General features: G+C 47.9%; 1 protein-coding gene across 5 annotated transcripts; it reads left to right on the top strand.

The window, feature by feature from the left end:
• Positions 1–481: 481 nt before the first annotated feature.
• Positions 482–43,099, top strand: FHDC1 (FH2 domain containing 1). 5 transcript variants are annotated; one of them, XM_045055765.1, is made up of 12 exons: positions 482–577; positions 7,773–8,395; positions 17,502–17,563; positions 18,218–18,320; positions 23,830–23,915; positions 24,003–24,103; positions 28,032–28,102; positions 28,203–28,310; positions 30,319–30,389; positions 32,478–32,595; positions 36,372–36,536; positions 38,781–43,099. In XM_045055765.1, the coding sequence occupies exons 2-12, from the start codon at positions 7,910–7,912 to the stop codon at positions 40,800–40,802; spliced, it is 3,393 nt and encodes a 1,130-aa protein (XP_044911700.1). In that variant the 5' UTR covers positions 482–577; positions 7,773–7,909; the 3' UTR covers positions 40,803–43,099. The 5 variants fall into 5 exon arrangements, with proteins under 5 accessions (XP_044911700.1, XP_019684396.2, XP_019684397.2 ...); XM_019828837.3 differs by lacking the exon at positions 482–577 and adding an exon at positions 714–865; XM_019828838.3 differs by lacking the exon at positions 482–577 and adding an exon at positions 1,092–1,327.
• The last annotated feature ends 17,849 nt before the right edge of the window (positions 43,100–60,948 follow it).

The following is a 60,948-nucleotide window of genomic DNA, read 5'->3' as shown; positions in this document are numbered from 1 at the left end:
GGGTCACTGGGTTTGACCCTTCAAAAAAGTGGCTGATTTTAAAGTGCACACTTAGTACAGTGTGGGTAAAGCCCAGGTTGGGGGGTTGGGGGGCTGGGGGGGGGTGCTTGAAGAGTGGGAAGTGTTCAGTGGGTGTAGACCCCTCATCTGGCCAGGCCCACATAAAAGAAAAGGAGAAGATTCCATTCGGCTCCTCGATTTTGATACTCTGTAATTCAGTTTTTGCCTGTGCAGTCGCTGTTCCTGTGGGATTAATATTATCGTCCTGAGCATGGGGCTTTCGCTTTTATTACATTCCCACTCCTTGAGATTTTCTGTGGGCTTGGTTGGACCTACCCCTCACGTGTAGTATCAGCCTGTTCAATGACTGATATATGGGCTCTTGCCTGGCATGGAATTTGTTTTTTGTTTTGCTTTGTTTTTGCCCTAATAGCTTCACTTTTTCCATCCATATGGAGGTCGGGAATTCTGTCGTGGGAGTTCAGGGGTTGAAGACCAGGGTGGAGAGTCAGAAGTCATGAGGCACCAGAGGCTGGCAAGGCTGTGCGGTCTGTTATCTGGGATCACAAAGTCAGAGGTAAGGATGACTTCATCCTCACACAGGGCACCTCCCCCACCTGATTTCCGATGGGCCGGACTTGCCCAGGATCTTTTGACTATGTTTCTCACTGGCTGGAGTCACAAGTTACTTTGAAAAAAAAAAAAAAAAGGCGATTAAACTGTCCCGGGTTTCTTCCTGTGAGGAGTCTTTCTCAGACAGCGTCCGTTCAGGCGATCTGGCTTGCACTGGACTTTGCTTTGCTTAAGTATAGCTGAAAGATTCCTGTTACCATCATCACTGAGGAGATTATATAGATATAAAAAGGTAACAAACCTACAGACTCTACGGAAGAGCTGACCTTTGGGTAGCTCCGGCTCAACCGGGATTCGGTTTTAAGGGCTGCGACAGTTCACCCAAATGCTGTCTTGTGCTCCAGGGAGAAACAAGCACGGGGGCAGAGGGTGGACTGGAGCGCGCGCGCGCGTGTGTCTGTGTGTGTGTGTGTGTGTGTGTGCGCGCGCGCGTGGAGTGTGTGCGTGCAGGAGAGTGCGTGTGCGCAGGGGGTGCCGGGGAGGTTGCGGCAGAGGCTGCTTTGTGGAAAGCACTTGCGGGCTCAGAAGCGGCTTGGCACCTCCCCTTGCTGGTTACTCGAGGACACCCGACCCTTCTTCACAGTCCGTACTTGTCGGTTTCTCGCCGCCCCTACTTCCCTCGGGGGCTTTCGGGTGCGGGGAGCAGCGTGCAGGGTGGCGGCTTCCAGGCCCCCAGGGCCCCGCGTAGGTGAAGGTGAGCACCGCAGCGCCGACGGTGGCGCTCGGAGGGTGGGAGGAGGGAAGGGGCCGAGCAGGAAAGGGCGTGTTGCGCTTTGCGGCTGGCGCTGGGAGCAGCCCGGACTGCGGCATTGTTACCTGAGGCAGCGCCTGAGCCCCGCCCCGCGCCGCCCTGCCCCCTCGCGGTCCCGGGCCGCCCCGGCTGCAGAGACCCGGGAAGAAGCGTTGGTGCTGGAGACAGCGGTGGGGAGCGAGGAGCGCGCGCGCGGAGAGCCGGCCGCCGGTGAGTGGGAGCCGGACGGCCGAGGCAGGGGTGACCGCTGCTCGGGGGCATCGGGTCCCAGACACTTCCCGATTCTGTAGGGCCAAGGTGGAGGATCAGCCAGGACCCGGGGCTGCGGCGCCAAGTCTCGGCTGCCTTCGAGCCTCAGTGGGAAGGCTGGGGAGGTTTGCGCTTCCTCCACACCCACCCGAGTGACTTTGGTGCTTGCGCTAGAGGACAGCGATCGGCCTCTTGAGGATAAGACGGGCTGGCCTGGACCCGCGTCTAGAGAACGAGCTAGGTCGCGGGCCGCCTCCGGGTTGGACCTGGCTAATTTAGTTTTAGCTGCTAAGACTTTTGGATAAACTGTGCCCCCCGCTTGGTCCCCGCCCGGTCCTAGAGCGCGCAACCGGCCAGCGGGGAGCCACGACTTGGCCCTCCAGACAGTGGGTGCGGGGTTGGCGAGGACCGCGTCCGGGTGATGCGGACTGAGGACAAGACGGCTCTTGCACTTGCACACTTGTCCTGGCCGTGCGAAGTTCAGGTTACAAATTGCGCCCTGAGCTTTGAAGTTTGGGGAGGAAGCGGGTGGGCTGGTGAGTCAGCTCCAGCCGCTGCGGTGCCCCTAGCTCGAGGACCGCGGGCTCTCGGTTTAATCCTCTGACCAAACACCAGGAGTCTCTCCTCTACATTTTTTCCGTCGTCTCTTCCCGGCTCCCATCTGGTGATTTGCAGTGCGGCCGCCAGGGCTTTCTACCCTGCGCCCGGGATCCGGACCCCGGACGTGGGGGAGGTGTCACCGCAAAGGTTCGAGGACTGGGTGGAGCTCGCGTTTGCGAACCAGGAGACCCCCCCCCCCGACCCCCGCCGCCGGCTTTGCTTCAAACACTGAGACACCTCCCCTAGTTAGCCTCCCCACCCGTCCCGGCTTTCTGGAGCTTTGTGCAGCTGCCGGGTGGAGGGGCGGGTACCCTGGGATCCGCGCGGGGCCGGGGGGCGGACCCTAAAGCCCGGGCCCTCCAGGCGAGGGGGCGGGGCCGAGAGACCCCCCCCCCTCCCCCCGCCCTTGCACGCCCCGGCCAGCCGGCCTCTGGGGCCGCGGGAGCGGCGTGCTGGTGCGGCCGCCCCTCCAGTCGCTTCTGCCCGAAGACCGGCGAACGCTCGGCGCTCCTGGGAGGAGGAGGGTCCAGCCCTTACCCGGCGTCGGCCCTTTCGGCCCCGCTGGTTCCCACACGGCCGGCACTTGCGTCTCCCTGGAGCGCGCCCTCGCCCCGCCGCAGGGGTCGCCGGAGAGCTTGCGCGGCCGTGTGGGAGTCTATCTCCGCGGCGCACCGGCGCCCGCTCCCCCACCGCCGCTCCTGCAGCGGTCCAGATAAAGACGCCGCCCGGAGCTCGTGCGCGGCCGCGGGACCTCCCTCCCGCGTCCCTCCTGCGGCCGCTGGCGCCTCAACGCGCTCCCCAGGGATTCGGCGGACGCGGCGCCCCCGAGCCTTGTGTGCGGCCGAGCCGGGGCCGTTTTGGTGAGTGGCTGGGGCGGGACGCAGGACTCGGGGCTGGGGGCGGAAGGACTCGGTGGACCGCTCGGCGGTGCAGAGACCTGGAAAACTACTGTGTGTCTAGACCTCGCGAAAGAAATCGTGCCCCTGTGTCCCCCACGCCGAATTTCTTCAGGACCCGGCAGTGTTCAAACATCTGTTTGCACAGAAATTGCCCCTACTGTTCGGCCGTCTGTGACCCCCCTCTACTGACCCATAGTTGTCTTCCTGGAATGAGTGGCGAGCGCTTCCTTCCCTCCCTCTCTCATGAGCATCTTTGGCGCTCGTTTGCTTTTTTTCTTGGTTTTGGGACGTTGAGAGAAATTGAAAAAGCACATTCGAACAACAAGCGTTCTTTCTCTGCTCTCCGGGTGTTGCGCTCAGGGGCATCTGTGAAGTGTTTATGTTGTGCTGCAGATTAAACACGCTGACGGCAAACAGTCTTGGGTTCTTTCACTGCAGGCTGGAGTGCCAAGGTGAAGGGTTGGATGTTGCCAGCTCTGATTTGACTGCGTGGTTGACATTCTGTGTTTAATAATCAAGAAAGGTTTTGAAAGATAGGTGGTCGGGGAGGAGCCTTTCCCAATGAGTTAGTGGAGTGAGAGCAAAAATTCCGTATTTTAGAATCGCTCGTACTCTCCCTACTCTTTCTTCTTCCCCAGATTAAATAAGGGCTGAGTGTTCGTCTTCTCTCCAAACCTGGCCTACTCTGCCCCGTTTGTCATCAGAAGGGTGTGGGCCAGCCCTTCCTGCTCCCACCTCATCTGTGACACAAGTCAGGAATGAAGGGGAAAGGTTTCCTGGAGGGTTTTCCTTGGCTGGTTTACTTTTGATTATTGTTGACCTAGAGGGTGAGTGAGGTGCTGAGCAATAGGGCCCCACTAACCTCTTTGAGGAGAACCCTGAGCTCTGAACTGACTTTCAGGAACATGTTTTCCTCCTAAATATGCTGTGAAATGAAATGTACATTTTCTCTCTTCTTCCCTCCCACTCACTCCCTTTAAGAGAACACCAAGAGCAAAGCAATGCTTGCTGTTGGGCCAGAGGGCTTCGTTGAAGACCCTTATGAACATTCACATTCTAAGACGTTTTGCTTTCTGATCAGCTAAAGACATGGTCCCAGAATCCCCTTTTGAAAATTCACATGGTTAAAAGATGCTCCACGGAGCTACCGCCTCCCTTGAGGGTCCATCACTCAGGCACACCCCTGATGGGTCATGATTAGCACTCAGGGGACTTGAAGAGTTATCTTCAGAGCCTTACAGTGACAGCCCTACATTTTACTCAGGGCTGGACATTTGTCAGCCTTAGCAGCTGCCCTCCCTGCTGCTGAGGTCCCCAACCTGTAGGTGACATGTTAAATACAAACCTGTCTCTATCTGCCCTGGAGAGATCGATGGGACACTTGACACTTTCCAGACAGAGCCAAGGCTAATTCCATTGTCCCTGTTGGCAATTGGCAGCTGTGAGAAACAGCAGTGGGTTTAAGGCTCCCGCAATACCTGTGTTCTAGCATATTTGGAGAGCATGTGTTTGCATCTTTACTCTGGACAGTACCCTAGTAAATCAAATGTTCTTTGTGTATCCTCTGTTTTACTGCCTGATGAGACTGTGGAAAGGGTTAGAATGTCTGTCTGTACTCTTTTTCCAATGTCTCTTTGACATTGGAAATCCCAGCCAAAGGGAAAGCCCTATCAAAGCCCTATTGAAGCCAGTAGTAAAAGCATTAGCATCTAAGCTAATCATTGCTGGAGAATTTATTCATTAGAAGCTGTTGGGGGCCTAGGATCCTTATTTGTTACCCTGGGAAAAAATTAGCCAGACAGCATACCAGCAACAGTGTTGTAAATTTTATTTTGTTCTTTTAACTTTTGAAAATAGCATTCTTTCTCAACATGGGGCAGTGGTTAGAATTATGCCAATGCATGACTAACACCTGTCACTTTTTACTTTGATAAGCTTTTATCTGGTACTTCTGTGCAATGCGCAAGACTCAGAAAGACTTGCATCCTTCAGAGCTTTAGTGTTAGCAAGCAGTGCTGGTGCAGGACCAAGTGTATGGTCTTTCTCACTCTTAGTATCTCTGTATTTGCTGTGTGAGGTTTAACGGTATATCTGTATATGTACCTACGCAGCACTGAGTGAGTTATTGCTTTCTAGGATGGAGACTTTTTAAGGTGATCACCTATTCTTGAGTAATCTATAATCGAGTCAGCATATCTGCAGTTGGAGGTGAATTGGAGGATTAGCAGCTCTTCAATACATGAGATATTTTATGTACAGAAGTATTTGAAACTATGTAAGGATAAACTGCCAAGATTACCTGTACAGTCTTGAAAACAGAAGAGTTCAAATATAACTATAAACTGTAATTGACAATGAGTCATTTGCTTAAGGGGTGCCAACTATGAAAACAGCCTAGTTATGCCCCTAATGATAATTATGAAAACTCCTTTTAAAAGCCAGTTGCATCTCAAGTGAGCTGTAAGTTGGCTTGGGTAAATAATTTCAGTTTTACTTTCTAAAAAATTATCTAGTGATGATGGCTACACAACGCTTTGAAAGTGCTTAATGTCACTGATATACACTTATAAATGGTTAAAACGGCATTTAAAAAATCCAATTAGTAGCTGGCGGTGCCATCTTTTACCCATATATAGTTTTCAAAAGTTAAGTATTCAAATGTTTTATAAAAACATTTGTTCTTGTAATTTAGAGATGATATATAATCACTGAGTATTGAAAAAGGACAAACATAGTAACTTAGAAAGCAAAGAATGGGACTACTAAAGGTATTTTTCTAGCAGCCAGAAGTAACTTAGCATTTTATCTATTAAACCCAATACATATTTTGAAGAAAATGTGTGAAAGTAAAGAGAAATCATATGGACATATGATACTGGTTATTGTTAATACTAGCTAACTATGGTACCCAGGCATCTTGGTACATGTAGTAGCTCATTTATTCTTATGCAAACCGATGAAACAGTATATCTTTATATTATAGACGAGGATACTGAGATGTAGATCAAATAACCTTGGGTTGCTCAGTCAAACAAATAGCAGAACTGAGATCTGAGGGGGAAAAATCTATTCTGAACTCTCCACTCTTATTCCCAAGGCAGTGCTGCCTCTTGTACATGGTTCTGTGTAAAGTATCTGAAATATTTGAATTAGTGCTATCAGATCACTCCTACGTAATCCAGTGTTGTTTGACCAATGTGTGTCTGTAAGTGTGAGCTCTGACAATGATGTTGTAAAAGGATAATTACACTCAGAAGGCCAGTCTAAAAAAGCCTTTCCCTGTGGCCCTTTATGACCTGGAGGAAACGGTCCTTTTTACATGCCCACATAGTTGGGGTGCTCACTTCATAAGGGTCCCTACATCCTCAGTGAACCAGTCCTCATCTCTGAAGAAATGTAGTTGTTTTGACCTCTGTTTTCATATCAGGTCCATAACAACTCAATACCAAAAACAAACATTTAAAGGTCAATAAAGGGGCGCCTGGGTGGCGCAGTCGGTTAAGCGTCCGACTTCAGCCAGGTCACGATCTCGCGGTCCGTGAGTTCGAGCCCCGCGTCGGGCTCTGGGCTGATGGCTCAGAGCCTGGAGCCTGTTTCCGATTCTGTGTCTCCCCCTCTCTCTGCCCCTCCCCCGTTCATGCTCCGTCTCTCTCTGTCCCAAAAATAAATAAACGTTGAAAAAAAAAATTTAAAAAAAAAAAAAAAAGGTCAATAAAAACACAAGCTACTAAAATTAGTCAGTGACTGTGGATAAGGGGTAGACATGGCAGGTATGATACGGACAGCATATCCTCGTGTGTATATGTCTTCTTTGCTAATAATGTCACAGAAGAAGCAGAAGAGGTTGGCAAGAAGTTCTGATTGTTTCCTAAGAGTGGCTTCATTAGAATCTGAAATGAGAACATTGGAAGCAATGGGAGAGGTCATGTAATGGATCCCAACCTCCTAATTTTACAAATGACAAAACTGAAGTCTAGTGAGGTGAAGTGATTTGTCTAAAATGTAAGCAGTGCTGCTTGATTTAGAGCCACAACCTTTAATCTTTACATTTAGTGTTTTTTTCCTCTATTTGTGGGGAAGCCCCATCACCAAGTGGAGCAGGGACTTGGTGGCCCCTGACTTCGGGGGAATGAGTTTGGTCACTATTTTATCATCTCCAGATGCCCTGCCTATTACATGCAAGGCAGAGTATGCCCTTTGACCAAGTGATTGGTAGGGGACATGTCCATACTGGTGAAAGGCAGGATCATACACTAATACCTAATGCTTCAGCCATTTGGGTAATTTCCCTAGGGGTTGGGTATCCATTGCCCAAAGAAAATGAGCCAGTTAGTGAACAAGTAGTTTATTCATAAAGTGACCAGTACTTGCTGAACCTATAGTGGGCAGGTTCCCAATAAATATGTCTTTGATTGATTAGCGGAAGGTTTCCAAGTTGATTTGTTGCTTCTGCTTTGGCAGCATTTCCAGGAGGTAAAATTTGTTTGGTTCACATTTAGAAAAGTATTAGTCCCTTTTAATGCTCTTTTGGATGATTGTAATACCCAGCCACTCGACGAGGACTGGCACTAGGCTCTGGAGGGAAGAGCTGGTATTCACAGGTTTTCCTGTACTGATTTAAAGTTGTTTTATCTTTGTAGGTTTGGAAGATGACACACAACACAGTTGCCTTTTTCTCTGGCAGCAGACTAGCGGGTGAAAAAGTATGACACAAGTTTGATGTTTGTGTCTGCTTCCCCAAGGTCAAGAAATTATCTCCTTAGAAGGCAACAGTACTATGCATGTTATGAATTGTGTCTCCTTGGTCAGCGATAAAGAAAATGGGAATGTCGCCTCGGCAGCTGGATTCATGATCGGGCAAACCCCCCCACCCCCACCACCTCCACCCCCTCCACCTCCACCATGTCCATACTCAGGGGAGGGTTTTCTGCCCTCTCCCCCTCCTCCACCCCCTCCTCCACTCCCCGGGATGCCTCCAGTCCCACCTCCCCCTCCAGGACTACCCCCGGCTTCTCACATGAACGGCTACAGCCACCTGGGTAAGAAAAAGCGGATGAGAAACTTTTTTTGGAAAACTATTCCGGAGGAGCAAGTTCGTGGCAAAACCAACATCTGGACTTTGGCGGCCAGGCAGCAGCATCACTACCAGATCGATACAAAGACCATCGAGGAGCTCTTTGGGCAGCAAGAAGACACCACCAAACCTTCCCTTTCTAGGAGAGGAGGAACTTTAAACTCATCCTTCAGAGACCCTAAGGAAGAGGTAAGAATGGATCCGGGAGGGATGATCCTCCGCATGCTGCATTGTTTTGTGTTTGGAACGCTGTGTACATTTCAGAACTTGCTGAATCACTCGCAAATACGATAATGCAAGCGAATGTGCTCTGGAAATGTAAAAAGGGCTTTATGCGATGAGCTTGAGCTGACTAGCAAAAAAGTGTAAGAAGCATGCATGCCACATCCTCCCAGACATCCCGGTGGAGTATGACCTCACGCTGAGAACATGCTATCTGGGGCCATCGTCCTTTGGCCTCTCAGCACTGCCCTGTCTCCAACACATCTGCTGTGGTTTCCCCTGGTGGGGCAGTTCTGCTCAAGTCCATATTAGTAGTCTCTGTCGGAACAAAAACCGGAGTTCCTGAACTCAGTTAACTAAGATTAATAGGAACTTTCTGAGACAAAATGCCTTTTGTTAAATACACCGTTAACTACTCTACATCCTTAAGATTTTACCCCTATTGCAATAAAAACGATGCCTCTAGTTTTCCTTCCCTAAGTGTTGTGAGTTAGTCTTGAATTAAACTATGGCTCTGAATTAAACTGTGGCCACTGTGGAATAGAAATTTCCAGAAAGCTCAGTGCATAAAGCTAGTTTTTAGATGGATTTTCTAGGAAGCATATTTCCAGTGAACAATAAATGTCTTATACTGAGAATAAAGCTAACAGGTTATAAGAAGTTCACCGAAAGCACGGCTTCAGAACTATTGATTACCATACATATATATTATAGAAACTGAATTAAAAATTGCATTTGAAAGTATTGTTTAGAAACAAAGTAAATTGAGAAACCTCCTCCACTTGCTAGCAGGAGTCATGAGGAAACCAGAGATCGAAAGGAAAGAATGTTGCCCACCGAAAAGAAAAAGGGGGGGAGGGGCAACAAATGTATTATTTCTATTTGTTTTATTTATTTATTTATTTATTTATTTATTTATTTATTTATTTAATGTTTGTTTACTTTGAGAGAGACAGAGTGTGAGAAGGGGAGGGACAGAGAAGGAGGGAGACACGGATTCGGAAGCAGGCTCAAGGCCTAGGACCTGAGCTGTCAGCACAAAGCCCGATGTGGGGTTTGAATCCATAAGCCAGCCATGAGATCATGACCCGAGCCGAAGTCGGACGCTTAACTGACTGAGCCCCCCAGGTGCCCCCAAATGTATGATTTTTAAAATCTGTTCTACAGGAACAGAAGAGATAGGTCAAAGATGGAGTGGATCAGGTAAGAGAGTAGGCAGTGCTCTGGGATGGAGTCGCATCTCTCTGCATGATTGAATTCCTGAGTTGACAGTCTTGACCTCTTTTCTCTGTGTGTCTCAGGAGCGTATGAATTTCTTCTCTCCACGAATTCACTTGGGGGTCCTTGAACTTGGTGGTATGGTCCTCTGTTGAAATAGCCAAGAGTCGATTAATCATAAAATGTGGAAATGCTGGGATTGGAATTGAGTGTGTAAAGTAAATTTGACAGGAAGTCTTCAGGACTGTCCCTAGCGCCCTCCCCTGCTGAGCATAGACTTTCCCTGCTTCTTCCCTTTATGTGAAGCCCTTTTATTTCTTAGCGTATCCTTTCAGTATTGGAAAGAGCAAGAAGTCACTTCCTTAGTACCCTGGCCTTTGCCCCAGCTTCCAGCAGAGACTTCTTATTGTACAGTGGGGCATTTCTCACCATTGTTTCCTAGTTCTCTTTACTGAATGCCAGTGACTGTGAAGGAGAGAGCGGGTGGGCACATGTGGAAGTGGAGCACATGTCTCAGGATACCACCTCTAACAGACGGAAGGGGGTCTAGCTCACCAGGTTCCTGGGAAGGCACCTCCCAGGTTGGAATGGGTGGCATCCTTTATAAATTGGAGACCTTTATTTTGCCAAATGATGGTTTGAGGGGCTTCAAGGAACTTGCAGCTTTATGTCTGCAAACTCAAGAGGGGTTAAGAACCACTTAGTGAGGGAAACAGCAGGGAGTATGGCATCTTTTCTGAACTACAGCAGGAGCAGAAATGTCAATCTCTAGGCCGCATCTAAAATTCAGGAATAAAAAGTCTTTCCCCTCATCCCCCTCCACCCCCTCACCCTAGATGCATTTTTACTTTTTTTTTTTTTTGCTTTCACTTAAAAAAATAACTAAAATTAAATAATAATGATTATTGTTAAAATTATCTTGAATTGTGATAAAATACATATTACATTTACCATCTTAACCATTTAAAATTTTTTTTTAGTGTTTTATTTATTTTTGAGAGAGAGAGAGAGTACAAGCAGGGGAGGGGCAGAGAGAGAGGCAGACACAGAATCCGAAGCAGGCTCCAGGCTCTGAGCTGTCAGCACAGAGCCCGACGCGGGTCTTGAACCCATGAACCGTGAGATGATGACCTGAGCTGAAGTCGGACTCTTAACTGACTGAGCCACCCAGGCGCCCCATCTTAACCGTTTTTAAATGGAATCATGTGGTATTTGTATTTTGGTAACAGTTTATTTTGCATGATGTCCTTAAGGCTCCTCTATGTTCCAGTATGTGTCAGAATTTTAAGGCTGAATGATATTCCATTGTACGTAGATACCGCGTTTTGTTTATCTGGTCATCCATCGATGGCTATTTGGGTTGCTCCACCTTTTGGCTCTTGTGAATGTGCTGCTATGAACATGGGTGTGCAAGTATTTTTACTTTTAATACTTGTAGGTCCTAAGCTGAGAGTCGCTAGAAAGAAAAATAAAATCACCATGACTGTGTAGTCATAAGATAATATAACTCTCCAACTCTTTAGTACTCAGATAGGATAAGTAGTTAGGTAGAAGGATTTAAGTGCATTAGGTAATACTGTCATATAACAGAGGGTTATCCAGAATTATTTTCAATTTTTCATGCTATCTCCAACATGGCTAGAAGTATATATACTTTTTAAAATTTTCAGTAAAAGACTACAGTACATGCTATTTTCTTCCCCCATTAGATTTTCTTCTAAAGAAATTACAACTCAGCAGTTATAGTTTCTACAAGGCCCGATAATAAGTCTTCCGATTTACTTGGTAGTAAGTAGGGCCCAGGGTTAAACGTAATAGTTGTCACCACCTGTCTGTGTGGAATGGACAATACCCTGAACAGCAGGCTTGGCAGAGGGACCCATCCTGAGCCTGGAAACATGGCATCCCAACCCGCCACTACACAGGCCATAATTCTGGAGGTTCAGACATGCCAGAGATCAGATAATGTCCCCTTGAAATATGTGAAATAACCTCCTACGAAGTGGCCTGCCATTATGTGGTTGACTGCTACTTCAAAGGGCGCATAAAGCATTACAAATAAGTTCCATTAAACTCCAAAGAAAGAAGTTGCTAGAAGATAAGGAAGAGCTGGGTTCAGGAATGGCTGGATTTAGGAAGAACAACACTCAAAATAGTAAATGAAAACATTTAGTACGTGGAGGAGGAGGTTATGAAATATTGCTATCCTTTTATCTCTGTTACCTATAAATTAACTTCAGGAAGCTACAAATGTTAGAGTAATAATTAAACTATAATAAAGTAATTAGAAATAACAAAAATATATTACTGGAGATAATAATAACAAGAGTCAGCTCAAGCTCCACCTTCTTTTTGGAGTTCACTGACCTCTTCCCTGAGGTGTTCCCTGTCCATCTGTTACTGTGGCTCCCCAGCCCCCTCAGAGTCTCACTCACACTGGTTAGTTGGGTCTGTACCTGCCTCCCTCTAGAATATGAAATGCTCTTCAGGGAAGGGACCGTCTTGGCCAAGTGGTATCTTCCAAAGGAAATTAAAGGTAACTGAGCTGGCACAGCTGAACCAAGGATGCAAAGGGAGTATTTGTCCATATGATACATCAGAATTGGGACTGACAAAACACAAGATGAATGAAGCCCGAGGATGTAATACAGTGACTACAGTTGATAACATTGTGTTGTATAACTGAAATTTGCTAAGAGAGTGGAACTTAAATGCCTTTTTCCAAAGAAGAGAAAAAAGAGATAAATATGGGAGGTGATAGATGGGGGAGTCCTTCTACCATGTTTACATATATCATTATAAGCATGATGCACACTTTAAATATCTTACAATTTTATTTGTCAAGTATACGTCAATAAAGTGAAATAAGAAAAGAAGATACAAATGTTGGAACACAATATGATGTCTGTAGTAATATTTACATTTAAAAAAAATTTTTTATGTTTATTTGTAAGAGAGAGAGAGGGAGGGAGGGACAGAGAAAGAGGGAGACATAGAATCCAAAGCATGCTCCAGGCTCTGAGCTGTCAGCACAGAGCCCGATGCGGGGCTTGAACTCATGAACCACGAGATGATGACTTGAGCTGAAGTCGGACGCTTAACCTGACCGATTCACCCAGGTGCCCCTGAATTAATCTTTACAATTAACATTAATTAATAATACCATGTAAGAAATAACTGAAATCACTTACTAGAGAAAGAGGAAGAGAGGATGGAAGGAAGATTGCTTTTTCTAAGTTTCTGAGAAGAAATATCTTATTCTCTCACACTCAATCAGGTTATCAGTTATTTCTCAATTTTTGTTATGATCCCAGTAAGTTCTAGAATTCTGGGACATGCTCAATCCAGAACTACAGAACTAGATGAGTATTTGAAATACATTTGAAAGAAGAAGAAGAAAAAAAAAAAAACCTAGGTTTTTATATTTTTCCCCAAACCTGGGCTGGAAAAGTACACATAAAAAACCTCAGAAACCAAAAGCTACATCTGTAGAGGATTCAGGAAGATTTTTAAAATTTTGCTTTTCAGAATTTGACATGGCATTGAAATAAACACCATTTAGTGGTACTTAAAGTAGTCAAGGAAGCCCTCTTGGACATATTGAAACAAAAGTGGCTTAAAAATTTCTTCTTCCACCTTGAAGATATGTTAAGTGAAATAAACCATTCACAAAAGGGCAAATGCTGTATGATTCTACTTAATGTAAAGTACCCAGAATGGTCCAGTTTATAGAGACATCAAGTAGAAGGGTGGTTGCCAGAGGCTGAAGGAAGGAGGAAATGGGGAGTTACGATTTAATGGGTACAGAGTTGCAATTTTGCAAGATCGAAGAGTTCTGTGGGTGTGGTGGTGATGGGTGCACAACAGTGTGAAGGCAGTTGATGATACTGACTGTTTAAACATGGTTAAGATGGGGGCCTCCAGGCTGGTTCATTCAGTAGAGCCTGCAACTCTTAATCTCGGGGTTGTGAGTTTGAGCCCCATGTGGGGTGTAGAGATTACTTGAAAAAAAAAATGGTTAAGATGGTAAGTGTTACGTGTGTTTTACCACAACTAAAAACGAAAAGCTATTTCTTCTCTTTCAAGAACAGGGGAGGCAGATTTTGTAGTAGTTGGTAGTAGATAAAAGTGCAAGAATTGTAGACGGTTGGGGGGCGCCTTGATTAAGCATCCTGACACTTGATTTGGCCTCAGGTCATGATCTCACGGGTTTGTGAGTTCGAGCCCCATGTTGGGCTCTGCGCGGACAGCACTGAGCCTGCTTGGGATTCTCTTTGTCTCCCTCTGTCTTTGCCCCTCCCCTGTGCCTGTGCATGGGATCTCTCTCTCTCTCTCTCTCTCTCTCTCTCTCTCTCTCTCTCTCTCTCCCCCTCTAAATAAACAAAAAAAGAATTGTGGGAGGAGATAGGAGCACTTATCTGGAGGTTTGCACAAGAGGAGCGGTACAGCCAATCACACCCTTTACTGAGTGCTGCATGCAGTCTCAGTGCCTCAGGGTGGCGGAGCCCCCCGGGCCACCCTGGCAGTCTGTGGGGAGCCTGTTCCCCTAGCAGGGCCACTTCACATCCTGGTGGGAAGTCCTCGGGGCGGCACGAGGTGAGCCCCTTGTTCACCAGGGCTGGCTTAACTCTTGAGTGCGCCTTTCATGGGAAAGCCCCTGAGCTCTACAGTACGCTGGCTGCACCTGCTAAGACAGGCCCTGACTTCTGTCCGGGTCCTGCCTCCGTGTCCTGCAGTGTTCAGAAAAGTAGATTACCTTCAACTGGAACTGGTAGGCAGGGAGGGAATCCTTGTTCCTGAGGCTGTCTGTCTCAGCCTGTGCAGCCAGCAAGTCCACTGCTCTGGATGCTTCCAAAACACCACCCAGTCCCACACGCATGGGGTTCCTGAATTACCCAGCTCTGAGGCGGCAAGCCTTTGGGAAGTAAGATAAGCTAATTTACAGGCGAAATGATAACCTGCTTTAAAGCACTTTAAAGCACTTTTAACAGACACTTTTATAACACTCCTTTAGAAGGATCGGATATGATAACCTGTGAGAGAGAGCCAGATTGTGCACTAGGCAAATCTGAGGATGCCAGGAGAGAATGGGACTGTCCCTGGAAGGCAGCCAGTTGTCTCATTTTCCTGTTGTGTTCCCTGGAAGGTGCTCTGTGATGGCCAGCCCAGGTTTTTCTTAGGACTGTTGCTGAATTGTCTTAAATTGGCGACCAGTTTCAGAAGGTTTGCTTCAAGCGGTGGAGACAGTCGCTGCCCCAGGCTGTGGCTGCTCTGTGTCAAGTATGGCAGCAGCTCCTGGAGGCTGTGTCAGCTGTGAGAACACGATTTCTCTCCATCATCCCACACAGACAGCTCTGGAGTCTCCAGGGAACCTGGCCAGGCCCTGTGGATGGCTTTCTATAGATCTGCCCCCGTTCCTGGAGGAACATCCCAATGTGGATACCCGCCCGAGGCTGTGGGGGAACATTGCCACTTCTCTAATATTCCTGTATCCTCAGCAGTGTTAAAACTCACAGGAACTAGAGAGAAAAGGCACCAGAGAGACCCAGGCTAGCATTTCAGTTCTCGTGTTGCTTTGGGGAAAGTATAAAAAATGACATCTCTGAGGCTCGGTTTCCTTATTTGTCAGATAGGAACAATAAGAGTAATTTCTCTGTCACTTCCAGCAGCAGTAGCTGTGAATCCGTCCAGGGCACAGAGCGTCAGAGGGTTAAGGGTGGAGATTGGAGTTGGGGGCAAGAAGTGTGTGCTGAGGAAGTTCTTTGGAAATGTCTGTCGCTGTATCAGTATACGTGTTCTTACTTGGGGCTTTTTAATTTATGAATTATAATAAGACATATTTTTCTGTCTTACTGAATTTAGATTCCTCTGTCTGGTGTGGGCTTTCCTCATTAAAGCGTGTTAAGTTTGACAGGTTTTATTCTCTCCCTCTCTTCCCCCCTCTTCTCCCCTACCTTCACACTGAACTTGAACTGTAGTCCTTGGGTAGGAGTCCAATAAGGAGCCTGTCCTGATTGCTTGGGAGTTTATTTTATGGCTGGCAGGTGATTGCGTGAACATAAAGTAAACCCCTAGGATAGTAAATAATGTGATTGTTTAAGATTAGTCTTCAAAAGGAGGCAGCCATACTCTTGTAAAAATTTAACCTTATAGCCAGGAAGTGCCATTAAATTGGGTTAACAGTTCTTGCTGCTGCTTATAAACTTAGAAGCAGGCCCAGAGACCAGGAATTTAATCTGAAACCTGATTCTCTTTTGTTCACAATGAATCACATACATTTGGAAAGGAAGAGAATTATAACAACATTCCTGTTTTAGCTAGTCTCCCTTTACCAAAAACCAGATGAAAAAAATTGCAGCAGTTTTAAGGCTGTCTTGCCTCCACGCCTCTTGTATATTTGCTGCCAGAGAAAGAAAAACTTCTGTTTATAATAACAACATCCACCCCACCGTCCAAAGAAGGTTCTGTCTAATTTCTAGTCTGATAAAACCCTGCCCAATTATTGATTTTGGACAGCTAAAACCTATTGCAGCCAAAATCTGGGTTTTGACAGTACATTTGAACAGCACCGCATTTCATTAACTCGAAGACGCCATACATCGTAAGATACCTCCTGATTTCAGAGATGTTAACATGCATCTTAGACTTGGTGAAAGACAGCACAAGAATTTTCCTTGGTAAATTTTGAGTAAATAAAATTTAGAAGACTTTCTTACCTCCTCCTGAAAGGGCTATTGGACATATATATTCTTTTTCAGTGAAAAGAAATTTTTCTTTTTGAAAAAAAATTAATTTTATTACATTTCTGAAAATAACAGTATTGGTCCTTCTAGATCCCTAAATCAGGGTTGGGACTCTGCAATATCTTCAGTTATTTTTTACTTTCTTAGTTTAAATTTCATATGATCTTGCTATGCTAAGACACCTGTTTTTCAAATTTGGGCTTTTATTATTTTTTTCTCTTTCTTTTTTCTTTCTTTTTTTTAAAATATAATTTATTGTCAAGTTAGCTAACATACAATGTATACAGTGTGCTCTTGTCAAATTTGGGCTTTTAAATGCAGGCTGTTAGTTATTCTAAGAGGAAATTGCTAAATTAAACAAATTTTAATATACATTATTCATTAAAAGTCATGTAAGAGGGGCATCTGGGTGGTTTAGTCGATTGAGCATCTGAATTCAGCTCAGATCATGATATCACTGCTTGTGGGTTCGAGCCCCATGTTGGGCTCTGGGCTGACGGCTCGGAGCCTGGAGCCTGCTTCATATTCTGTATCTCCCTTTCTCTCTCCCCATCTCTCTCTCTCTCTCTCTCTCTCTCTCTCTCTCTCTCTCTCTCTCTCTCTCAAAAATAAGTAAACATTTTAAAACTTTAAAAAAAGTTATATAAGATTAAAATAGATACGTACAGGGTGCCTGGGGTGGCTCAGTCGATTGGGCGACCGACTTCAGCTCAGGTCATGATCTCATGGTCTTTGGGTTGGAGCCCCATGTCAGGCTCTGTGCTGACAGCTCAGAGCCTGGAGCCTGCTTCAGATTCTGTGTCTCCCTCTCTCTCTTCTCCCCACCTTGTGTTCTATCAAAAATAAATAAACGTTAAAAAAATTAAAAATAAAATAGGTATGTATAGTTATTATAGTCAAGGAAATATATCATTGCAGAAAATTTGGAGAGATGATAATATTTTAATGTTTGCAAAACTGCATTAGGTGTATCGATTAGTCACCAGATTTACATATTGGAAGTTATTCTCTTATAAATTAGTGTCGTATTTTGATAGGTTTTAATTCTCTCCTTTCCTCCAACTCTTTTTATTTGTTCTTTACTAGTCTTACGTGTGTCTATTTTTTTCCAGATTACTATCTTGGATGCAAAACGGAGCATGAACATTGGGATATTTCTTAAGCAATTTAAGAAGTAAGGTTTTTGCACATATTTGCAACTTTAGTCTCATCCACACTGTCAGCATCAGTCTGGGTGTGGCTGAGCTGAAATTCAGCTTCTAACAAAAGCAAAAGTCATTCCTCATACTTGTATATCCTTGTTAGATACATGGTGTGATGAGTACCCAAGTGTCTGTCATTCTCTGCTGTTTTCCTGCATGAAAACAGAACCTAGTGGCTTGAAGTACAGCGAGAGTTGCCTAGGGGTGTCTGTTCAAGCCTGTCATGTCAGGGAATTTATAAATTCATCTGTAGTGTTGCCCCTCGAGTGGAAGGTGGACTGGTGAGTCAACAGTGGTTAAATGCCAGTGTTCTAAAGTGGAAAGGAAAGGCTCGCCAGGTTTCCATGTGACCAAAGGGGATTGCTTTTCTTCACCCAGAGAAGACCCCCAGTGGTTGCTGCCTTTCTGGGATGCCCAAGGATAGGCTTCTGGGTGAAGAGCGTGTCAACATCCCTGCTTTCCCTGGCAGTGGGGCTCTTGTGATCACTGACGCAGCATGTCCCTCAGACTGGGAAGAAGGCGGGATGGCAGGAGGGTGGAGGTGATTTGTTTTAATTTCCACTGGCTTGTGTTTCTTTGGCACTTCAGCAAATGTGAAATGGAATCTGATTAATTGTCTTTTCAAGGTCTCCTCAGTCCATCGTAGAAGATATTCATCAAGGAAAGAGTGAACATTATGGATCAGAGACGCTGCGAGAATTTCTTAAGCTTTTGCCAGAGTCAGAGGAGGTAAGGAATTTGGCACATGAATTTTAGATGTTAGGAGTGATGATAAAACCTTAACATTTTTCAGAGTGTCAAAACTCACATGGGAAGGGGACTCTGCTACTCGGAGCCAGAGTTTTCTCACCTAAAAGTAAAAAGTCACCCAAGAGAGGGAGTGTAAGTTGTGGAGTTAGGGAATCTAGGTTTAAACTGGAGCTGTACCCTTGCAAGTTTCCTAACTGCAGTGAACTCAGTTTCCACACCTATGCAGAGAGGATGATGGTGCTTGCCTCGCTGGGTTGTCAGGATGCTGAAAGCCTAGCTATGCCCTGGATGTGGTACTCGGCACGTGGGACCTGAATATGAACTTTGGTTTCCTTTTCCATCTTCCAGTGATGGTTTTTGCCTAGGCTGTACCCAGGTTATTTTATAAATACATACACTTTTTAAACAAAAAAGTAAAACGAAACCGCTTTGGGATGGATATGCTCTAAAATTTTGGAGAGGTAGGTAAACTGTTCATAAGTGTCTAATTGACTAAAAGGTGAAAATTGCTGTGATAGCAATATGGTACTACAATATAAAGTTACTGATCTTTTTTTTGGACTGAATTAACTGAACTGTTGAATGGTTAGGAGCTTGATAGAAAAAAACAGTTTATAACATTGTCATGTTGCCGATTATTTTTGAAGAAGGGGACCCTGAAAAACTTCAGCAAGAAATTACATGAATACATGTGCTTGTAAACATTTGAATAATACAGAATCTTAAAGTAAAAAGTGTAAGTTATCCTTTCTACACATACCACTGCTTCCTCCTCCCGCATCCCTCTCTTCTTCCCAGACATAATTTATGGAATTCGACTTTAGTGCCATTGATAACAAGAGAAGTATATATCTGTGCTTTTTCTTTTATATCGATCAGTGATAAACTCACAATGCCAGCTTGAGGGTCTTACGAGGTAACACTATTCTAGGTGTATTTGGTAACCTGAACCTCTCTTTCTATGTCAGGTTTTCTGTTTGCAAATTCAGTGTAATTTATCTAAGCTAAGATTAATTAACAGCACTTATTAATGTTAGTGGAGGGTCTTAAAGTCCTGAAGGGAAGGTACATTAAATCATAATTTACCCTGGATCTTATCTGCTAAACAGTCCTTAGTCTTTTTCTTTTTCTTTTTCTTTTTTTTTAATGTAAAGAATGAGAATCCCAAAAACCTTTAATGAGGATGGATAGGATTTAATTAATTTGAATTTTAAAAGGATTGCGTTGGTCTCAAAATCTTACTCCTGCTTGGGCTTCTTTCCTGCCTCCTCCTTAGGGCTGTTCTGGTTCCCACTCCTAACTGACCTCATCGTTTATTTAAGTGAGGATCAGATTTGATAGTACATGCGAATGTGCTCTAAAAAGCTCTGAGTTTCTAACTAAATGGAGGTTAGGCATGGGGGAGACTGCCAGCTTTGTGCCATGAAGAGCTGGCAGATTAAGTACAGTTTTCTTAATGTCTTCATTTCTAATTTTAAATTCAGAGGTGATTAGAGAATGCAAAGGCTGTGGAAGACTCTGGGATTTTTCAGAGAAGCAGCGTAGCTGTCAAACCTCTCGTGTTTAAAAGAACCCTGCTTTTTGAGTTGTGTGTGGGATATAATTCAAATGTGTGGTGGGGGGGATGTTAAGGGCAAGATGACTAAAACCCACCCAGGCGCTGCCCTGAGTCCTGAGGCTTTCACTCACCCCCAGACAATTAGCTGACCCCGGAGACAGTGTCCTGCTGGGATGAAACACCGCCCTGGGATCCCGACAGGCGTCCCAGCCACTGAGCCAGGCTGCAGCTGCTTCTCCCTCCTCTGCAGGGTCATCCTCAGTCTGAATATCCGACAAGCTTGGTCACACTCCTTCTTGTTTACATTACTGACTCTTGGCTTCAGTTCACCACACCCTCCACACTCAACTGGGAGCTTCCTTCAGCAGGAACACCCTGACAGTCCCCCGGGCATCTTGGCGCCCCTCCCTAACCCGCTCTGGGGCTCTGCACTGGCCTGGCCAGGGGAGTCTTGGGGAAAGCCGAAGCCACCTCATGACCAGTGCCCCCTGCAAGGCCTTGTTGTGAGTGCTGCATGGCCTCTGGCACCACCCGGACCAGGGCCGACCCCAGAGTCTTGGTGGAGGGTGGAGGATGGGGATGAGGCCAAGAGGGAGTCAGTGCCAAGTGAGAGAGGTTTAGGAATGTGGCAGAAATATGTTAATAAATGCACAAGTGTCTGCGTAACTGCATGTTGCTAAGTCTGTGGTGTAACGTTCTGTGCTCGTTTTTTGCACAAGAAGGGACTAAACATTTATTGAGTGTCCCCATGTTCCAGGCACTGGGCAGGGCAAAATCCAGTCGAGCGAGATAATGTGCTCAAGTGCGTACGTAGCCCAGTGCCTCGCACATAGAAAGTCACTAAACCATAGCTGGGATTATTTAGTGTGTCTCTTTCATTTAATTCTCCTGACAACATTGTAAGATACTCCTCATTTTACAGAGGGGAAACTGAGGCTCACACAAGTTAGCCAGAGCCCATCTAGTGGCACATAGTTGATAAGCCGTTGAGAAAGGTGGATTTGCGCGTGATTTGAGTCCACAACAGTTCCTTCTGCTGCGCTCCACTGCCTCCCTTTGAGGAAGGAAGGGCAAAGGTTCTCAAGACCCCGCCTTGCACCTCACTGGCTTCCCAGCCTTTTCATCGCCCCTACTTTCACAGACGACCAGCGTGAGTGTCACTTGAATGATACCGTAATCTTATCAGCATGTTGAAAATACGAGCGGAAACAGCCCTTTTCTGTCCCGCATTCTCAGCTGACAAGCCAGCAGAAGGTTAATTTGTTTTCAGGATCTCTCTGCCCTTCACCACAAATCTTTTAGCTGGCGTTGTTTGTTCATCTCGCCTTAAACTCGTAGTTGAAACTTGCAGAGGAAGAGGGTAGACCCAGAAATAAAAGCAGTGGGAGTGGGTTCTTTGTCCTGAAAAGTATTCCTGTGCCCAGAGAGGGGACAGGGAAGAGGCTTGTGTAGGAGCAGGGAGGACAGTGGAAGGGAGCCCTGACCCAGCCTGCAAGCCCTTCCCTGTGTCGGGGCTGGTGCCCCATCCCTGCATCACTGTCAAGGATAAAGGGCGGGAAGGTGGTAGAGATTTTCTGTTCTCTCTGGCATCAGGTTGGTTGCGTCCTTTGACATTTTCATCACTTCGTCCCTACCTTCTTTGCTGACTCTGCCCCTGGGAGGGGAATGACAGGGGGGAAGCCCCAAGGTCTTCTGTTGGGTGAGTTTGTTGGTGGGAAATCTTGCTATTTCAAGGCCATGTGAGTGGAATTAGATGGGATGAAGGAGGTCTGCCCTTTGGAATGTGTGAGTCTTAAGGAGCATGCTGTTTGCTATTAGGACAGAAACCGGGCACAGCCAGGTCATAATGAGAGTCACTTGGCTCAGCCAACAAAATTATGCCTAACAATGTTTGATAAATGCTGTTTGATGATGACGAGAATGCACAATAATTATAGGGTTTGTTCACCTCTCTTTTACCTCCCTACCACTGCGAAGGTACGATAATCCCTCTTAATGAACATAAGGCTCATTTTGAAATGGAACTAAGAACTGTATACATGGCACTTAAATTCAGGACTATCTTTCCATCACCATTCTCTTGAAATCCATAAACATTTTTTTAGCTCTTTATACAAGTGAAGGAGATTAATCATTGTTCAGTTAGAGTTGAGCACATGTTTAATAGAAATATCTACCAAGTTGATTTAGCATGACCTATTCCTATGTTTTAGACAGAAAATTGTGCTGTTTTCAGAAGCTTTGCACATGCTGCGTAGATGGTCTTACAAAAGGTACAACCTCAATCTGCCCCTGCCCATATATAGTGAACCGCCAAACTCTAGTTCACAAGGGATCAGGATTCATCCTGTGGCTTTCTCAGTTCAGCCAGGCACTGGTTTGGGTTTAGCTAAACCAGAAATTCCGTCTGCCCTTAAACTGAGTATGGCTAAAAATGGTAAATTCACTTTGGGGCCCTAAAGGTAGGGGAAATAATGCAGTTTGATAAATGGCTATTTTCTGCCCGTTGGGGAAAAAAAACCAAAAACCAAAAAAACCACAGTCTTAACCACCAGTGAGTCTGCACTATTACGTTTTGAATTTTCAGGTAGTTGATGTAGCTACTTCAGCTTGTGGATCTTTGCAGATTTTCCTTCCCCTGTGTTTTGGAATTGTCGTTTCCTATTTTCCAAGAGACAGAGACATCACGTTATTTTTATGGGACCCCCCATAACCCAGGGGATGGAAGAGAGTAGTAAGCTTTATAAAGAGTCCTGAAAGATGGTAGGTGCTTATTGGCAACAGTTAGCTGCAGAGATAGGCCGTCTACTTAAAAGTAGTCCCAAGGTTCTACTTACCGTAAAGTATTTTTGTTGGAAGATGCTATACTACTACAGGGGACGTAAAAGAGTTTCTTCCACTGGGTGGGTCCCGTTTTCTATGGGAGGAAGGCATTGACTTGCTCTGATGCAGTTTGAGAACTCTCTCTTTGCTTCCATCCCCACCTGCTAGCTGTTTGGCTATGTTCCCATGTCAGAACTCTTTTGTTTTTCTTTGCTATGGTTGAAGGAATAACTTTTAGTTGAGTTTAATGTTTTACGAGAGTAATGCATGTTCATTGTAGACGTGAGAAAATAAAAATGAGCAGCAGAAGAAAACAATAGTCGCCTTAATCCTATCACCCGTGTAAGTGGCCCTTTTTAGTCTTTTGCCTGTGTATAAGGTGTGTACATGGAAGGTAGGGGGGCATAGTGGATGCTTTTTAAAAATTTTATAGAAATGGGATCTGACTGTATATATTGTTTTATTACTTGATTTTTTTCATAGGGGGAAGTCTTGACCTTGACCTCAGCTGCTTGAGCCATTTTCCTTTTTACCTTCCTTCTGGAGAGCCAGCATGTAGTAGCCTCAGCACACAGTATCCCCTTCCTATAAAGTTATTCTTGTGGAGGGGGACTTGGGCCACAGCAAGGTCGGTTAGCACTTGCCCAGTCAGAATATTTTATATCCAGAATACCCAAAATATTAAGATTTTTTCATTAAGAACTTAGGGGACCATGTTATAATGGTAACCCAGCCTTTCCTGTCTTCTCCCAGTGATCTCCCTTCCAGATTATAACTTTACAGAAAATTTTCATCCTTAGATCTGACCCTTTAGTAACCTCCCTGAGGATTCCTGTGGCTCCGGTTCTGTGGTTTGATTGGGATTGTTTATACCCACAAACGTGACACAACTCTTCTCTTTCTGATTTGTTTGGTTTATCTTCTTTCAAAAAACAACATAGATGTGGTGATTTCCTTTTCTGTCTTTTCTTGGGCCTACATTTTTGATTTGAATTGAGCACTGAAGTCTCATTTTCTTAAAGGAATTTTAAGATGAAATTTAAAGTAATGTTACCTTTCAATCATAAGTTATTTTTTTGTCTGCCTTCTTTTCCATTTGTCTTTTAGATAAAGAAATTAAAAACATTTAGTGGAGATGTGTCCAAGCTGTCGCTGGCAGATTCCTTTCTGCACTACTTGATTCAGGTGCCAAAGTAAGGATAATCCATGACTCTTCTTTTCAGAGTAAGGTTTTAAAATTAATGACATAAAATTCTACAGTTTTACTTTTTATTTTCCAGCTATTCACTTCGGATTGAAGCCATGGTGCTAAAGAAGGAATTTTTACCTTCTTGTTCTTCTCTATACACAGACATAACAATTCTAAGAACTGCTACAAAAGGTAAGTGAATACGTGATGCTTCGTGTAATTTGTTTTTATTAATTTTGGTAGCAGTTTATTTTATTTTAATACTTATTCTTTTCTTACTCGTTTTTGAGAGACCGAGGAGGACAGAGTGCAAGTGGGGGAGGGGCAGAGATAGAGGGACACACAGAATCCGAAGCAGGCTCCAGGCTCTGAGCTGCCAGCACAGAGCTCGAACTCACGAACCATGAGATCATGACCTGAGCTGAAGTTGAATGCTTAACTGATTGAGCCACCCAGGCACCCCAAATATTTATTCTTTTTAGTAAGCATTCTTCTCTTAATTTTTACAAATTCATTTACTTTTTTAATTCCAGTGTGCTTAATGTACAGTATTATCTTAGTTTCAGGTGTGCAATGTAGTGTTCAACAATTCTATACATCACTCGGTGTTCATCATGACAAGTGCACTCCGTAATCCCTAGCACCTCTTCCTCCCATCCCCCCACCTACCTCCCCTCCGGTAAACACCAGTTTGTTCTCTATAATTAAGTCTGTTTTCTTGTTTGTCTCTTTTTCTCTGTTTTTGTTTCTTCCATTCCACATATGAGTGAAATCATGTGGTATTTGTCTTTCTCTTATTTCACTTAGCATTATATCCTCTAGATCCATGCATATTGTTGCCAATGACAAGATTTCATTGTTTTTTATAGTTGACTAATGTTCCATTGTGTGTGTATATATATATATATACATGTGTATATATATATATACATATATATATACACACGTATATATATATATACGCACTATGTTTTCTTTATCCATTCATCAGTCAGTGGACACTTGGGTTGCTTGCATATCTTGGCTATCGTAAATAATGCTGCTATAAACATAGGGGTGCATGTATCCCTTTGAATTAGTGTTTTCATATATTTGGGGTAAATACCCAGTAGTGGAATTACCAGATCATATGGTAATTCTATTTTTGAGTTTTTGAGGAACCTCGTACTGTTTCCCACAGTGGCTGCACCAGCTTGGTATTAGCTTTTTTTTTTTTTTTTTAATAATTCTTTAAAAATTTTTTTTTAATGTTTATTTCTTTTTGGGAGACAGACAGAGTGCAAGCGGGGTGGGGCGGAGGGGGGAGGCAGAGAGAGAGGGAGTCACAGAATCTGAAGCAGGCTCCAGGCTCTGAGCTGTCAGCACAGAGCCTGACACGGCTCGAACCCATGAAGCACAGGACCGTGACCTGAGTGGAAGTCGGACGCTTAACCGACTGACCCACCCAGGAGCTCCGGTATAAGCTTATTTTTAAAAACTATTCAATTGATGGGGCGCCTGGGTGGCTCAGTCGGTTAAGCGTCCGACTTCAGCTTAGGTCACGATCTCACGGTCCGTGAGTTCGAACCCCGTGTCGGGCTCTGGGCTGATGGCTCAGAGCCTGGAGCCTGTTTCCGATTCTGTGTCTCCCTCTCTCTCTGCCCCTCCCCCGTTCATGCTCTGTCTCAAAAATAAATAAAACGGCAAAAAATAAATAAATAAAAATTTAAAACAAAAAACAAAAAACTATTCAATTGAAATTAGAAGTGCAAGCGCCTAGATCTGCTACACCCTAAAAAGGGAAATGAGATATTACCTGGGATGACAATTAAGGTTTATTTCCATTTACTTTCCTCCCTAAGTGATTAATTGATTAATTAGTCAATTAATTAGCCAATTAATCCATCAGTGAGCATATTATCCTCCTGTAGAAGAAGGTTTCTTTCATCCCAAGCTTCAGAGTAAGCCTTGCTGCTTGCAGCTTGCTCTTGTTCCTCTCCCAGGTCAGCTCTCTGTGACTATGCAGTGTGTAGTGTCTGCATGTGGGTGCTGGCTCCTGCTCAAAGCCTGGGCGCCTAGGCCAGCTGCATTTTTCCTCCCACCCTCTGGCCCCTGGTGTCCAGGACCTGCTTTGCCGGAAGCATACCTCCTGGCCTCCTGACTCCTCCTGGGCATCTCCAGCATGACTCTTCTGCAGGTTCCTGATAGTCCTGCCCCCTGTTTCCTCTCCCACCTGCTTCCCCTCAAGACTCTAACACCTGGTGGGCTATTTATATTTGAGAGCAGCCAATGGGTTATGTCTGTTTCTTTGAATAGCTTGCTTACGCAGCTTGGATAGACTCCTGAGAGTTGCTCTGCTGTCTCACTCCACAGTGATGAGGTTTGGCCTGCTGGCATTTCTGGCGCTGAGCAGGCAGGCCTCGCATGTGTGTGGGCACTCCTCATCTCCAAGGCGGAGTCCCTGATGCTCCCTACTCCTCACATTTTCCAGGGTTTTCAGGGCCAACCTGATTTCCTCTTGGTTGTTTTCTAGATTTCTAGTTATCAGTTTAGAGTAGAACTGTTGATTCCTATTTGATTTTCCTGTTTAGTTGCTCTGGTCTGTGTTGAGATAAAATGTTTCTCTTCAGTCCATCGTATTCATTTTAGAGAGGAGACTAAGAATTAAGGACAATTTTTCTTCTTTCAGTAGAGAGGCCTTTTAGAATTTTTTCCTGGGGGCGCCTGGGTAGCGCAGTCAGTTAAGCATCCAACTCAGTTCAGGTCATGATCTTTGCCGTTCGTGGGTTTGAGCCCTGCATTGGACTCTGTGCTGACAGATCAGAGCCTGGAGCACATATCATACTCTGTGTTTCCCTCTCTCTTTGCCCCTCCCCCACTTGCACTCTGCCTCTCTCTCTCTCTCTCTCCTTCAAAAATAAATAAACATTAAAAAATTTTTTAAATTTTTTCCTGTACACCAAGGCTATCGCAGCAATGTTGGAAGAGTTGTTCTTCCTCTTCAACTCGAGTTGGAGGAATAGTTTTCATAATGAGCAAGGCAAATTTGTGGGCACGCTGGAAACGTTTCTTATCTGGTTAACCTTGAAATACTGGCCTTCTTAGATAAAATAATACAGGCAATGATCCAAATGTAAGTTTTTGTAAGTAATACCACACTTATTGGAGAACATGAACTTAAAAAAATCATAGGTGACATTTTATTTTCTATATATCGTGTAATTTTAATAAGCTTTTTTTTAGCTTCTTAAATACATTAACAATTTTTAATACTGTTTATTTGCACAGATGTGTGTACAAAAGCCTCTGTGTTTGTTAAAGAACTAATTTAAATGGGCACTTGAGTGGCTCAGTCGGTTAAGTGTCTGACTTTGGCCCAGGTCATGATCTCATGGTTCAAGGGTTCGAGCCCTACACTGGGCTCTGTGCTGACACCTTGAAGCCCATTTCAGATTCTCTGCCTCCTCTCTCTGCCCCTCCCCTGCTCACTTTCCCCCCTCTCTCTCTAAAATGAACATTAAAAAAATAAATAAATAAAAATAAAGAGCTAATTTAAAAACATATTACAGTGAGAAGCTCCTTTTTAACCTTTAAGCCAATCCAAATGAAATGTATAGTTTTGAATAAAATAAACAGATTCTCTGGGTGCTTGGCCCCTGAGGGTTAGTGCTTTGCAAGTTATTTACATGCCATCCCAACCTGTTTATTTTTTATCTCCTTGTAGCTCGTCGACTAAGCAGAATGTTGCCCTCTGTTTGCAGGTTCTATAAATGTAGTCTCAAAGGCTAATGGATATAAAGGGAAAAAATAAACAATTGCTGAGAAAAAGGTTATTCCTGTAACAGTATGCTGCTTTTCATAAGGCCTTTGCATTTTCCACTACTTGAAACTTTTCATTATGGAAGTATTTTGTGAAACTTAACTATCATACCTATTCGATTCCCAGGTAAACACTAGGACGTGGATTACCGGCAGCAAATGGTGCATTAGATCTACCACAGCATGTGCTGCTTTATTTGTTTCCTCCAGTTTTTGTATGCAGTGTAGGGTCAGAGTTTGCTTCAGACTCTCCTGAACTTGGATGTGGTCGCTGTCGTGTGCATTTAAGCTGAAGGGACTGTGGTGTGTTCTTTTTTGACAGAGCTGATGCTGTGTGAGGAGCTACATTCAATATTACACTTGGTGCTGCAGGCGGGGAACATCATGAATGCAGTAAGTAAAATTCAAAAGCATTAAAATGTTGCGTTTCTCACTTTATTTGTCTGTGCAGAGGTATATGTATATATTTTTTCTTTTGATTTGTCTTCTTTAGGGAGGGTATGCTGGCAATGCAGTAGGATTTAAACTGTCTTCTTTGCTCAAATTGGCAGACACAAAAGCAAACAAGCCTGGGATGAATCTTCTGCACTTTGTTGCACAGGTATGTGGAAATGGTGACTTCAGAGAGAGAATGAGTGTGAATCGTCCCCGGAGGTGGGGAGGTTTTTCCCAGGTGTAAGGGGGCATCACACGGAAATAGGAAAGGGTGTGGTGGGTTCTAAGAAGGTTCTGTTTGCAGAAGCACTCTGCAGATTCCTGAGCTGAACTGTGCCTAGAGTTGTAGGACAGTAGGAAAGAGGAGGGGGTGGGGGAGGCAGGGGACAGGGTTGGCAAAAGCCGATTATGAAGGGTTCACATCCTAAATGCCGGGGAATTTGGATTCATGCTGTAGCGTTTTGGAGCCAACAGAAGTTCATGCACGGCATAATGGCATGAGCAGGTTGGCTTTGTTTTTAGGAAAATGAGGCAATATGGAGAATGGGCTGCAGTGGAGAGAGAACTAGAAATAGGGCACCTCTTGGCAGAAGTTGGCTCTGATCGCTTGGCAGGAGCTGAGAATCAGAGTCCTAGCCATGCGGATGGAGAGCAGAGGCCTGGGTGTGAGACATTCCCACTGTTGGGTTGACTAGATTTGTAAGTGTAGAGTGAAGGGGTCAGAGCAATGAAAAAGATCACCTCCACCGGTGTCCCTCTGTGAACTATAGGTCAGCTCGCCTTGCCACGAGCACAGGGTTTGGTATCTTCCCCCTGTCCATCACCTCCATTTCTGACTGGGTCTTTGTGATACCGAAACAACCAATTACAAAGTGGAAAGTCAGCCAAAGACAGTTGCCTCTTTGTTGTTAAATCGTCTCAAGTTACGAATTATATCGATTTGTTTTTCCTTCACTGGATCACCTTTGTTGTCACACAGATGCAGGTTTAAGCTGGGGAGGAAGCTGGGCTTGTTTCTAGTGTGAGCTTCAGAACAGGATGGAATTAGGATTTGACTTGTCCTTTATTAGCTGTATTTCCTCAGACAAGTTACTGAAACATTAAGACCCTCAATTTCTTCATCTAATCATGGGGCTAGCGATACTGCAAAACAGGTAACCAACAGGGTTGAAGGGGATCATTCCATAACGTGCCAGATTTGTGTTTGGCACAGAGTAAGCGCTCCGTAAATAATACACACAATTACTATGACATTCTTCAGAAGACAAAGGACATGTTGAACTCAGGGCTGATTTAAAAGTTAATTTTCAGGGCATTAAAACCAGAAAATGTCTTCCTTACCCTATGTGCCTTGAAGGTAGCCTTCTGGCAGTTCTTTTATTTATTTATTTAAAAGGTTTTTGTTGTTGTTTTGGTTTGGTTTTGGTTTTGGTTTTGGTTTTTTTGAGAGAAAAGCATGTGAGTGGGGGGAGGGGCAAAGAGAGGGAGAGAATTCCAAGCAGGCTCTGTGCTGTCAGCTCGGAGCCCAGCATGGGGCTCGGTCTCACGAACTGTAAGATCCTGACCTAGGCCAAAATGAAGAGTCAGACGCTTAACGAAATGAGCCACCCGGTGCTCCCCCGGCAGTCCTTTTAGATCCACGTATCCAGGTGCTCTCTGTAACTTGGTCCGTACCCGTGTGGGGATGTTTCCGGAGTTGGTGATTGCTTCCTTCATACCTACCTTCCTTGTATCCTCTGAGCAGATGAAGAATGCAGATACCTCCGTGGCTTGTGCACCTTCTGATTAAAGTCATTTTGCAAACTGGTTTAACAGCTGAAGGTATCTTGGTCATATACAGGCACACTCATAGGTATGGGTGATATTTAAGCAGGATTTATTGGATTCTCTTAGAAACAATGGGCCCTGCTAAGCTACCACCCACTTCCATTGACTCTGCATGCACATGAATTGTATTTCACGGCAGGATCGGTTGCTCTGGGAAGTTACATATATCTTGAGAGTAGGGGAGTTCTGGTAAATCTTGTTAAGAATATCAGAGTTCATGTTTCAGTGAATTGCTTTGAATATACCAAGCATAAAAACAAGAACTTTAAGGTTCCTTTAAGCCTTGGGAAAATTGTTTCCTTCCAGTTTTATACACACAGTGAGAGAGAATTCTGTTTTTATTCTAGGAAGCCCAAAAGAAAGATGCCATTCTTCTAAACTTTTCTGAAAAATTGCATCACGTTCAGGAGGCTGCTAGGTAAGCAAGGAAGACTGAAAGTGAATTGTAAGATTCACAGTTTTTGAAGCTATTTTTTAATGAAAACTGGTGAAGGTATTATAACTTTAAAAAGTTTTGTCTTGTTGAATTTTCGGACCTTTTATTTGCTTACAGAGGTGTGTGTGCATCTTTGGAAATTGGGGGTTTTGAAAACTTAATCTTTATTTTTAAGCTAAAAACGCCATTTCAGTCTTCAGCCATTTCTATTCATCTATTCTGATGATGAATATCATCAGTGTAAAAACAGTATGGATTGAGGACTTCAAATCCCTCCACACCCAACAGGTAGAGCTCAAACAACACAGCCTGTTACCTCGGGAGTTGGCATATATCAGTCAAACGTCCAGGGCTGTTTCCCTGTAGAATCTCACATGGTACATTGATTTTCTATTGCATTAGAAGAAGTTGGAACCATACCAAGGGTTGTGAAAGGATTGTATTTAAATTCGTCACTCAACAGAGAAAGTAGCTACCGAACATAAAGCTGTGTTTACATCACTTTAATTTGCTTCTTATCCCAGTGTAAATATGTGTTTTAATGTAGCTATAATCTGTGTATAAGTACTATGTTGAGTTCCGTGTTTTTATTTTTTATAAGTTTATTTATTTGAGAGAGAGCACGGGAGGGGTGGAGAGAGAGGGAGAGAGGGAATCCCAGGCAGGCTCCGCATTGTCGCGTCAGTGCAGAGCCTGATGTGGGGCTCCAACTCATGAACTGTGAGATCACAACCTGACCCAAAATCAAGAGTCGGACGCTCAGCCAGCTGAGCCACCCAGGATCCCCAGAGTTCCGTGTTTTTAAATTTACAGCACATATGTATGTATCCAGTGGTAAATGTTCAATAACCAACTTTCCCAGAAAGAAGCCCTAATTTGTAGCACCTGCTGATTTCCATAGTGTAAATACTGCTACGGTGGCAGATTTCAAGCCACCCGTGTGGCCTTCCTGAGGGAGGAGCTGGGAGGGGATGCCAACACCCACAGTGGCCTCTTGCAAGCTGGCTCCGGCACCCTTCGTGTTGCCTGCTTGTTATCTGTGTGGCTGTTTCTAGTTAGGGGAGCCATGAACCATATGCATAAATACACAAGCCGCAGCTTTTCAAGCTAAGCCCTGTCATTGGCCAGTGGCTCAGTATTATTAACTGTGAACATCTAACCACAGATTACATGTCTTTCCCAAAGGGAAATTATTGGTCCAAAGTTGTGAATAGTTCATAGTTCGTGTTTATAGATTTTCAGATTATTCCCCCAAAGGACGAGCATCTTAAAAGATATAAACTGTTTCGGTTTTGAATTTCTGAAAGAAACTTGTGTGAGAATATTTTTTCCTCTGACTAGTATAGAAATGTTACTAAGAGGTGTACATAGAAATAATCATTACATTCTTGTTCTGACATTTCTGGTTAGATGGGAAAGTTTAGCTAGATGCTGTCTTAGAAAAAAACCTAGTCAGTAAAGTTTGTGTCTTTGAAATAGAAGATGAGGTATCCTGGTGAAGTGCAGACAGATCATAAATGGATGCTGACGACCAGTGAAGGTGGAAAACGTGATTGCACGACGAAAAGTTAGCATTTGCGATAGAAGCAGGAAAGCATTCTAGTTTATGAATTTGCTAAGTGAATTGCACTGGGTTTTAGGTATCACCTATTCACTTTACCTGGTGACAAAAATATCACTCGGTGCACTACCAATCTTGATGTGATGTATGTAACAAAGGCCTTGTGATCAGTTCTGTCATTTCTTTGCAGAATTGTTAGCTGCATGGTTAGTTCTCTCTGAAATACCGAGTGCTTACTCTGGCTGTCTGTGGCCGCATGAAGTCTGCTTAGTATCTCTTTATTGCCCTTAATGTCTACACTGCCTTGCTTTCTGTGAGTGAGAGCTTTTGCATTGGTTCCAGAGGGAAGTCTAAGTATCCGAGTCTAAGTACAGGGGTGGTAAATGTCATCGCGGTAATTCTGCCCTTCTGTTTCTAGGTTTGACCAACGGCTGGTCTCGTTTGACGTGCCTGCGTGACACATGGCTTCCCTGTGCCAACTGCCCACTCTCTCCCCTTTCTTCTTTCAGATTATCTTTGGATAACACGGAGGCAGAACTGCGCTCGCTCTTTATCAGGACGAGATCTCTGAGGGAAAACATTCAGCGGGATGGTGAACTTTGTCAGCAGGTGGAAGATTTCCTTCAGGTTTGTGGGTGATTTGAGTCCGTCTCTCGTTTTGGCTCCAGGCACCCGGCAGGGCTGGTTAAATCTGCACGCGTTTGTGGAAGCAGCGGGTTCCGGTTCATATATTTTTTTCCCCAGCTCAGTAGAAGGAACTTTGTATTTCAATGCCCATTCCTTGCCGCACTGGTTTTCTGGCAGGCGTTGTCGAATGAGGTCTGCACGTAAGGTGTTTGTTTAGGGCTGGCCTCCCTTTACCCCTGCTCCCCGTCCATCATTGCCCCGCGCTGTAGCCAACTGGTATCGGCATGTGGTGCTGACCCTTGACGGCATATGCGTGGCACCTCAGGTTTTGCTTCGAAACCGCAGCGTACGAGTTCTTGCCTCCTAATCCAACTTTTGGACAACAGAAGGGAGTTCCACGGAAATCATAGACACCTGAGAACTTGGGCTGTTGTCCCTTCACTTGTTTTTATTCAAGAAACAAGCCAGGTTTTGGCATGTTTTTATAATGAGAGCGGGAGCACACACGATAGCCGTGACTATCAACACCCCAAACACATCAGCCGCACAGGGTGTGTCGGGAGCTGCTCTGAATAACATCAACAAAAAACAGCCGAGTGGACGTGTTTGTGACAGCTCACTGTGACTCACTAATCACATAGTCTGACATACTTCTCGTATCTTCCTTATTTAAAAAAAAGGGGCAGCTTTGCATGCTTTTGGTCTCCAGGGAAGTGGTATGCTACCGTCAGTATCCGTGCTTTGCGCCTTTCGAGGCGGCACATGTGCGGCACAGCCACCCTTGGTGCCGGGAACGGCGTGCTCCGAAGGTCCTGCCAACCTCAGCTTTCACTCGTTTCCTGGGAATTAAGCTGCATCAAATATTGGAAGTTGCAGCTCCCATCAGCGAACACTTTGTTTGGTTCTGCTGCACGTTTATTTTTATGACTAAATATGTATTTTCTTTCGGATATAACCAAACAAATACTGTGTTTAAAGTGCACAGATTTTTCTCCACAATGCAAACACTCCCATAAAATACCTAACAGGTAGGAAAGCTGGGGTACCTGGGTGACTCAGTTGGTTATGCGTCCAACTTCGGCTCAGGTCATGATCTCACAGTCTAGGGATTCGAGCCCCGCATCGGGCTCTGTGCTGACAGCTCGGAGCCTGGAGCCTGCCCCACTCACTCTCTGTCTCTCTCAAAAATAAACATACATTAAAAAAAAATTACGGTCTAACAGGTAGGAAAGCTCTTAGCAGTAAGCACATGCAGACAAATGAGAGAAATCCAGAAATACGGGGGGGAAGGCCCATCCCACAGTGAGATGAGAATCCTGGATCTCTCATTCCCTGGCTCTTACATTAAATATTAATATTTTATGCTACATAGCAGCACAGAAAGGTTTATAATGAAAAGCAGCTCTGTCTTAGCCGTGCCCCTGGGCTGCTCTTTAAAGGCAACCTTGTTTGTCTCTAAATGCTTCTTTCTCGTAATCATTTTTATCTTTGTAAATAAAATGTTCTCATACGGCTATTTATTTTTCTTTTTTATATTCAGTTTCTTTTTAAATGGCATGGGGGGAGGGCAGGTATTAATTTTATAAGGTAGGGTAGGGTCAGGCCATGAAGGGAAAACGTTGGACTTTGTGCTCTTAGCCATGGGGAAACATTGAAGTTTTTTGAGCAAAGACAAGAGCACAGTCTTGCAAATCTCTTTCAGTATTTTGACCCTCTGGGCAAGAGATAACGAATACATTGGTTTGGAACTTTAGTCTGGAGCAAACAAGTGAGACACGGAAAGTGGAGTGTCCTGGCACGGCTACTGATACCTTGTCCATTATACTTGGCCAGTGTATACTTGGCCAGTGGCTCTGGACGGCCATTTGTGGTCCTGACTGCAAAAATTAAGTCTTGGCAAAAGACTGAGCCGGGTGATTTTTCACACCCACATTCGGAATGTTTCACTTTCCCAAGTCCTAAGGGTGACCACAGTGCATGTTAAGTTTTTCCTTCCTGGTTTTCTCTCGATCCCCACAGGATCTAGTGATGAGACATGGGAGGAGGAGCTAAGCTAATCTATCCCATGTAGATAGATTCTTGTCAAGAGTCCTATTTTTCTGCTGTTGAGTTTTTCTTGGCTGGAATCCACCTTTCCCCCTGTGGAAGAATGACAGGCAAAGATTTATCTTTTCATGAATACCCTTCTCTCCATAAAGAATAATGCAGCACGAATGCGCACACTGCCTCGGGCTACTGACTCAGATGGTTACTTTCTCTGGTATCTGGTTTCCTGAATAGTTTTGGTTTCCTGCTACTTCTTGAGTGTGTTTGGTGTAAGGAAAAGACTCTCATGGGGGAGAGTGTGTGGGAGTGGGTGAGAGGTGACGTGTCTCCTCAGAACTTCTCTTCCTTCTCCAAGCATGTTTCAGCAGCGATCCCACTCCATGAGGGTGGGCAGTCCATCGCTTCACATTTCCTAAGCCGGTCCTTCCACTCAAAGGAAGTGTCTCAAATAGAAGCCTTTTTAAGAACAAGATCTGTGTGACTTATAAAGTCACGTACTTCACGCATTCCTTCTTCACATAAGCCTTGTTCCCTGGTGAAAAAGAAGGTTGACTTGAGTGTGATCCCAAGCAATTTGGTCCCCATGCGGCTGTGGCTCCTCTAACCTGCTGCTTCCTCATTTCAGCTCAACATGAAATGTTCCCAACATGTCAGGGAAGTGTGCTCGTGCGCCTGATAGGTCCCCATCCTGAAAGGGCTGAGAGCTCACTGGAGGAGAGCAAACCTCTTTCGTTTCTGTTTCTTTGTTGTGTTCGGCACCTGAATCTATAGGGGCACTGGAGACTTTGTCCTGGAAGAATGAGGAGGAGGTGATTTGTGTAGAGGATTTGCATAGGGCAGTAATTCCTGTCCATGGGGGCTCATCGGGGTCTCCTGCAGTTTTAATAAAATACCAGTGGCAGTTACACCTCAGACGTACTGAATCGCATGGGTGGGGTATGAGCATGTACTGTCGACACAGCTTCTGAGCTGACTTGGGTAAGCACCATGGTTAGGAAGTCTTGGCTGGGGCATTTGTCTAGGCACAGGGGCTTCCAGTCCTATGGGATGATACTGACCCTGATACAGGTCACTTGAGGTGAGGCTTAAACTCCTCCTCCACAGGATAACTCATCAGTATGAGTTACTTTTGGCACCCTGAAGTGAACCCTTGGCCAATATCAGACCTTTTTTTTTTTAATGTTTATGTATTTTTGAGAGAGAGAGAGGGAGAGAGAGAGAGAGGGGGTGGGACAGAGGATCCGAGGTGGGCTCTGTGCTGACAACAGCGAGCCCAGTGGTGGGTCTCGAACTCACAAACTATGAGATGATGACCTGAGCCAAAGTCCGACGACACTCAACCGTCTGAGCCACCCGGGCGCCCCAAGACTCACTTAGAAGGAAGAACAGATACAGAATAAGTTTTCCTTAATAAAACCAACGTTACGCCTACGTCATTTTTCAGTAGCCTTAAAGGCCACCATTTTGTCAGAGGCATTCTGTAGATTAAAGCTCTTTAGGCTCATTTGTTGCTTCCAGGCCTTTACACAGGAGTTCACCTTGCTTCCCCAGGGCTTTGTTTGGGTTGAATTATTTTCCTTTTGGCTCTGAGTGCATTGGGTTTGCAATCCACCTTCCCTTCTCGACTTGAAATGGAGCCCAGGAGCACGGCTTCCCCGGGCACTAGACAGCGCACAGAGAGTCTCCTCACTGCTGTTGACTTGAGCGTGTGCTTGTTTGTTTTCCCGCAGTTCGCTGTGGAAAAGCTGACAGAACTGGAGCGCTGGAAGCAAGAGCTCCAGGACGAGGCCCACACCCTTATAGACTTTTTCTGTGAAGACAAAGAAACCATGAAACTGGACGAGTGCCTTCAGATCTTTAGAGATTTTTGTGTCAAATTCAACAAAGCGGTTAAGGTATGGCCGATGGCATCTCCCTGTTTTCTGAGTTGTTTGGATTTTTGTTTTTCGCTTTCCGCACCCAGCCCTCTGTCCCTGGCAGAAAGATGGGTCAGCATTTCCACGCTTTCAGGGAAGTCTGGCCCAGGCAGCATTGCCACGCTCTCAGTTGGGGTTATCGGGAAGTGTCTGTGCCATCCTGGCCCCGAGCACCTCCCGGTCGCCGGGAGCCCAGCGTTGGCTTCCTCCGCTACGTTGCTGCTCACACCAACACCTGCTTTGATGCCCTGAAAGCGTTATGTTAGTAAAGTTCATCTATGATGGCAGATGTGATATTAACAAGTGTCTTTGAAGATCCTGAGTGTCTCCCTCCCCCCCTTCCCCAGGAGAGAATTTCCCCTTTGGGGGAACCCTTTGTTGCGGTGGGATGATTGGAAGGTGTTCTCTCACCTGTTTCGGGCACCACGGCTATTGCCAGGCAGTGGGCACCGCAGAAACCGTGTCCTCCTCAGCCAGAGCAGGCTTAGAAATCCTCAAGCGCTTAGGGGTCTGCTGCCGTCTGAGCAATACGGCCACGTTTCTTGCCCTTCAGCCTCCAATTCCAGTCATCTCTGGGTTCAGTGTAGGAGCCAGAAAACTCTGGGTTCCTTGGCTTTGCAAATACAGCTTCGCATCTGTCCATTAAAGACAAAAGGACATCCCTTTACTTCAGGTGGGGGTGAGGAACCAAACACTTGTGCGCGTTATCCCTCCCCCGTATTTAAATGCAGGTTTGTCCATAGCTGAATTCCTTTGCGGGACTGGTCACATTTCCCTCCAGCCCTGAGTAGGCCAGAGTGACTTGAGTCCTCAACCCCTCCTTCCTCTCTCCAGCTAAGAGAAGGAGGCTGAGCCTGTGGCCACGTTTCCTCTCCCTTGTCCAAGCAGTGAGCTCAGCAGAGGGGGGCGGTGGTGGGTGGTAGAGGCCAAATTGGCTCTTTCTGAGGCCCTCACTCCCTGTCAGAATTCTGCAGGCCCAAGAGGCCACCTGTGCGATTCTCTCCGCCCAGCTGTTCTGAGCGCCAGGACCTGGCCCCACTCCCACCGCAGGCAGCTTTGGGGGAGAGGGCCTGGGGGACCTGGGACACTGGAGAGGCTGGACCAGAGCTGCAGGAAGGGCCATGCCTCCCCAGCCAGAGCCAGAGTTTCGAGGAAACTTGGAGGGGAAGTCCACCATTTGAGGAAATAGATCTTCAAGTAAAAAGTACTACCAATAACAGGCGTGGCTTGTGAGATCCGAGGGACTTGGCACCGAGGGACTGCATGCTCCCATTCCCCAGAGACACAGGCTCCACGGAGCTGAGGTCATCCAGGGTCAGCCAGGGCACCTCCTCTGGGCCCTTGGGTCCCTGGAGGTCGAACTGAGCCAGTCCTGTCACCAGATCATGCTCCTTAATCCCCAGAGCCAATGGCGGGAGCGGAGAGGACTGGGCTGCAACGATACAGATGTATTTAGGTGATACAAATATATTTAAAGTGCACAGCCAGCTGGTAAAATGTGCTTTAGCATATACATTTGTTCTGGTTCAGTTTTGCTGGGGTGAGGCCTGGGTACTCGGAGCTGGGTGAAGGGTAATCGAAGGATTTATAAAGCAAATCATCTTGTCTGATTGTGGAAGGGGGTGGAGCATGAGGGACAGAGCCAACATGACCTCTCTGGTGTTCTTTACTGAAGAGCATTCAGGGAACAGAGATTTGAAAGGCATCTCTTAATATCTAGCGTATACATTTATGCATCCAAAGCGTTAAGTAGAATGTGCTGCTCGTGTGTGTGTAGATGCAGTCAACACAGATGCCCCAGGGAGGTTTGATCTCTGACTCCTTTTTTTCCTCTCCGCCATTGCTTAACTCCCCCTTCCCTGGAAGTCCTTTCCATCTTGCCCTGCTGAGAAGCCAAGTTGGGTTCCCTTGGAAATGAGGTGGCAGGCATGTGTGGAATCACAGCCTACATTTAGAGGACAGTGCCTTGACTGGAAAGCTGCAAGTTGGGCCCAGGGACGATAAGCTTAGATTGGTGGGGCCACCCCCACGCAGCTTTGGGAGAACTAGCCCTGTCCACACCCACACAGGTGCAAACACCAGTATCTCTCTTGGTGAAGCTTACGCTGGGCTCTCCTCCCTGCGTGTATATCTCACTGGAGTCTTGGGGCAGGTGGCTCTGGAGTTGCACACACGTTCCACACGTCTCACGCGTCTTGGGGCTTCTCTCCACCCCTCGTTCAGGACAACCAGGACCGGGCGGTGCAGGAGCTGAGACAGCTGCAGCGGCTGAAGGAGCGGGAGCAGAAGCGTCGCTCCTGGGCAGCTGGGGAGCTCGGGGGCTTCTGCCGGAGCAGCAGTGAGAATGATGTGGAGCTGCTGACCAAGAAGGGCACAGAGGACCTGCCCCCCTTCCTGCAGCCCAGGCCCGTCAGCCCTTCCTACCGACCTCCTAACGCCCGCCGCTCTCGCCTTTCCCTGGGCGCCTTTGCTGACCGGGAGCTGCTGACCTTCCTGGAGAGTTCCACCGGCAGCCCCGAGGAGCCCAGCAAGTTTAACAGCTTGCCCCGGAGCAGCCCCCGGCAAGCCCGGCCCACACTGGCCTGGATGGAGCCTGGGGGCCCGAGGGCCCAGGACCCCAGCCACGCACGCAGACCTCAGGCCTCACAGAGCCAGGAGGAGGCCCCTGAGCCACCCTCATCTTGGCAGAGCCAGCTCCCAGTCCCCCGACCCGAGGACCCTGCGCCCCTCTTCCCTCGAGCTCGGCGCAGTGGGGTGGGCATCCTCCAAAAGAGGAACAGCGAGCCCATGGGCCTGGCTCCCGCCCGGTCCCCTCCGCTCTCACCATTGGCTCTGGGGATTAAGGAGCATGAGCTGGTGACAGGACTGGCTCAGTTCGACCTCCAGGGACCCAAGGGCCCAGAGGAGGTGCCCCGGCTGACCCTGAATGACTTCAGCTCCGTGGAGCCCGTGTCTCTGGGGGATGGGAGCATGCAGTCCCTCGCTGCCAGCCACAGTGGCCTGCTGCCTGTGAGCTCAAGTGCCCCAGGGGGTCTCAGCCCAGCCCTGCAGGGGAATGACGGATCTGTCCCCGACCAACCTAGTGGTGAGGCTCTGGTATCTGTAGGCAGCAGCGACCCTGAGAGCAAAGACCCCGGCCCTTTGTTCTACATCTCGGATGCCACCGACTGCTCGCTGACCCTGGACTGCTCGGAGCCAGGGGAGGGGGGCGGTGGGGATGGCTCCCTGTCCTCTGGGGCTGGAGAGACAGGCAGCCAGGTCTCCTCTCACCCTCCTTCCAGCCCCCCCGGGGAGGCTTCTGCTCCCCTCTCCGGGAAGAGTGAGCCCAGCTGCAAGGACGCCCTTCCCAGGGACAGACCTGCCAAAGGGAAGGATGCGACAACACCAAAGAGAAGCTCCCTCAGAGAGGCGTCCCAAGGGACCTCCAAGGCAGTGAGTGCCAGGCGGAGCCAAGGGGCGGCGCCCAAGCCCGTGCGGACCTTGACAGCCTCCGAGAGCGAGAGCATGCGTAAAGTCGTGCCCATCTCCAGGTCAAGCCGCAGCTCGGTGGGCTGGAAGCGGCCTCCTGGGGACACCCCCAGCAGCCCAGCACAGCAGCAGTGGTCGCGCCGGAGCTCCGTGCGGGGGACCTCGGACGTGTCACCCAGGAGGCCCTCTACAGGGGCTGTGACCGTGCCGGAGGAGCCGAAGCTGGCGAGGGGGAGCAGCAGCTCTGGCAGCGTCCGGCCCGGGAAGGAGCACCCCCTGCAGCCCAGGGGCTCGTTCAAGAAGCCCAGCGCCAAGCCCCTCAGGAACGTCCCCAGACAGAAGCCCGAGGAAAATAAGATCTGCCGCTCCAACTCCGAGAGCCCCGAAGAGGAGCCCAAGGCCCCGCCGCCCCCCAGCGTCCCCCGTGTCCCACCTCCCGTGCCGAGCTTTGCCCGGAACACAGTTGCGTCCTCCTCTCGGTCCATGAGAACAGATTCTCCTCCCGTGGCCAAGGCTCCTGGCATCACTCGGACTGTTTCCCAGCGTCAGCCGAGGCCGAAGGGTAGCCCCGAGGATGCCATCCCCAAGGACAGCGGCACCCTGCGGCGGGCCAGTAGCGCCCGGGCCCCCAAAAAGTGTCCGGAGTCTGCCGGGGGTCCCAGTGCCAACACAGAGACGCCTCCAAAGGGCCGAGGGGCTGGGGAAAGGGCCTCCCTCAGACTGAAAAACTCAGATCCGACCACACTGGGGAAAATCCTTGATCCCTTACGAAAGTGATAGGTGTCTGTCCTCTCGTTGCTGGGGGCTCAGGTGGTGAGGACTGACTCCTGTGACAGTCCAGCACCGGATGTCTCTGTTCACATAAAGTCACCCCCTGGTGCCAGCCACTAACGCTCATGTCACCGAAGGTGTGGTCCGGGAGGCTGGTGGACTGCCACCCACTGTGACCCCTCCTGCTGTAAAGTCCCCCGTCTGGATGTGCACCATGACAGCCGGCACCTCACATACTCCTCCCCAAGGAGACACCGCATGAAAAACATAGATGTCTGAGATGACATTCTTCCGTACAGAGTAAAAGAATTTTGGCCAGTTTTTCTATTCCAAACTTATTTTTGAATATTACAAAAACTGCATATTTTAGTTCCTTTTGCAGAATGAAATGCCTCCTAGGAAAAAAGACAAAACCCTTAATATGAAGACATTTTCATTTTCCTGTGTTCCCTGGCCTCAGGGTTCCACCTGCCCACACACCGTCCATTGCTGGCAACTGGACTTCTCTGCAGGCCCTGGGTGCTCTGTGATTGGCACCGTCTCCTCGAAGGCTCTCTGTGTTGCTCATCTTTCTGTGTGTGACTTCGCTTGAGGGTTTGCTTGTGAGCAGGAGGGAAAGTGAGACTGATGCGTGGAAATCGGATGCTCCCATGTGCTCAGGACAGGCACCATGGGCAGCGCCTTCCCTGCAGACAGGGTGCAGCCCCTGGGAGAAATGCTGGATCTTCCGGAACTTAGAAGTGCCATATTTTAATGGAAAGGCATTGAGGGGCTGTTTGGCTGAGCACACCTGCCCCTTCTGTGTTTTCCCATTTGTGTATCTGTTATAAAACCGAGTGAAGGCTGCTATGACCTGGGATCGCTCTAGTTACAGGGAAAAACAAACCCTTCTGTCTCCCAGTCTTGTCCCTCCCTTTTCTCTCTGCCTGCAGCCAGCCCTTCCTTCTCTTGCGAATGCAACACAAAGCCGGGAGGGTCTGTGCGTATTATTTATGCCACTGATGATGCTTCTTAATGTCGATGTCTGTTCTTTGTGGTACAATGGTTTTTAAGTCCTGAGAAAAAACAAATTTTTTTAAACCAAAAACCAAAAACAAAAAAAAAACTAAAAACAAAAAAGAAAAAAAAAAGAGAAACTACTTTCAGGAGAATTTATATCATCAGGAAATTTTTGGGAAAAAAAGGCTTTATTCAAAAGGGAGAAAACGTGTACTGTTTCTACTCACTGCCCATTTCACTACTTCCTTTTGAGGCTAATTAGGAAATGAAGCAATTCTGGAAACTTTCTTGTTATTTTAAAGTCACCCCCCACTCTTTTTCACTTTTGGTCATTTATTGAAATTGTAGTGACACCTTGGTGTAGATCCAACAGTGGTAAATGGATTTCAGCGAATCCACATGGTTGATGTTACAATCTTCCTCCTGTAGAATGTTGCCTTTCATCCAAATTAATTGGAAACTGAGCTTCCCTAAGTCAGCCAAATTGAAAAGGTAAATTTTACGATTGAAGAAGTAAGGCACCTGACCGCAAAATCTCTTACAAAAATAGCCTTGAGTACGTATTTCACGGGCCCCACAAAATGGTTATGGGAATCCTATAGTGTTTTTCACCATCTCAAAAAGCCTAAGAAATCATATATTTAACCGTGCAGATAACAACATTCAAGGCACAGGGCCCATGGTTGGTTGGAAAAGGACGAAAGAGATCAAAAGTTTGTGGATAGCGATGGGGTCAGGACCTCCAGGTAGCATCCTGGGAACCAGGGTCCCAGTCCCTGCTTGGTCACTGATGCTATGTGACTTTGGCAAATCACTCCCTCTCCCTAAGCCTCTGTTTCCCAGTCTACGGAAGTCGGGGCACGGCTTCAGTGATGGCTTCTAAAGGTCCCTTAGCTCAAAGAGGGAGCTATTATTATCAACAACCAAGGACCCACCTGCCCCAGGACCAGCTTCTCCAAACCAACCCCCAGCACCTCCATAGCAGAGGCCTCAACGTCAAAGGCCTGCTTAAAATAAAGCACCTTCAGAATGTGTTGTTGCTTTGAAATCTAATAAGCTGAGTTTCTTGAGAAGCGGCATTTTACTTAGCCCTGTGGACCCTATGTGTATGCATCTGTGTGAGCAGGTGATCATTCTATTACCTTTTATTGGTAGTAAGCTTTGAAAAATAATTTAAGTATCTAATGCAGAAATGTAAATAAATTTCTATATAAATTTGTTTAAGATGAACTGAATGTATTTAAAGGCTCATTTATATGTTCTTTTATGTAACATGTAGTTGAATAAAGTTCCTGTTTATGGGAGTTGTGTTTTATCCTCAACTTGCTCTGCTGATGGGTGTGTATGTGTGTGATCCTGGGGGAAGAGTATATAATTTCCTGCACACAGAAAAGCCCCGATATAGGAGGTGCAACAGCTTTGAGATACAGCAGTCTTGTCCTCAAAAGGCTCAAAAGCCAAATTAGGCTGTTAGTGGGTGTCTTCTCGGGAGCAGAGTCTGTGTTTACCTGAAGGCCTAGAAAGCAGGCCTTGTGCCAGACCCGTGGGAATGCAAGCACTGCATCTGACACGCAGGCCGTCGATGGAATGTTCAGCACCTCATATATGCTCACATTGTTCCATGTTTTGGGCCAAGCTTTGTGTAATCTCTGTGGGGCCAGCAAGTCTGGATCTGCTCCTATGTGTCCTCATGCATTTTGGCTCAGGACACTATTGGGAAATCACAGCTCACTTCTGCGGCTGCCTTAGGAATGAGCAGAGAGGGAGGGAGGTACGGCTTTATTTGAAATGCAGTGCTGGTGCTTATTTGAGAAGAGAGGGGAATTGTTCAGAAGGTGCACCTCATACCTCAGGGGTTCATGTCAAGTTTTAGTCCTGGCTGCTCTTGCGCTTTATCTGAAACGGTTTACAGGTTGATCCCTGGGTCAGGCACTGAGAGATAGATGAGTAGATGATGTCCTTGTGAGTTGCTGTCTGCCCCCATGAACTCTGAGAGCCTGGTTCTGCCTGTTACAAGCTGGTTGGGCCACTGGACCCCTTCCTGTACCTTCAACCTATTGTACCAGGGGTTACTGACATCAAAAAAAGACTTCATTTGCACAGTGGGTCTCAAGTAGTCTTAACCCTTTTATTTTATGACTTTCAAAAGGAACCTGTGTTCCAGTCCTCCTGAAGATACATGTTGAGTTTAATGGGGCCACAGTTCCTAATTGTTCATTCAAGATTCTGCTTATTTGTGTATTATGGTGGGACGCTCCAGAATAGTTTGGTGGAACTATTAATTCATCCCTGCAAGGTGAACAAATTCACCAACTTCTGCCTCTAAGGGTGCAATAGCCTGCCTGCTCCCATCTGGCAATGATGTAAGCTTTACGCCCAACGTGGGACTCAAACTTGCAACCTCGAGTCACATCCTCTACTGACTGAGCCAGCTAGACAGCCCTCAATTCTTATACTTTTGATTCATGCTCCAGTCCTGCCCCCCAACAACAACAAAAAAGCAGTTTTTTGTTTGGTTGGTTGGGTTTTTTGGTATGTGTCCTCAAACACAAATAAGCATCAATGTATAAACCAAATTAGAATAAGGAACATTGCATCTCATAACTCATTAAGTGCTCTCGAAAATTATTTGGGCCATGGGGCACATGGCTGACTCAGTCGGTCAAGTGTCTGACTCTTTTTATGTTTTTATGTTTATTTCTGAGAGAGAGAGAAAAACACAGGTGGGGAGCAAAGAGAGAGGGAGAGAGAGAATCTGAAGTAGGCTCTGCTGACCGCAGAGAACCGGATGTGGGGTGCGAACTCACAAACCATGAGATTATGACCTAAGCCGAAATCAGAAGCTTAATCCACTGAGCCACCCGGGCACCGACGTCTGACTCTTGATTTTGGCTCAGGTCATGACCTCAAGGTTCGTAGGGTCAAGCCCCTCATCGGACTCTGTGCTGACAGAGCCTGCTTGGGATTCTTTCTCTCCCTTTCTGTCCCTGTCCCACCCCTGCTCACTCTCTGTCTCTCTCTGTCTAAAAATATAAAATAAAATAGTGAATTTCTTAAAAAAATTTATTTGGGTCACGAACACACAAAAACACGGAGGACGGTGGGTCAGCAGAGTCACTTTCTACTCAGCGTCTGTGGGGTAACCATGCAGAGCTTGGACTGAATCTGTGGCAGGGTTGAAAATAACCCAGAGCAGGCTCTACCTGGGAAGTTTTTCATCTGCAAATATCTTCCAGTAAAGTGTCCTAGGGCTCATTGGATCACCTCGGTGAAGACAAAAGTAACATTCTTGTAGGTGAAGAAAATGGCTTTTCTGTCTTCCAGGCCACAGCTCTGCAGTGAAGCTTTTGGCTTCCTGGTTGGTAGGTAGGACCCCACTACAGGAGAGGTCAAAGCCATGGGCAGCACTCAAAGTCTAGTCATTCATTGGCTCTTGACCCAGGGCCCACCAGGAGCCTGGCACAGCCTGACCATCGGCCTGTGGGACAAAGGTGCCTGGTCCTTCAAAGAAGATCTGCTTGAGGTCCCTATTGATGCATTCATGCCAGGCCTTTGGAATCACGCCTGGAGTTTGCCCCCAGCCTCCCTGGAAACATTCAAGGGCTGAGTCATAGGCCAATGTTTTCCCCGTGTCTGCTTGCAATTAGATGAGTTGAGAATGCACTTTCCCAGAGCAGCTGTGTCATGCATTATAGGCAGGTTTGTAGGCCAGCCCATGAAAAACCTACTGAACTCATCCATGGGTGGACCAGGGCATCGACATCTCTATACAGGAGACCTCACTTGTCGCAGAGTTCCTACAGGAAAATGCCAGGGTGCCAGAAACATCCCTCTCCAACTTCATGGCAGCAAGCAGAGGTTAAGGCACAGGAACGTGAGGGCACCAGTAACGTTCACTCTCCATTGTTGCAGAAAAAAAGTCCTCTCCGCTCTGGAGGTCAGACACAGAGGCTCCCATCCCCCAGGCCAACGCCAGTAAATATGTGCCATTTCTGTGTCAGAGACTACCTTTCGTTTGTTCTTCTGAGAGCACCGGCTCATCAGAAACGTGTTCACCTTCTGCTTTTTCAGTTTCCCAGAAGGGAGGCTGAGTTCAGTCCTGCTCCCTTGCCTCCTGGTAACCAATGAGAAGATGGCAGAGATTGTGGGGAGGCTGCCTGTGTGGCCAGGGACAGTGGGTCAACTGGGCAAGTGAATCATTTCAGTGAGGGCCGGATGTCTGCTGCAGATGGTGAGCCCCGCTGACAATATCAGAGTGGCCACTGACACACGCTGTCCCACAGTGTGGAGTCCCAGGTGCAACAGAATCACCTGGGGCTGGTGAGTGATTCCCGGTCCCACCCCAGACCTATACCAAGTCAGAATCTCTCTGGTGGGGCCCCCAAAGTTGCATTTTAACTCCCCAGCGATCCATGTTTCACCCTGCTGTTGAGAACCAGTGGGCTGGACAGAGGCCAGAGACTGGGGGTCCTGGTTAGAGGCTGATGAGTTGTTCGCTGGGCCGGGCCCCTCTCCCGGCCTCTGTCAGGCAGGGCAGGTGCTTTTCTCCTGGGCAAGTGATGCAGAAAATGTATTCTGAGCTCAGCGCCCGGTTAGGAGGAGAGCTGCCTTGTCATAGGATCCGGAGGGGTTGTTCTAATTTGGATCTTAAGACAGAGGCACCTTCGAGCATACGCTCGGCCACTCCTTTGAGTCTGGAGCTCTCTCTCAGTGACGCAACGTCAGAGCCTCTGGAACTGTGGCTCCAGAGGAACATGGGAAGTGATACCTCACTCAAGTCTTGCAATGGCTGCTCTTTAGGAAGATTATAATTCAGTGTCTGTAAAGCAATTTGCTAATGCACACTGAGCAATGCCACGCCCACATGAGTGCCCACAGTGAGATTTTTGTCAGCAGACATGCTCTCTGGAACCCTGTCACCCGGGCCTCTTGAGTTCTGGAGCTTTCCACAGCCTTCGTGACCGTCACTTCAGCTCAGCTCTTGGGGGTTTTGCCCGGTGGCTGCAGTTCCTTCTCGCTGTGTGCTAGGGCCAGACAGGCCAGCATCTGTGCTGACCTCACCGGTTAGGAAGGGGGTGGGGCGCAGCTCTCCAGGGTGCTGACTCAGTGCCCGGATGGGAGCACAGTGCACTTGTGCAGTGTCCAGAAAGCAAGCAGAAGAAGGGACGTCAGAAGGTAGCCCCCCACCACGCTTTAGAGTGTGGAATCTCTCCCTGGAAGGAGGACTGGGCCCCGGTTCCTTCCAAAGCAGTACGGAACAGTTCGCCCGCCCGTCTCCACTTCTTGCTATAAACAGCTCCCCATCAGACCAAGACACTTGCTGGGAGAATCTGGACAGTCTTGCCACTTGCAGGGACAGCCGCTTTACCAGTTTGGGCAGATGCAATCAGAGCAGTTCGAGCAATATTTGGATTAAAACGGTGGTTCGGTGTTGGAAGTTGCCCCAACAGAAAGAACAGTGCCTCCATTCAGCTGTGGCTGAGTGGAGACGTCAGCTTCGCTGGTCGGCTCTCCTTGCTTCTTTCCCAGGGCACCAGTGCTTCCCACCTGCTGACTCATCCCCAGGGAGGAGAGAGAAGAGGTGGGCTGCCCACAGGGCGGGCTTCTTGCCACTGCTGAGAGACAGATAGTAAAATCACCTCCCCACCCCCACAGGGCCTCCTCCTCCTAAGTTCAGATTTGACTCCAGTGTAATGAAAATAAGTCACTAGATAAGCACCGGGCTAAGTTGCCTGATCCTCTCGGCCCTTTGCCAAGCCCCTGTTTTGCTCAACCAGCTCATAATGGGTTGAAGTCTAGCTAGTTCTTTTTCTCCCCAGCAGCTCACAGCTTTGCTGTCGTCCCCGTGATCCAGTGAAGCTTGTCATTCCCACGTTTCGGGGGAGGAATTCCTTCTAGGAGAGATGGAAGGGGAGTGTGTGAGGCAGTGGCCTCCTATGGCTACCCACCGCCCCATCTCTGTCCACGTTCATGGAATGACGGCCCCCAGCATGAGGTCCAGCTCGTCAGTCCACATCTGGGCACTGTCCCCAGCCCTGGCACACCCTTCAGGAGGAACCTTGATGAGCTGGAGTGTGACAGAGAAGAATGACCGGGACAGCCGAGGGTTGGGCACCATGCCCGACGATGAGCCACCGAGACGGATGGCTGGAGCCTGCTTCAGATTCTGTGTCTCCCTCTCTCTCCCTGCCCCTCCCCCCCCACTCTCTCTGTGTCTCTTTCTCTCAAACAACAACAACAACAACAACAACAAACTGAAAAAGGATAATAAGAACCTGGTAGTGGGATTAATCTCATTCTGTGTTGTTCCCAAACAGAATAGAGATAAACCTTCAGGTGTAAGAGGAGTTCATGCCAAAGCTGCATGTCTGTCTCCCTGGGCCGGAGGCCCTCCAAGTCCCTTCCGCTTGGAAGACTTTGAATCTGTGAAATGACTGCTCCAGACTCAGTTGCTGAGTGGAACCAGTGACACCTAAGGCCACTTTTCCCTTGCAGGGGTCACCTCCTGGGAGGCCCAGCTGTACCTGACTAGGTCATGGGAAGAAGCTTCATGACAGTCATCCTTCCTTATTGCCAAAAAGAACTTACTGAATGTCTCCTGGGTGTAGGGCCATAGGCAACATCTGTTTATTCCTCTTGGATTTGTCCATTTGGAGGGGTCCTGGGGTACAAGGGCAGTCACCTTATGACAGATTCTCAATGGGAGTTAAATAAAAGTTTGTGGTTCTGGAAAGCTCTGTGTCTCACAGGGTCTCTAAATCAGGGTGCCCAGGTTCATGTTGCTCAGTGACTCCTCAGAAACCCAGCCTCTTCCAAATCCAGATGGAATACATCTTTCCCTCTGTCAACTCTCCTCTGACCCCTCACTTTGGAAATTGATCTTTCCCTCCCCGGATGTCTCAGAGTACTTGGGATTATAACACCAATTCCTACCTGTCTTGGAAAACAGGCGACCATGTTTGTTTGACTACTGAATGAGGCTGTGACCTCCTTGGGGTGTGTGTGTGTGTGTGTGTGTGTGTGTGTGTAGTGCGTGGGGGTCATCCGTGGAGCCCTCCAAGACCCAGCCAGTGACTGGCACTAAGTAGGTGCTCAGCAAGTGTGGGCTGGAATTGAAAGGGGAAGGAGAACATTCAGGTACCTACGAGTAGCACTGCCCAGGGCCCCTCCCTCACTGACAGGTCTCTGCGCCTGCCTGGGCTTGGTTTGGATAGGTCAAGGTGTGGTTCCTGGGGCTCCTAGCTGAAGGCCCCACAGAGGGTACAGCTGGCGTCTGGAAGAAGAGGGTTGGATGCCAGAAAAGGGACAACCAAAACAAAGATAAAGACAGTGTTGAGTGCCTCGGGCATTAGGTCTATGCTTGACATTGAGAGGAACGGGAACCTCATGGCCATCCCGCCAACTCTCAGGCCTTTTGGAAGGCAACTCCCTCAAGGTGGGCCAAAGCCCCGTGGCAGGGCTCCCTGCATCGGCCCTGGACACCCTGAAGCCACACCCTCGGGCACTGAGAGCAGACAGAAGCAGCTACTGGGCTTTTCAAACATGGCCCCCGCATCCTTGACTTGCAAAAGGGCCCTAGATGATTTCTGGGAATGTCGGGGAGACGGACATGGCTGGGTGCCTGCCCTCCACTGACAGCTGGGACACTGCCTGGTCTGCGGCTTAATACGTGTGTGCCCTTGGGCAAATTGCTTAGCGTGTATGCTTGAGAATCATTGTCTTATGAATCTGAAGTCTCAGCTTCAGAACAGCTGAAAGTCTTAAATAGCGTAATATGTGAAGACAGTCTACGTGTTTGCCATTATCACCGTTCTAGGTCAGAACCCACACCTGGCAACTTCTCAGGGCCTCCAGTGAGGTGGCTGTCTCACCAAGAAGGCTTTAGAGACCCACGTGCATCAGACAGGAAGGCCGGCAGGCGGTCTCACCTGGACTCTGTCCCTATCTGGCTGGGTGACCTTGGGCAGGTCACTAAACCCAGCTGTGCCTCTGTTTCTGCTTCCTCCTCCAGCAGAGTAAGCAAGGCAGGGCTTCATGACACGTGACAGTCCCTCAATAGCCAGCCTGTATCCAATTTATTGGATCTATAAAATGCATTAGCTTCCAAGGCCCATGACTTCATCCTTGAGGCCAAAGTCTTCAGGGGATTCCCTCCCACCTGGGACTCCTGGCGTCCCTTCTCTGGGAAAACGTTTGCCCAGTGCTCACATGGAGGGGTGGGGGGTGCTCTCCACATCACAGCAGGCAGGTGTTGGTTCAGGGAAAGGCCAGGGAACACACTGTGCCTGGAGTCTCCTTCAAGTCAGCAAAGCCTAGTGCAAGTGTGAGGGACGGGAGGCTGTCTCTCCCCAGCCCAGCACACTCCTTTCTGACTCGTAGGATCCCCGGCTGCCCTATGGCCACCTGGGCGGGTATGTCCTCCACCCACATAAAACCTGCCACCCTGGCTGCCGGAAAGGCAAGACAAAAAGGGGAAAGACATCCAGTGTCCCAGCATTCGAGGACACTGGGAAAAAGAAGACCACCAGACCTTGAGGAAAGAGCAGAGGCCTGGAATTCATGAGGCCCCCTCATCCCGCTTTAGGTGACCCTGAGCCGGTTATATATCCCCTCTCTAAATGTCTGTTCCTCATTCCTCTAAAGGAGGTGAGGCCCCCAGCCCTCCAAGTTCTCATCAGGGCTCATGTTCTTTGAGTCTTGTGTGTGTGTGTGTGTGTGTGTGTGCTTTTTTTTTTTTTTTTTTTTTGAGAGAGAGACCAAGTGTGAGTTGGGGAGGGGCAGACAGGGAGACCCAGGATCTGAAGCAGGCTCCAGCTCTGAGCTGTCAGCACAGAGCCCGGTGCGGGGCTTGAACCCACGAACTGCAAGGTCATGACATGAGCTGAAGTCGGACGCTTAATCGACTGAGCCACCCAGGTGCCCCTTCTTTGATTCTGATCACAGGGTTCTTACGAGAGCGTGGGGAATGTTGGTGCCACACTGTAACCCACCTCTCTGCTCCATTTGCTCACATCTTACACAAACGGCCTCTCCCATCTCTTCAGAAGGGGCTCAAAGAGCCCGGCCATTGCTGGTCTTTGTGGTGGCCCCCACAGGGCCTTCCTAGGGACCCATGAAGACTGACAGGTGAGTGTGGGCTTATGGTTCTGGATGGGCCCGGTTCAAATCCCAGCTCTGCTATTCCTAACTGGGTTACGTTGGGGAAGTCATTTACCATCAGTCTTAGTTTCTCCTCTGTACATGGGAAAAATGTGAAAAATGATCTTTTGGGGGTGTCACTAGCATGGGAAGTATAGCTTGGTGCATAGAAGGTGCTCAATAAATAGTAACTGGGATAATCAGGGAAGTCCATTTTGTTAATATGTCCTGTATGTTTAGTGACAACTGGCTGGGGCTCTGTTCTCTGATGGGCACACATGTGAAAAATGGTGGGTAGTCAAACGTGCTTATAACCATCTTTTTTTTTTCTAATTTTTTTTTTAACATTTATTTATTTTTGAGACAGAGAGAGACAGAGCATGAATGGGAGAGGGTCAGAGAGAGAGGGAGACACAGAATCTGAAACAGGCTCCAGGCTCTGAGTGGTCAGCACAGAGCCCGACGCGGGGCCCGATGGACCGCGAAATCATGACCTGAGCCGAAGTCGGCCGCTTAACTGACTGAGCCACCCAGGCGCCCCACCATCTTTTTTTTTTTAATGTTTATTTATGTATTTTGAGAGACCACGAGAAGGGGAGGGGCAGAGACAGAGGGAGAGAGAGAGAATCCCAAGCAGGCTCTGCGCTGTCAATGCAGAGCCGAACGGGGGTGCTCCACCGCACATGACCTGAGCCGAAACCAAGAGTCGGACGCTTAACCCACTGAGCCACCCAGGCGCCTCTGACCGTCTTTCATCATAAAGGTGACACAACCACAAGATAAGAGAACTATGGCTTATCATCTGGCTTCAAAGGAATTTCTAAAAGAGAAATTCTGTGAGTGATCTGAGCACCCTGGGCCATTGCTTTTCACACATGCCTCCGATGTTTGGCTCTTTCCCACGGTCTAATGCGTCTTTAAGGCTCTGAGGTTTGTCATCTTTGAGGCCTCTCGGAGGTCAGAGCCAGGAGCTTGTCCCAGGCACCTACATCACATCCCAAACCTGTGCCCTCCCAGCAGGGCGCAGGGGGCTCAGCAAAGAGCTGCAGCCTGGGGCATGATGCCCGCGGATGTCAGATGGTGAGGGCAAGCTGGGAGGCAGCCAGGGGCCCTGCCTGAAAGCTCGGGTTTCTGCTGACTTACTGTAGGACTCTATGACTAAGCAAGTCAGCTCTGTCTCGGCAGCCATTGATGGGAATATATCCTGTCACCTGCCTATCTCACTAGAGAACAGCGGGGTCAAGGGAACGGATACTTGAAAAGGAGTCAAGCAGCACACGATTTCTCGTGTGTGGGCACCTACCGGCCCTGATGTTGATGGGGTGAAAACAGGGGACGCACGACCCACCTATCGTGTTCGAGGTCCACCACCCTTTGGAGGACGGGCAGTGACCCGAAAGGGATGTGCAGGGCCTCTGCTGTCTGGGAATGGTCTGTAAATTTGATCAAGGTATTGATTATATGGGTATGTGGAACTGGTGAAAAGTCATCCTTAGAATATGCGCAGTTCCGCCTGTGTGCATCTGTTATGCTTTAATAATTAGAAACCAGGCCATGCAGGATTTGGGAGTGTTAGTGATATAGGCCCAGCTGAAAGGCCGCTCCTTCGAGAGGCTCTCAGAGACCTATTGTCCATTCCCTCTCTCAGAAAGTTACTGTCATAAACCTTCACCAACCGCCCACGTTCACACCTTGTTCAATTTTCTCGTTAGCAGTTTTATGGGTCTGTGGGTTCCAGCAAAACTTGTTGACATCAACACATCGTACCCACGTTGTGCAGGGGCTTCTGGACACGCCATGGGCAGGGCCAAGGCTGAGTGGGCTGTGGGAAAGATGAGTCCTTTAAAGACACTCCTCTGCCCTCCGCACCACAGTGATATCACTTCCTGCAAACACGATGCGCTCTCAATAAAGCCCTGTCCAGGTTCTGCACTTACCTGCCCAAGTGAGTCAGTGAGCTCATCTGTGCTGTGAGGCAGTTGTCCTGGAAAGAGAAAAAAGAAAAAAAACCAAAAAACCAAACCAAACAAAAAAAACCACTAAACAGTGACGTAAAATAGAACCTGAGCTTCCCAGCTCCCAGTGAGGTTTTCACCTTGAACTCTACTCAGGAAAGGCCAGTTAACACCAGTACATGACTTCAGACCGGGCGCCCATGTGGTAAGATAAACATGGCCAAGCCTTTTAAACAAACACTGTGGGGAGATTGGGTTGAGTGGTCAGAAAATGCAAGCAGACAGACGGTAGGACCCAGAGTACTGGCCAGGGGCTCGAATCTGCATCTGTCTTTATCTTGCCACCAGACAGCTGTGCAATAGAGCAACTCACATGTCCTCTCTGGGCCTTGGGTTCCCAAACCCTAAAGTGGGGAATTGGGTTGGAATAATTCCATGACCCCTGAGAAAAATGGAACGAAATTACTATGCCCGCGTAAAGTGTCCTCCGTCAGGGTCTTACTGGTTGATGGGTCGGTTGGGATTGTACCGTCTTGTTCTGTGATGGACCACAGGAACGGAGAAGAAAGCTGACCCCACTCAGTTCTTGGCGCACAATTATCATCAGTGTGTGCAAAGCCCTTTCATGCTGGAAATCCTTGTTTTCCTTTCTCTCTACTCTCCACTTTCGATCCGTCTGTCCTCAGCAGGCACCCACCATAACGTACTTGATATCCGTTCTTAGATGTGTGCAGATGTGTGTGTATCTATATGTCTATATATAGACATCTCCTTGTAAAATTCATAGCATTGTTTTGGATGTGAATTTTTAATTTATGTAACTTACAGCGTTACTATGGATCCTGTTCTCTTTCTTCAGTCTACACCCCATTTTTTATGATCTTCCCATGTTGCTGTGTGTACACGTAGCTTAATTCTTACTGGTGCCCAGAATCCTTTAGTGAGTGGCCACCACACTGTTCTTGTCCTTTCCTCGTGTTGCTAGACCCCTTTGTTACTCACACATGGTGTTAGCACACACAGACCACACTGAACATTTTCACACGTGTGCACTTAAAGGAGCCCAGAGAGAGCTTCTCAGGAACTGCTGTCTCATTCATACAGTCTATGTAATAGCTGCTGTCACTAGGTACTGCCTGTGCTCTGGGAGTGGGGACGGGGAACACAGATGTACGGGGCGGGAGAGGCAGAGCCCGGGAAAGAGGTTGCCGGACCCTCGGCTGCCTTGTCTGACGCGGGCTCTAGATTAGGTTCTCTGGGGAAGGAACATCTTTCGTTGACTGGCTCCAATTTTGAAAGCCGCGTATCCCCTTCCTTCGTAGCCTGAACGATGGTGTGTGATTAAATACAATTTAATTTACTATTTGATTGTCTTTTCTCCTCCCGGATTGCAAGTTCTCCAAGGGCGGGCCCGGTGCTTTTCACACAGGTGTTTGCAGTATGCCCTGTGCCTAAGGCAGGGCTAATAGGGTCGATGCCCTGCAGACAGCTGTCTGATTTCCAAATCAGTGAGGGAACTTGGGCTGCAAGGAATACAAATGAAGCCCTGGCAGGGTCAGGACTGAGGTGCAAAATTTAAAAAGGCCTTATGTTAACTATACTCAAATAAATAAAAATTAGGGGTACCTGGGTGGCTCATTTGGTTGAGCGTATGACTCTTGATTTCTGCTCAGGTCATAATCTCATGGTTCGTGGGATCTAGCCCTTTGTCAGGCTCTGTGCTGAGTGTGGAGCCTGCTTTAGATTCTCTCTCTCTCTCTCTCTCTCTCTCTCTCTCTGTCTCTCTGCCTCTGCCTCTCTCCCCTCTCTCTCAAAATAAATAAACATTAAAAAACTGAAAATAAAAATTAGGGGCACCTGGCTGGATTAGTCAGTAAATCATGCGACTCTTCATCTGGTGGTTGTGAGCTTGAGCCCCATGATGGTTGTAGAGATTGCTTAAAAGTAAACTCTTCAAGGGGCGCCTGGGTGGCTCAGTCAGTTAAGCGTCTGACTTTAGCTCAGGTCATGATCTCGAGGTTTGTGGGTTCGAGCCCTGCATTGGGCTCTGTGCTGATAGCTCAGAGTCTGGAGCCTGCTTCGAATTCTGCGTCTCCCTCTTTCTCTCTGCCTCTCCCCTGCTCACACTCTGTCTCTCTCAAGAATAAACATTAAAAAAACATTTTTAAATAAAAAAATAAATCTTCAAAAAAAATTAAAATTAAAAAAATTAAGAAGGTCTTGTCCTCAGCTGCTGACCTGCATGTATACGACCTGAGATTAAGGGTCTCTCTTGCCTTATTTTCTTTTTAAGTTTATTTATTTATTTTGAGAGACAGAAAGAGAGAGAGAGAAAGTACAAGCAGGGAGGAGCAGAGAGAGAGAGAGAGAGAGAGAATCCCAAACAGGCTCTGTGCTGCCAGGGCAGAGCCTGACTCGGGGCTCGAATCCACAAACCACGCGATCATGACCTGAGCCGAAACCAAGAGTCAGACGCTTAACTGCCTGATCCATCCAGGCGCCCCACCTCGGCCTTATTCTAGAGCCCCCTCTGACCTCAGGTATTTTTGCCTTTGAAAAGCTTTTGGCCTCAAACTTCGCATCTAATGTAGTACCTTCCTCTCCCCCTTCCCTCTTTCCTTTCCCTGTGTGCCTGACCCAGTCCTAGGATCTAGCCTAGAGAAATCGTCAGGGTCACTGCCCAGTAGGGGAAGGGACATGAAACAATCATTATCATGCACAAAGATAAGTTTCAAAAAAGAACAAGTCCTCACCTAGGACATTGGAGGCAGGGAAGAATGAATGGGTGGGTAACTCTCACAGCATAGAGGAGGTGAAGGTTGGGGTAGAATTTTGTCGGGAAGGCGGGAGGTGAAAGGTGTCTGAGCAGGGGCACCCCGTGCAAAGGGCTGAATCAGAACCACACGGCGTGGTCAGGGGCTTGCGAGTATCTGTTTCTGGAGGGAGAAGTTCAAGGGTAGGAGGCCAGGTAGTGGGTCTGGGGAGCACGTAGGTGAGGCTTCGGGAAGAAGGGATATGTGAGGGAGACCAAAGAAGTATAAAAGCCAGGTACAGTGGGGCCACAGGATTGTATCCCGGAGGACAATTATCAAAGAATTGGAAGCAGGAGAGCGGCAGGAAGAAATCGGCACTTTAGAAGACCACACATTCGTGCCAGTGTGTGTAAACACGTGACCCTGGCTGTCCAGGGAAGAGCTGAGTCATCTGGGAGCCAGTGGCTAAGCTCTCACTGGGGTGAACAAAAGGAGCCAGAGAGATGCCTCCCGTACGGAATACGGGCCCCCAGCCCTATAAAGCCAACAGCGTCAGCAAAGTTGTTTTCCAGAAGCCAGGAAGGCCACTGGGCAAACTTCGGCTTTGCCCAGAAGATGAAGGGCATGTCTCCACCCCACCTAGCCCCTAGGAATGGCCATCCGGCCTCCCCTGGTTGTCCCATTCTCAGGAGGGAGGGGACACAGCAGACACCTCTCCCCACACAGCCCCAGGCGGGAGCAGCTCCCTGGCACTTGGGGGGTGCTTTCTCTTTGTACCTGTGATCACAGGCCATGATGGGGGGCTCTTTCTTCCCTGTCCCCTGAAACTGAAACCTAAAAACCAGACTTGTAAGTCAGGAAGACCATCCTGACGATGCCACACTGAGGAAGCCTCAGTGCCTGAGAGAGGAATTTCTTTCTGCTTACTTCACCATTCGCTTTACTGAAGAGCAAACGTCATTTCCTCCCCACCCATTTACCAAACTGGACTTTCAGGCTCGGCCGCTCTCTGGGCAAGTGTTTGGGGGTGTCCTTGCCTTCAGGTCTTTATTCTCCTCCTCCCACAGCCCCCCACCCAACAGCTCCCCTTGGTTTCTTTGTTCCCTTTGAATCTCTTCTTTGTCCCTCCACTTCAGATCGCTTGCCAGGCGGCCACCTTGAAAACCGGTGCAGCCTCTACTCTCCTTCCCCTCAGCCCTCACAGCTTCCAGAAGCAGCCGCAGCAGGCCATGCCCTGCCAGGTCCCCTCAAAGGGCCGTGGAATCTGTCCGACCAGGAAAACCCCAGGCAACAACCAGCTTCCTGACACAAGCGAGCTCCCCACGCTTAGAAATGGTGCCGAAAATTGGTCTGTAATGTCATTTCAACGTTGGCGACGCTCCCTTGGCTCCTGCAGCCCTCCTGTCCTGAAGGAGGTCTAAGCTGTCTCAATCTTGTAGCGCAAACAGGACTTGGGGATGTGTTTCAGTCCCGAGTGGTTACAGTGACAGAGACCTGTGGCTCTCCTCCCAGGGAGATATCAAAAGTACGGGGAGCTGATTTTTTAAAAAGAAAACCATCATAAATTCCGTCTTGCTTTTGTTTAACTGGGTTTTACACCCAACGTGGGGCTTGAATTCATGACCCTGAGATCAAGAGCCCCTGGCTTTTTGTTTTTGTTTTTACCAAAAGAAGTTCAGCTGTGACACCTATGCTGATCCCACGTCTTTTCCTTCTCCTTTTCTCCTCACTCCACTGAGCTGTAGGTAGACCTCAGGAGGTCTCCGTGGGGTGCATGGGGGCGGGATTCAGTGCAGCTGGGGGTTTGCAAAGTGCCATCCTGGTATTGTTAGTGCGGTGTTTGCACTAGGAGGGGGCCGGGTCATTTAGATGCTAAACCTAGGCCTGTGTCTCCAGGGAGTGAAGGCCTGGGAAAGTGAATAGAAAAAAAAGGTGGTTGCTTGGGGTGGGAGGGGCAATTTGTGTCCATGGAACCCAGGGAGCTATTTGGCCGGTTGGTCAAAGAAACCTTTGACCTCATTCCTCAGAGGCCTACACTTCTGAAACCTAGACCTTCTTCTCTGTCTTTGAGTTCAACTCTTTCGCTGCGGTTTAGGCCAGGTTTTTGAGTTCCGGGGTCTGCCTGCGACCCATGTAGAATAGGAAGAGAGGAGAAGGGGGTAAGAGAGGAGGGGGGGACCGCACAGCTATTTTGGATTCTCAGGGGTAATTTGTTTACTTTTAGTGATTCACATCAGCTTTTTTGTTGTTGTTGTTTTGGGTTTTTTACTTCAAACACTCACGCTATACACATTTATACGGTGCAGAGTAAGAGCTGCCCTCCCTGGACACTGGCCCCCGAGCTGACCCTCTCCCCTGGGGCACCCGCCACTAATGGCCAGGCGTTGGAATACGTGCACCCGTCAGGCCCCGTTTCCCTGCACGGGCGTGCCATCGCGCACGTGGGTCCCGCTCCGCACACTGGCCCGCCACCGCCCTGCCTTCTCAGAGCTGCCCGGTGCACATTCGGGGAGGGCTGGCAGCCGGGTTCCCAGCTCTCCGGCAGGTGAGTAATCCGGCAGTTTTTCCTGACTTGGGGTGGGTGAGGTCACCTCTCCGGTGCCAAAGCACGAGCGAAGAGGGTGAGTCACAGCGCCGTTCTCCTTATTTGTCCAGTTTGCTACTAGCCCAGTTCACTTCAGTAAAGGGTCTAGAAAGGATGGGCCGTTTTACTTAGCTGAGTGAGTCCCTTTGCAGCTCATAGGGCTACTAAAGGCAGATGGAGGCATAGACAGGGCACTGGACTCTGAGCCCATCAGTCAGTTAACAACTACTTATTGAGGTCCTACTGTGTGTCACTGTCCAGACATAGGGATGTCGTGGAGATGAGACAAAGCCCAAGGAGTTTATATGCTGGTGGATGAGTGGGTAGAGGACAGACAGGACATAGTCATGGAAATACGATCACAGCCCTACAGAAAATATGATAGGGTGAGCTGACAGTGCCTGGAAGGGTGGCTGAGCATCAGCCAACTTGGGGCAGCTCTAGTCTTTCCAAGAAGCCACCATGTGACAAGAGACGAGGCACGGACTTCACTTTCGTCTACACGGTGAAAGTGTTAGGCCAGGTCACCTCCTGTCTCCTACCCATAGAGAGAGCACACAGGAAATTCAAGCGCTATGTTCTGTGACTAGTTCTTCCCAGAATCCCTTTTCTGTGGTTGCAGCCTCTAGGAAGGGGGGGGTGGGGGGTGTTTGTTAAAATCCCTCATCAAACACTGGCCAAAGGTCTAGAGAACACAGAACAGCGGGAAGAGGAACCCAGCCTCGAAAGCACTTCGTTCCGTACAAGTTCAAATCGGCTTTGTGCCCTCTGGCCTTTTGCTGAGAGCCCAGGTGGGAGGAAGGGCAGCCGGTTCTCCAGATTCGAGAGCCCTGGGTAGCTGCGCTCAAGAGGCCACAAACCCCAGGGGCCGGGCAGAGCTGAGACGGCCGGGGAGGGAGGCGGAGGAAGGCGGCTCTGAAATGGAGCAGGGCAGAAGCCCCGTGGCCCTCGGGAAGCAGGGCCCGCAGCAGCACACCCCAGCTCTGCCAACTAAATCCCATTGGCGTGGCTCTGCCCCAAACGGGACCAGCAGATCTGGTTTTCTGAGTGCTCTCAGGGCCAGCCCGAAAGGGGAACTGGGTTCAAGTTCCACCAAGAAAATCCTGCTCTGCAGAGAGCACCGGTTTAGCCCTTGAGAACGAGAGGTGGGAGGAAGGAGTGGAGAGGAGTTTACCTTCCCTTCCCTCAAAGTGCAGTGACTCATGCCCTTTCTTCCTTTTTTTAATTTACAGGTTCACATGTCACCAAGAAAGTGGGCACAGTGCCTGGGGGTCTGCGACCCTGGGCTCCTGGGACTGCAACAGGTGTGGCGTTGTGAACGTCAGCCTGTGCTTCAGGTGTTCCTGTCATGGCCCGACGGGACGGGCACACACCTGAAAACACAGAAGTGGTGGTGCCTCTATTTCAGAGGGCACGGGGACTCCCTGAAAACCTCCTCTCCTGTCTGATTCATGCTCAGCCACAGTGCAGCAGGCTTAGGAACCGTGAATGACACATTAGTGCAAGAAAGCAAGCCGGTCAAAGAGACTCATACATCACTACTCCTGTGACACCCAATTATTCACGCTACTGAGGCTTGCGACTCGTCTCGGGGCGCCAGGACGGCCACAGACAGAGGCAGCTGGGGGGTGCGTTGAAACCAATGAAGAGGTTGCCAGCACCGAGCTTCATCACCTTCAGTCTCTGAACCTGGGGCATGCCATTGCCGGAACATTCTGGATCGGATGGGTCTACATACAAAGAGCAAGGACACTTAGAGGCTGTGGGTGAACCTTCCCCATTTTGTACTTTTATAAGGAGGGGCAGGTGGGGAAGGGGGACGGGGATGGAGACAAAGGGGAAGAAGGGACAGCAGTGGCCTCCAAACATCTCTCAGCTTCCTGCCAGGCCTGGACTCTGGGGAATTTGCCCGAGGCCACCCACGTCAGAGCTTCAGCGGCTTCCAGAGCGTGAGGTGCACTGAGTTCCTGCCTCTGCATTTCTGCAACAGCCGTTCTCATCCCGACGCCAGGCCCGCAGCCGGATGGGGAGGTGGTGCGGTACCAACGGAAGCAGCTGTGCTCTGGGAACTTGACTGAGGTTTCCAGACACAGGCACTGCCTTCACGCTGCCTCTCCTTCCCGCCATCCGTTCAAACCACTCGCACTGTGGGAAGATGAGCAGTGGGTGCTGCTCAGAGCTGGGGCGCCAGTGACGTCTCAACTGCCTGCGGACTCCAAGCAAGGAGCAGAGGTGGGAGGGATCTCAGAGGGTAGCCGGTGGGCCCTGGGACGTCCGGCACTCGCCTTCGGCCCGGAGCTGAGCGCAGAGGAGAGGAGAGGAGAGAGATTTACACTTTGGGAAAAGCTGCAAAATCCATCCTTCCCGATTCTACCCTAAATGTCTGCTCCTGTGCCTCATTCTTGCAATTGTGCCGCTTAGAGCTGCTTTAGCAAAATCCCTTCCTACAGCTGGGGAGGGAGAGATACTTGTGGGAGGGCAAGTTGGGGGGGGGGGCAGGTGAAGGGAAGAAGGACTTCCGTTTCCATCATTAACTACACCCTCCACCGCACCAGCCCAGTCTCCAGGCACACCAAACCGCTCTCGGCCTGGAACTGGCCAGCTGCCTCCTCACTCCCCCAGCTGCCTGGAGATCCCTCTCAGCCTTTAGGACCCATTCCAAGGGTCATTTGCTCTGGGAAACCTGACCTGACCTGTACTGAGGCAGAGGTGACCCAGCCCTC

Source organism: Felis catus, chromosome B1, assembly GCF_018350175.1.
Source record: "Felis catus isolate Fca126 chromosome B1, F.catus_Fca126_mat1.0, whole genome shotgun sequence".
NCBI classification, from domain to species: domain Eukaryota; kingdom Metazoa; phylum Chordata; class Mammalia; order Carnivora; family Felidae; genus Felis; species Felis catus.
Note: the sequence above shows the minus strand (reverse complement) of the source record. Positions and strands in the feature narration are given on the sequence as shown.

Excerpts from the sequence above, each read along its gene's own strand:
- FHDC1 (XM_045055765.1), top strand. The coding sequence starts at position 7,910 with ATGCATGTTATGAATTGTGTCTCCTTGGTCAGCGATAAAGAAAATGGG. Across the intron at positions 23,916-24,002 it reads TACTTGATTCAGGTGCCAAA|CTATTCACTTCGGATTGAAG; the intron begins GTAAGGATAATC and ends TTTATTTTCCAG. Across the intron at positions 24,104-28,031 it reads TCTAAGAACTGCTACAAAAG|AGCTGATGCTGTGTGAGGAG; the intron begins GTAAGTGAATAC and ends CTTTTTTGACAG.